General features: G+C 33.8%; 2 protein-coding genes across 4 annotated transcripts; both read left to right on the forward strand.

Annotated features, from left to right (window-relative positions):
* The first annotated feature begins 17,666 nt into the window (after positions 1 to 17,666).
* Positions 17,667 to 45,909, forward strand: LOC134847005 (uncharacterized). 3 transcript variants are annotated; one of them, XM_063864485.1, is made up of 2 exons: positions 17,667 to 18,012; positions 41,661 to 45,909. In XM_063864485.1, exons 1-2 carry the CDS (start codon positions 17,814 to 17,816, stop codon positions 45,716 to 45,718), a joined length of 4,257 nt encoding a protein of 1,418 aa, XP_063720555.1. In that variant the 5' UTR covers positions 17,667 to 17,813; the 3' UTR covers positions 45,719 to 45,909. The 3 variants fall into 3 exon arrangements, with proteins under 3 accessions (XP_063720555.1, XP_063720557.1, XP_063720556.1); XM_063864487.1 differs by lacking the exon at positions 17,667 to 18,012 and adding an exon at positions 24,458 to 24,495; XM_063864486.1 differs by lacking the exon at positions 17,667 to 18,012 and adding an exon at positions 41,344 to 41,565.
* LOC134846303 (heparan sulfate glucosamine 3-O-sulfotransferase 5-like) lies at positions 23,110 to 24,383 on the forward strand. The gene has a single exon (XM_063863599.1). The coding sequence runs from the start codon at positions 23,244 to 23,246 to the stop codon at positions 24,147 to 24,149; it is 906 nt and encodes a 301-aa protein (XP_063719669.1). The 5' UTR covers positions 23,110 to 23,243; the 3' UTR covers positions 24,150 to 24,383.
* Positions 45,910 to 72,089: the final 26,180 nt, after the last annotated feature.

The raw sequence follows: 72,089 nt of genomic DNA on the forward strand, positions 1-72,089 counted from the left end.
TTCCTGCTGTCCAAATTCTATGTAGGTTTGGGAATTTCATTAGAATTAATTGAAATCTGTAAACTCTAGGGGATATACTTTATTTACTGGGTATATAATTTCATATTGCTCTAAAATGTCAAGTAGTCTGTTTACTTTATCATGTAAGTTTATTGGTACTTTACTTGCACTTTGTTTTTTATAAATTGCGTCAGGTTTTAAAGGGGTTGTGTCAAGTGGGTCATGAAGATCAAAATTGAGTTATTGTGTATTTTAAATCATTTATTGGTGGTCCTGATAAATTTGTTCCTTTGTGTGATTGTATTAATGCTGCGCCGATGCCAAAATTTGAAGCATCGCACATTGCGTAAAATGGTTGATTTGGATCTGGGATTGTATTTGATATTTGTTCTGATAGAAGTTTTTATTTTCCTCAAATCGTGTTTGATGTTCAGTAGTCCATTCAAAGTTATTTCGCTGTCTATGGATGTTATAGAAAGGTCTTAAGTATAATTGCATTTTGTATACATATTTACTTAAGAAACTTAACATTCCAAGGAATTCTTGGATTTTCTTTTTAGTTGTGGGTGGTTGAAGTTTTTGAGTTGCGTCTATTCGTGATTTTAATGGAGTTATAGTGTTTCTTTCAATAATGTGTCCAAGAAACTTTACGCGTGTTAGAAAAAAATGTGATTAATCTGGGGCTGCTTTCATGTTTTCATTTTTGAATATTTGATGATACTGTTCTAAAGTTATAAACTTAGTTTTTAGTTCTTTAGTTTGCGGTTGCATGAAAACATCGTCTAAGTATGTGATTGCATTTTTCTTGAGTATAAGTGGTCTAAAAATTTTACTCATACAAGCTGAAAAAGCTGCTGGTCTTATGGATATTCCATAGAATAATCTATTGATTTCGTATTGTTGATTTCCAATAACGATTGTGTTAACCATCGTGATTGTTCATCTAATGGCATTTGATTGTATCCACTATTCATATCTGCGGTTGTGAAATATTTACCATTTTTTTGTTAGAATTACTTGAATGGGTTCAATAGGCCAATTGCATTTAGATTCGTCAATTAGTGAGTTGAGATATCTATCGTCTAGAACGTTTTTTGGTGATTTTCCATTAGCTAGGATGATAACTGGGTTGAAAAAGGTGTTACCTTTTGGTTGTTTTTCTTTATTTACTGTGGATATAATTTCATATTGCTCTAAAATGTCAAGTAGTCTGTTTACTTTATCATGTAAGTATATTGTTACTTTTTTTGCTCTTTGTTTTTTATAAATTGCGTCAGGTTTTAAAGGTAAATGTAGTGGTGAACTAATTTTGATTTTGTATAAACTGTTGGATATTTTAATAGTAGTTTGGCTAATTTGTCGAATTCGTTTTGTGTTATTTGAGAGTGTTGAAAATTGAACATTGTTAAAAATTTTTGTTGTTCTTCTGTATAATCTGATATTTTAAACATTCGTTTAAAATATGGTGTTTTTGTGAAATAATCTGTAGTTCTTTTTTCGTTGCTTATTAAATTGTTAATTGATAATTCTTCATCAAGAATTGTTGATTAACATATTTCTATTAGTTGTAATATATTATTGACTCGATATGCTACTTCGTTTTTGGGTGAAGTTGTGGCATTTGTTTCACAGTATCCTAAGAGTCCTAGAAGTAATGTTATCTGGTATGGTGAGTTATTATATACATGTAACAAAATAATTTCGGAGTTTGAATGTTTCATGTATTTTATGGATGAAATTGTTATTCAAAAAAATTTATGAATGGGTTTAAATTTAAGGTCTGACATAAAGAGATGTTGTTTGTTTTGGTTTTTATCATACTGGTGAACTTGTTTGTTTGAAAAGTTATTTACATTTCCTGATAGTGGTTTCAGGTATTTTCGTTCCTGATTTTATATAGGGTAAAATTTGGAGAAAAAGGGTGGTTGTTTGTTTAATCTTTGAAAGAATGTTAAGGATGCGTTCTTCATTCTTGTGTAGTTGACTTTTATATGGAGTTTACTATTTAAAATGTTTATTGTGGGAATAAATTTAGTTATAAACGGTATGCCAATGATATTGTGTTTTATATCTGTTATGTGGAATGTTTGTTTAAATGGTTTGCTTAAGATTTTGTTTTGTTCTTCTGTAAGACGGATGAGTTGGATTTTTCCATAATTTATTAATATTGAGTTTTGTGCTGTTGCTAATTTGCTGGCTGTTTTTATAGGTATTAAATTTGGGTGTAATGTTTTATTTTCATTCCAAGTGGGTATACTGATGATATTTGATTCTGCTTCTGAGTCGATTAAGAAATCTGTTTCAAGGTCTGGTGGTTGAAATTCTTTACTTTTTGTACTTTCTAAGAGAAATGGAATTGTCCAAATTTTTCTCTTGATAGTTCTTTTTGTATATTTTGATAAATTTGGTTTGTACTTGAACATTGTACTTCGTCTTTTTCGGGTTTAATTACAGTGCTTATTTCATTTACTTCTTGACACTGGTACACTATTACTAAAAGATCTAGTGTAATAATTTTGAAGAAGTTCCAATTGGTTTTCGTAAATGTGTGAAGAGAAGGGTTGTTCATATATGATAGGTTCATAGTCATTTTCAACTGTAATCATAATAACTCAGATGGTATTATTTGTATCACTTTCGCTGTCTGTTGAGTCACAATTAATGTGATTTAATTGCAATTCAGTACTTTCTGTACCATCGATACCAGAGGGGTATGAAGTTGTTTCTTCAGTTATTTGTACCTGATTAATTTGTCTTTGATGTTTCGTTGTGTTGCTTCTATATTTGTGTTGGGAATCGGAATAGCGATTATTGTTTCTATGAGGAGAATGAGAATAATTTCTTTGTTGATTGTTATAATTTGGATTCCTATTTTTAGATTTATTTCGTGATCTATTATTATAGTAGTTGTTATTGGTTCGTTGATACTTAGATCTGTTGTATGGATTGTTTCTTGATCTATTGTTTTGGTAACGTTGATTTCGATTATTTGAATAACTTCTGTTCCTATTGTTTGAATAATTTCTTTTTCTATTGTATGATGAGTTTGGTGATCTATCGTTTGAATAGTGTCTATTCCTAGAATTTGAATGGGAACTGATATCAAACGAATATTCTCTTCTGTTTGAATTTGAGCGTGAATAGTTGTTTCTATACTGATTATTTTGACTATTTGATCGACTATATCTATTTTGTGAGAATTTTCTTGAATTTCTTTGTTCTGGTGATCTTCCTCTTTAACTACAGTTATAAGGTGGTTGGTTTCTTGAATAAATTGATTTATTTGGAAGTGGTTTTCTAGAGCTGTTATTACTATGTATATTTTTGTTTGGTAAATTTTGGTCTTTTTTCATGTATTGGTAGAATGATTTATTTGGTTCTTTGTACTTTTTTGATTGGTTCTGGTTATCTTGTTGTTTTTGTCTACATTTGGCAATGCTGTGTCCGTATCTTCAGCAATAATTACATCATTTTTTGAAAGATGGTTTATCTTTGAAATTTGGATTTTTCTCATATATGTTTAGAATTTCAGTGACCTTTTCAGATAGATCTACATCTGAATTTTGTATGTTGTTTATATGTGTAGTATTTCATTGTGATTTCATTGTGATTTCATTGAGAGTTTCATTGTGATTTCTGCTTGTTCTAGTTTATCAACTAGTTTTCAAAACTCTAAAACTGGTTCTCGAAATGAAGAGGGATGTGATGCTCTTTTTTTAATAGCTATTTTCCTTAATTGAGGTGTCAGAGTCATCATTAAAACTTCTGTCATTTTCGTGTTTTTATAATCATGAGTGTTAGATGACTATGCTTTTCGAACTAGCGTTTCGATTCTAACTGCCAATTGTTTAATTGTTTCGTTTCTTTCGGAGCCAAACATTTTTGAAAATTCTTGTGTAAATCTTTTCCAGTCTGATTTTATTTCCATAGGTAATACTGAAATCCATTTTTGAGCTGCGCCATCTAAGGTTGTTTTTATCAATGCTGTGCGTCTATGTGTCCAATTTTGGTGAGGTGGTCTATTAATTGGTTCAGGTCCTATATTTAAAATTAAATTTGCTGTGACTGCATTTCAGTAATCTTCTACAGAATATTCAGGGTCTATGCCTGTAAATACTATCAATGGTTAATTAGATGTTATTGGCGATCCACCCATTAGGTATGGATTCATTGTCATTTTTAGTGATTCTGCGGCAATTGGTATTTTTGAGAAGTTTGTAAGTTGATTTTTTGTTATTTCATGTTGTTGTAAGTAATATGGTAGTGTTATTTCAATTTGCATTTGTGTTGGTTGATAAGAATGCATAATGACCGGGTTTTGTGATTGTGCTGGTTAGTAGAATTGTGTACTTGGTTGATTTTGTATGTGCAATGGTTGATAGCTTTGTGTATTAGCTATATTTTGTGGGTGATATTTTATGTTTTGGGATGCTTGATTTTGTCGAGGTTTTTTTGCACAATATTTTTGTGTGTATGGTGCAAAAATACCTGGTTGGTAATAATTGTCATCATCTGATGATAAATAGTTTGATGTATAATATGGTGTTTGTTTCTATTTTGTTGGGAAAATGGGTAATTTTCACTCTGATCTTGTGAGGGATGTGGATAGTCATGAAAATTTACTGAATTTGTTGACGTAATTGGAAAGTTCAATTTTTGTGAAAACAAATGATTTTGCCTATTTATTCGGAGAGGATGAGTTGTTTGTGTTGGATTTACATAATTATAATTGTGTTCTGCAATTTTGTTTTTTGTGATTGTTTTTCGTGTTTCTAATGGTTTCGTCATTGGTATATATGTCTGATAATCCATAAATGAAAATTTTGGAGCAACCGATGGTTGAACCGTAGATTGCATTGTTACTTGTGGTAATGTAGGATTTTTAGGTTTTGGCGTTGTAAGGTTTGGATGTATTGGTGAAATACTTTGTTGTGTAGTGGTTACTATTGTTTCAACTATTCCTTCATTTATAAAATGTGATGGTGTTTGAATATCCTGTTGTGTAAGATTTCTAGTTCCATTCAGATTTTACTACTGTAGAAGAGTTGAATTTAAACTATTATTTTGTCTTCTATCGGGTAAAAAAAATGAATTATAGTTTAAAGGTGTTGCATCGACTGAAGTGGAAATACCTTACATAGTCTTTGTGAATAGAAATTGTACTGATTGCTTGACTTCAGATGTCTATTGAGATGTTCAGTAATAATGGATGAGACCAATCAGGGTCCCAAATATAATCTGATTGTTCTGCAAAGACAGTGTCATCATTGGTTTTTGAGGTCTAAAATTTTTTCTAGCTTGTGCAATTAAATCAATATTATGTGTGAAATAGTCAATTATGAACTATGCTAAGATTTTTTGTAAACCGTGTTTATCATTTCGTGAATTTTCGTTGCTTGTAAAATTTTCACGGATTGTGTTTAAAAATGCTGAGAATGCGGCAATTTCATTTCTTACATTCGTGTGTCTTGATGTTTGAACTGGTGACGTACTTTTGGTTTCTGTCTTTTCTAGTATGGATAAATACTATATATTATTGCAAAAACATCGTTAGTAAATATTGAATTTGCTCTCTGTGAATTTTGAGTTGTATGTTTCTAATGTATTCTGTGAATACTTTTGAAAATTCTATGTCGATTTCGTCTGTTTTAATAACATATTTACCATGAAATTTGCTTGCTGTACTGAGTTCTATGGTGTGAATTCCATATTGTTGTGTTAGGTTACATATTCCTTTTAAATAGTGATCGGCAATTTGTCTATTGGTTTTTATTTCTGGTAATTCTGCTTTACATAGGCTAATTCCTTGTTCGAATACATTTGCGATTAGATTATTGCAAAGTTGCATTTGTCCTCTATCGTCAGTGAGTGAATTGATGTGAAATGGAAAAACAGAGTTTTCGTCTGGACTTTCGTCACTTGGACTTTGGCTCATCTTTTCGTTTTATGACTGTTACCGTGTAATGTTCAATGTGTCTGATTGGTTGATTCCAATTGTATGAACGTACTGGTTTATTTTTGTATATCTTTTTAATTCTTCTTTTTCCTTGTTTTGATGAATGTGATGTAGCTTCTGAATCGGAAAAATATAGTTGATCATGGACTGGGTAGTTTTTATTTACTGTTTTTTTTTGTGCATCTTAATTACTGACTGCTGATTCGGAGACTGCGTCTCTTCGCTTTGAAAATCTTTTCCGTGTAATTTGTCTTTGTTTACTTATAATTTTTCTTTTTATTGTTTGTAGTTTTGTTCGATTATATCCAGTTGTTTGTTTGTGCGGTGTGATTATGAGATCGTATGTTTCGTTGTTTATTTCACAATTGTGTAGTACGATTGTTTGTTTATTTCCTAAATTGTTCAGTGACATAAGGTTTAGGATGAAGGATGCAAGGTTGTCATTAGTGATTTTTATATCCTAGACTGTTAGTCCTTGAAATTTTTTGGTTAGCCTAACTTGTGTCATTTTATTCAGGGTTGGAGAGAAAAGTATATATCGATTGCGAAGAATGATTGTTACTTTGTCGTGGCTATTTTAAGTTAAGGTGTTAACTTACTTAATCTTACTTAGGTGTAGTGATTGTGTTCAAGGGTTGGAGAATAGTAAATCAATCCACAGGGTTCAGGTATAATTAGAACGCAAGTAGTTCGTTAGGTACTATTTTCAACTTACTAAGATTTAAGATTTAGCCTGGGTCAGGTAAGAGGGGGGATCAAGTGAAGGATGAATAACCGAAGTTCTTCACTATTTAGCCTAATTAGAATGGTTAGAATGATTGAAAAATTTCTATTAGTCTTGGTTCTTTGAACAGTTTGGGTAGTGAATCGACGTTTGAGGTCGTTAGACACTTTGTTAATTGGGTGGAAGAGAACAAAATTGTTCTATTTGATCCAAGGATAAGCCTTGATGATCAGGATATAAATTTTAATGGTATAAAATGGGTTAAATTTAAATATTTAATTGAGATCCAAGGAAAACCTTGATTATCTAATTTTAGATTAAATAAGTCTAAGTCAAATAAAGGTAAAAATTAGGATAGGCCTTTAGAAATAATTCAAGTTTAATTGATAGAAAGGTTTAGTTTTGCATGATATTAGTGGTTTTATGATTGCTGTTATGTTAAGATGATGAAGCTGGAGATGACAGGATGACTTGTATATACTAATTATTTATGATCATGTTAACTAATTTTTTTTTTTTTTCAATAAATATATTTCTCAGATTTTTTTTGAATGTTACTGCAGTTTTTTGAGGAAACGATTTGAAGTGTTTTTATCAATCGCTATTGTACATAAGTAAGTTTGGTTTACTGCCTGAAATGATCATTGAAGTTTTTTCTTCAAAGATTTTATGTTAATTCATTGCTAGTAAAATTCTAAATATAAAAGTTTGTGTTGGCTTTTGCCGTAAGAACATGAAACTTAATGGTAAGTTTCTTCGTAGTCGTAGATCGTCTCTTGTCCGAGGTCTTCTTCCAATACCGGGTAGTTTTCGTATTGTACGGATTAGCGGCTCTGATCTATTGAGTCGTAGAGACATTTCAATTAAATTATTGTCATGTAACATTTTGAAAATGTTTTTGTCTAATTCTAATCTATCTTGTTAGTTCTAAGCTAGTTTGTTTTTTAAGGTCTTATTCGAGACTTATGGTCGCACCAGATGAGTTATGTTTTTTGGTCTAACTCATAGAGTAATTTCGGATAGGGTACACCGTCTGCTCGTCACGCTATCTTATTTTCGGCCGGATAGATTCGTGCAACTTCATAGTCTACTACCGATCCTAATCTTACTCTTATATCTACTAGTCTCAGGGTGTTTAACTAGTCTCTGCTAGGCTCAATAGATCTAGAGTATACTGGCTTATTGCGATCGCCAAAAGGTCTCCTGAAGAGGTAACTAAATTCAAATCTCTCTGGTGCTGAAATTACAATTCATTTCAGCACTTACAAATAAGTGGGTTGTTAGTTAGATGGATCATGATTGGTTAATATTAAATATTTTATAGTGATAAAATATCTAATTTATAACCAATAATAAAATGTAGTTTAGATTTGGTTCCACGAATATGATTTTTTAAAACTCTAGCTTCTCAGCCCATCTATGATACAAAGTTGGATAAATCCTATTTAACAGCTTGTGTCTGATTCATTAACCTTGTATGTTTTGCTACCCTTTAGGTATGTATCTTCAACTCGGACCAATAACAATCTAAAAAAATAAACGATGATTTTTACATCAAAAGGATAAATTACTAAAGAGACGAGAGACATCTTTAATGGGTCGCGCAGTAGCGCCGAAGTTTTTAGGTAAGACGTGATATCTTTTTTTTGAGTCGCGCAGTGTTCCAATTTATTTGCTTTGAGTCGCGACGGTCGCAACCTACGACATTTGGGTCGCGTACTGCTGCCCGGGGGACATGATGCGTCTGATTGTATCATTGTCTCTCTCTCCTATTTTGATATGTAATGGAGCCCTGTTATTGTCAGCCATCATCGCTTTTTTGTATCCAGTTTTGGAAAACCAATGAAAGGTTTATAATCACTTTAAATTTTGCGAGAAATCTGATCATTTTTGAGTTGATTTTGGTTGTTCTAAGTTTTTTTGCGATGCCATCTACTTTTGTTTTTCAGTCGTATCTGAAAGGGTAAACTTTGTTTTAGCGAATTTATGAAAAAAATCTTTTTTCTTGTCAATTAAGTATTGCAGTTTGTGCTTTAGTTCGGCAGTATGTATTAATCTTGTTGCTTTTGTGCATGATATGTTTTAAAGTCTCAAGTCCTACATTTTTGTTTCTTAGTTTGACAGGTGACGCATTCGAGGCCACTTCGGTCTGTGCTAACTTCAGTATAACAACTTGTCTCATTGTGTTATGCAAGAATGACTATACTACGCTTGCAGTGCTGGCTTTTTAGTATTAGATACAGATTGGTTTCGTTACTTTTGACAGCCATCAATGGCTTGAATGGTACTTGAGTTTTGTCACACTCTTTCTCAACCGTTTTTTTTTTTGGAGAATTCAAAGCAATAACAAGTTTTTGTAGATTTTAAATGTTCGAAGTTGGATGAGAATATGTTGACTTTTGCAGACAATGTGTCTTGGGGCTTTGGGTAGGTCTATCCTTGGTAAGATGTCTACTCGCACTGTGCATCCTTGGATGTTGTTCATTTATACTTTGAACCCGTAGGCTGTATATAAAAATGCAGAAAAAAATGTTTTGATGCAGTATAATCCATTTTGAATCGATTCTTAATTATATTTCAAAATTTTCACAGATTGTTTTATTTATAAATATGAGGCTGTTCTCAATATGGATGGACTGAATAATGGAAACTTTTCGACCAGTCGTGGAATTTAAACATTCTCATTCGCTGAATGATTTTGCTCAAAGTCGAAGCCAAAATTAGCAGGAAAAGAACTGTAGCAGAGCAGCGAAGTTTTGCGTTCAATTCGTGCAGATTGTTTTTTTTTAGTTTTTAATATTGGTATCCTGTAAGTATAAGATTTTTTCCAATGCGTCTTAGATGTGACATTATATTTTTCTGCTTATTTAGCAACCAGTCAAATATAATTTTTTTTTGTAGATTTATTTGCTTGACTAGAAATTTTCACATTTTTTTGAAAAATCTTGATCATTCAATTTTGATTAGCTGAAATTAGCTTTCCATCAATAGGTCTCTCCGTCATAAGGGATGCACCTGTAGAAATACATTAGTACCTACTGCAGCATGGCGTATTATCTTTCATTTTATTCTTAAATTCAATAAAAAATCTCTACACACTATATATTTTTCAATTCCTTAAAAACTTCTCAAGTTTCAGATTTCAAAGTTTTTATCTTGGACCAAGTTAACATCCTCCCCCCTAAACACGTTTAGGTAGAGGATGTTAACTTGGTTTTAAGTTGGAAATTTTCAGCCAATCAGAATCGAGCATTTTACAAGCAGCGCTTAGCAAGTTTGGAGGATCTTAACTTGGTCTGTAAGGGAGGGGGGGGGGGGAGGATGTTAACTTGATATGTTAACTTGATCGGGGCGGATTTAGGGGGGGGGGCGGGGTGGATTTAGGGGGGGTGGGCGGACGCCCCTTCCCCCCCTCAGGGATTCGACCCCCTGCCGACCCAAAGGGTCCCCCCTTTGATACTTTTTCAGAAATCCATTTTTGGCCGACCGACTCTAAAATTTTTCTGAAGGCGCCTTCGGCGCCAATATATACTATCTTTGAGGGGGAGCGCGCGCCAAAAAAAACGCGATTTTTTTGTCAAATTTTTTCAAAAAGTGCCCAAAAACGGCTTTTTTTACTGTTTTTTCAAAAATTTTCCTGCGGCGCAGAAAATTTAGCCAAAATAGGGGCAAAATTGTCCTTTGGGAGAGCTCGAAAAATCAATTTGGTTGACCTAAAAAAAAGAAAAACTTTTTGGAAAATTTTTGGAAAATTTTTTGAAAATCCGCCCCCCCTCGAGAAAATCCTAGATCCGCCCCTGAACTTGATCCTTGATCTTTTTTATTTCTAAAACAATTGAATCCAAAAAATGCGTAGACATTGAAGTTTCAAAAATCTGTTTTGCGTCGTTTGGAACAAAAGGAAGCCAATATTCCAATAAAAAATATTCAGAAAAAACGCAACCTATTCGTTTAATTATGCTGGGAAAACATGTTTTCAGACACAAATTTTTCAAACATATATTTAGTTATATATGGGAGAACAGCAGCTTCTCGTTTTGACGCAAATTTTCTAAAATTGGAAGGGAAAATTTTTGGCTAAATTTTTGTTTCAACCGCGACGTTTCCAGACCAGTTTTTCTCGACAATGAGAAAAAAAATTTTTGAAAGTTTTCAAAAAGTTATCACGACCAATAGAACCTTCAGATGATACCACGTCTGACCCCTTAAAATCTTTTGTTGAAGTATCCAAAATCAGCCTGACAACTAAGGGCCCAGCTAAAGCTGAAAGTAGCTGTTTGAAATGCTTTTGAAATTGTACTCATGCAAAAAAAACAATGCGTAATTTTCAAAATGTCAAAACGCGGCTAATTTGAGATTTACCAAGTCGATGGTCATTTCTCTATCAAAAGTACTGAGAAAAAATCGTTTGAAAAGGAGATCATTCAGAGATATCTTCTGAAACTTTTATATCGAGCCCGTAGTTTTCGAGAGAAACAAAGATTTCAAGAAACGTCACGTTTCAAAACATGGACTTTTCAGAATGAAGCATAGTTTTTGACAATTTTTAAATCGGTTTGTTCGGAAAATTCCTATCACGTGTTGTTTTGATTGAAAGTTTATTCAATTTTGTTAGGGTATTTATTTCAGTCCAGGATTTTTTGAGAAAAGTCAAAAATTCAAAAAACGGGCCAACTTTAAAAATTGAAACTTTATAAAAAAAATTTTTGATTGAAACTTTGTTTTCAGATTTGTCATGGTAGTTTCGGCGAAAGATCAAAAAGTTTCTAAAATAAATGGGTGAAATTTGAAAAAAAGTACATCATTTTCTATGGCCATAACTTTTTTCTTCAAAATTGGGTCAAAGCTGTTTATTCAAAGAAAATTCCTTCACTGATTGATATGTTGATCGAACGCTGCTTAATCGCAGTCTGATGTGGCAGGGGAAATTTTGAGAACACTGAAAAAAAGTTTTATAATGTTTAACACTTTTAAACTGGACGTTTTCAAAAACCATGACATTTTCTAAAAAAAAAACAAGACTGCTCGTGTCAGGGTGAAGCCCTGAATGTACCGATTGCAATTTAATGGAGCCTTTTAATGGAGCTTATTTCTATGGAGCAGTTAAGACATGAAAAAATTTGATATAAAAATGAGTTTTTTTTCTAAATTTGAGATTTTGTGTAAAAATCATAACCCCACATGCCATATAAAGTACAACGTGATAGATTTCAACCTAGTAACAAACAATTATGGCAAACAAATAATTCAACCAATTTGGAAGAACTTATAAGACGGATTTAATCTCCACTTACGCGTTAATCGCGCTAAATATAATGCGCGTTAATTGTTCCAAATTTGCCAAAATGGCAATCTTTAAAACCCCATAACTTTACGAAAAATGATCACAGGTGAAATATCTTTTCAAATTTGAGCTCAGGAGAACGATTATTTTCGATAATTTTGTCAAAAATGGCTAGTTAAAAAGTCAAAGAAAAAAACCTACCCCGAGCACAAATATTCCGTTACTTTCGGAACAATCAAACGCAGCGGTTTATGCAGAAGAATATCAAGTGTCATGTTATTTCGATTGAACCCTGAGTTTGGATTTGGCCGGTTATTTTTCAAGATTATACGAATTCAAAAAATTCCCGTCCTTTTAATTCCCGTCCTTTTAATTCCCTTCATTTAAGTCCGCAGAAAACAAAACCGAATAAATTAAGGTAAAATGAGTCTAGTAGAATATGCAGACACAAGGGGGAGTAGCCGGTCTTTTCATTGAAACCGTTTTGAAAATTGTTAAAACATTATGAGAAAATTTAAGGTTTTTGCGAAAAATGCAAAGATTTTCCTAAGGGTATAAGAAAAACACCATGCAATTTTGTAAAACTCGTTTCCATCAAACAGGAATTCAATCTACGAAAAAATAATTCACAACTGCCACAGCTGAAATTGAAATAGACGTTACGTGAGATTGGTCATGTTGATCTGAAAAAAAACTACTCAATATCCAAATCATACGCGGCCAATTAACCCTACATAGTATTCGTATTCATTCAACCTAACTTGATGTAAGCAAATTGGCCCGAACAATGCATTTAAAACCAAAGTTTACCTACTACAATTTGAAATGATTACAAGAAAATGTTTTTTATTTCATTAACTTACACAGTTCGCCAGAAATCTTTTGAGACTACTTATAGGGCAGTAAGTACATTTAATTTGGCTCATGTAAATAGTACTGATTTTGCTTTGGAGTTTTTGATTGAATGAAATTCTTTTTTGAAATGTTAGGAGCATCTATCAGCGATATTTATCATTTCGGAAAGTCTTTCTGAAATGCCTTTTTGACGTTCTCTCGGGTGAATAATTGAAGTGGAACAATTTAGTGATAAAAACGTCTAATAGATCACTCGTAAACGAAGTTATTATGATTAATGTGCACATGCTCATTGATCCTTATGTTCTCATAAAAATAATTGTGGTTTGTGGGACTCGTAGATGATCTATGAAAGGCTATCCAGCCTGTCTAAGCATAGTCCGTACCTGAGATGTCCAAATTGGGCGACTGTCTCATTTCAGATTGTTCAAATGACTTCAGATTCATCCTCGACAGCTCCCTCGCAACTCCCACTCTCCTTCCTTCCTACACTCGGCACCTTTTCAATCCAATCCCCCCTCCCACCCCCGTCAAAAGTATAAAATTGTGTGTAAATTGTTCTTATGGCAATTTGCAAGGAGGTTTTGTTACATAAAAGTATTAACTTGTTCACTTGTTTACGCTGACACGTTTTATTACAGTTTAGAACATCAAAAACGGGCTCTTTTCCAGTTCCCCCCCTTTCAAAATACCGAGTTTTATGTTTGTTTTACGTGTTATTACGGCTAAATGCGTGATGTTACGCTGTAAAGTATGAAGAACAAATCTGTTCACAGTTGTCGATTTGTTCACCACGCCAAATTTCATTGCATTATGACAACGTTAAATAAGCTTTTCAAAATTAATTTTGAAAGGGGGGAAACTGGAAAAGAGCCCAAAAACGATATGGACACATTTTTAAAATAAATTTTCGTAAATAGTGTGTCAGACAAAATCGAATAGGTGACTGGAAAAGAGCCCTTCACTCTGATGACGAAGATTGCCAGAAGAAACAGAGATAGCACGGGGACCATAATGGACACTATTTGGACCACTTCGGCCATTGTGAAGTCATGGCCGTCGGAGAGTTCTCGGAAGTGTGCCATGTCTTCGCAGTAGTAGCCTTAAAATCAAGGAGATACTTACTGGGGACCTCAGCCTCTTCAGGGATTTGACACCCCTCTCCCTTCCAAAGTGCCCATCCTTTGCCATTATTTTCGGCACCCAATTTGTGCCGAGGTTATCTTATTTATATATGTGCATTTGGTACCAGTTAACACTAAACTTGAGGAGCTGAAGCTTCATTTCGACACGTTTTTTTTTCTTCGAAATTAGCAGGAAAGCAATGTGGTTGAGCTAAAAAAAAACGTGAATTTCTTTAACTATTCCCCCTTTTGCAAAAGGGGGAGATTTGTTACTAGGTGCAAAATTTACATTTACTTAGTTATTGATTTATTTCTTTATAAGAGTGACGAATCGTTACCAGGCACCCAGGGGTGGGGGGCTGGGGGGGGGGGGTAGTTAAAGAGATCCACAAAAGTTAAAAAAAACTAACAAAGTAAGAGGAAATTGGAACAAATCTGATGATTCTAAATTTCAAACTTCGTCCCGAACACGAACTCGTCCCATGAACTCGTCCCGAACACGAACTCGTCCCGAACACGATACGGCATTGCAACTAACTCACCAACGTAAGGCGTTTTACATGTGCATAGTACTTTAGTAGTGTTTTTGCACTTTCCCCTTCCGGAACACAACTGGTCCACGCAGACCAAGTTGGTCCTCAACAGACAGTTGTCATCCGGGAGGTCTCTGTCATTCATCCAGCCTGTCTCACACACGCACTGGTCCAGTTGACGAGAAGGAGAAGATTCGGACTGAGATTGTAGCTAGAAAAACAAAAAAACTGTATTTTTTCGAACTAATTTACATATTCTTAAACTGGTAAAAAGCACATGTAAACTCGCAGAAAATGTGCACGTAAATCAAGCATGCAAATTTTCCTTATATTACAAAGTCGGAGCCAAAAATGAGCATCCTTTTTTGGCCCAGGTTTTTGATATCATCTCGAAGATAGCCCAGTATTTCTTTTTAATGACAACGGACAGAATTTGAACTGATAGTTTCATCCAGTCTTGCATCAAAAACGGATAACATAAGTTTAGAAATGTTTCAGAAAATTAATTGCAACTAACTTGTATACATTTTCCATGCTTCCCACAAGTGTTGGCTTTGTTAAGTTTTGTTTCGTTGATTGTGCAAGAATTTTGATGTTGAGCTAGTAAATTCGAGTTTTCTTGGTTTCTATCCATTTTTCAATGACCTTTTTTATGCGGCATTTCAGTTTTTGACATCAACGACTGTAAAATTGCTCTAAGTTACTCAAACTCACGCACGTGGTCGGATGAACTAAGTTTTAACACTCTTCAAAATAAGTTCTAGTTTTGATCAGATAATTAAAGCTGCCAGACTTGAGACTTAATGCTCTCACGGCTAAAAATTCGTTTTATTTAAATCTCTCTAGAAGCGTTTTTAGCCACTGTTCAAAAACTTTCAAATTAAATTAATCAAAAGCAAGAGTGTGTTATTATTTAAATCATCAGATCATTTTTTGGTTACTATCATAAAGGCGAGTAAGAAGTTGTTGTTGTTTTTTCAAATTATGCGCCTTCTTTACCCGGGTTGAGTTGTTCGACTTGCGTTTTGACCAAACTTGGTCGAGCACACGGATCTTGTTCGACTTAAAATTCGTGGTGGAAAACAGCCCTTTCGGCCGAACAAAATTTGGATACATTGGTTGAAATCATGGTCGAAACATAGTCGAACACTAATTCGGTTCATGATCGAACGCAAAATCGAAACTTAAGTTTGATCGAAACATAGTCGAGCTCAAAGTCGAATACAATGTCTTGCCGAAACATAGCCAAACTCAAAATGTGGTCGCTACATGGTCAAACGTAGTCAACTCAAGGAATGGGCTACACATGATCTTAGACGAAAACCTGAGAAGCAATGTTTTGCGAAAAAATAAAGTTTTATAATGTTCGGAAAAACATTCAGATTTTCGTCACATCCATATTGAAGTTTTTATGAATAAAAAAATAAGATAAGACTATGTTAGAAGAAAAATAATCAAACAATTTTACTAATTGGTGACGAAAAAAATCAAGGTTGATTAATTTTTGAATTGCCTAAAAATATACAGATTCTGAAAAATATTCGGCCAAAGCATAGCCAGCTTAGGTCGAGTCGGTCGAAACATAACCCGCTTGGGTCGAACACAGTCAAACAAATTTTTGATTCAGTCGATCGAAACATAGCCGGTTTGGGTTGAAACCATCAAAGCATAACCATTTTTGGTCGAGTCAGTCGAAACATATCTCAAACAGTAAACCCAGTTAGGCAAGAAAACGCTCCAAAAATGCGCACCAATTAGCGAAATTTGAAAAAAAAAATTGAACTGATTTATTCGAGTTGTTACAGTTGATATATTTGCGTTGATTTACAAAAATTTGTTCAATGTAAATTTATTGATATGAGGCCTGCCTTTGTGTTTGAAACTTTAAAACCAGTCTCACAGATACTGCATAAAACCGAGGAACAGCTATCATCTGTTTGTAACAGTGTCGAGCTCTTCTCGCGTGAACTTGAAAAATTTGCAGCATCCAAAGGCGATACTAAAGGCATAATCCATTAGAAAAAAACCACCACGTTCTGTAATTTAGAGAATTAGAGTGTCGGAAACGCGAATTATTGGATAGAAATTTTATCTTACCATTAAGCAACCCACATCAAGCTCGGGTACTTGTTTTAGCTATCAAAAGGAAGTTTTGGTATGAACTTTTCATGAATGGCAAATTTACAACTTTTTAGGTTAATTGGAACTTGATTTGTTCTTTTTCTTCAATAACATACGGAGAAATTTGAAAAATTTCCGCAAAAAGCCACTCAAAACTTCAGAAAAAATCTATTTGCGATGATGTGGTTCATAAATAAGGTTATCTCCTCTAACTATTTAGCCATAGGGTACCTAGAAACCACCCCCCTATAAAATAGTTCAATGTATATGCAAAGGGGGGGGGGCGTTAAAGAGATCCAAATAAGGAGCTAAAGTGCTTTTGATATTGTGGTGCTTGCCTTTGCGGTCTAAAAAAAAACAAACTTTGTTTGTATTTTACTTTGAAACGTCTGATTGACCGTGATTACAACGCATTAAACAGCAAACAAAAACATTTTATTTGGTTGAAATTCTTTTTCAAATTTGATAGATAGTTTTTTAGTAGTTTCAGCAGTCAGTTTGTTAACTCAACTGTAATTTTGTCTTGTTCACTTTTTTGTTCTAGAAAGTATTCTGATCTATGTATTAACATCCACACTCAATTTCAATGTCTCTTTTCATACGTATGCGAATACTCGAGCGAACAGTTCTGGCTGTTTTTCAAGTAATTCTATTTGACTTTTTGAATACAATCGAATATTTTTTATACCATGCTAACAATGTAATAATTTTGTGTGTGTAAACAATTGAGCTTTGCATTTTGCTGTTAACGAACAGTTATAGCAAATTTTGATCTGGTTTGCTCAGTATAAAAGCAAAATTCATAAATATATTTTTTAAACTTCATATTTATCGGATTGGTCTATGACATGCAATATGCTTTCAGTTTAATATTTGTACACAGATTATGTTTATTGTTTAATTTGGAGTCAATTTGCACAGCCAAATTTAGTTTCATTTAAAAAGAGGAAATAAAAATAAATGAATGACACTTTCAAACATTTACTAAGGAAAAAATGACCTGAGTTAGTTTATATTATGCTTAACTTATTATACCATTCGCTTACCATCTGATGCGCTTTATAAAAAAACTGCTTCACAATAAAAAAATCAAACTATTTATATTTTCGATTAGATTTAGTAGTTCGAATTAGTTTCCATTATGATTATTGTTTTGATTGAAAGCTTCTGAATTAATATACTGCTACTTGTGTGCACGTTCGACAAATGACCCGAGATGAACCCTATAAGCGCCCCTGGAAGTTCGGTTGAGAGTTACTTCAACCGACGAAGGTCAACTCAGACACCCAGTTCTCATTCTCAACCGAGCGGCTCCGATTCTTTCTGGTGGCAGCGAAGCCGACTGAAGAAGAAGGCCGAACGACACAACAGCCGACACTATTCGATAGCCGAGTCCAAATTGGAGTCTCCCACAGGTTTGCTCTTTTTTAAGTTGATTATTGATGTTCAATTTTAAGGGCACGCAATTTATCAGCTTATTTAAAGATGTACACTTCGTGCCTGTCAATTACTTTTGGAAGCAGTTAAATTTAACAATTTTCATCCTGTATTCTCTAAGCATCATCTCGTAAAGCGCCTTTAACAAAAAAACTTTCTGATGTATTATTGTTCCGGCTTTCAAAGAAAACGGAATACTTATGCTCGGTGTGGTTTTTTTTATTCAGTCAATTTTCACCGATCGAAATTAAAATTTTCAACAAAATTTTTTTATACCCCATTGAAGATATTGAATTCCTGAGTTCAAATGTAAAAAGATATTTTGCCTCCAGTTTTTTTTTGTAAAGTGTTGGGGCTTTGAAAATTGCCAAGTTTGTCATGTTCTGGACTAAATTATGCGCGCTTTGAAGAGTTTATTCATAATGCTGAGAGCGTAACGCAAATTATTTATGAGTAGCGAACTATCCCGCACAACAAAATCGTTCCAAATTGGATCGAGGCTAGCTAATTGGTCGTATTAATTTCGTACGTCTCAAAATTTTCCTTTTTGATATTGTCCAAAATGCATAAGTTTTCAATATTTTTTTTCCCAAAAACTATTCGATGTAAATCAAGGGACAGTCGGAACATTCAGGGCTTTGCCCTGATATACGAGCAGTCTTGTCCAAGTTTAGATTCTATGGTGGCTTGCTGGTTAACAATATGAATTTTGAACATAAATATTTGTTGTGAGATGAGACTACGAAAAACGAAGTAATAAGAAGATTGATTGTGGTTTTTCCAACTTTTTCAAGGAGCAGCCGCACAGGTTGTTTTTGAAAAAAATATACGCTTAAGTTGCTCGTCATTTTCACATGGCTACAAAAAATTCAAGGGGATAAGTTTAAAGATTTAAAATATTGAAGCTTTATGCAACACTTGCTGAGTTGTAGTAAAATACGTATTTAAAAAAGTTATGGTATTTAATTCAATCCACATTTTACACAAAATTGAACAGTGTGTAATTGTTTCTTTTTCGTATACTTTTTCAAAATATTAGCACAAATTTTTGTTTATTTAATAGATGGTGCATTGTTTTTTATTTCTGTTCCAGCGATGGCAAAGGTCGAACCATTTATTTAATTTTCATAGCCAGGAAAAAGCTAAAGATAAAATCAAACTTAGTACATTCATAGCAGTTTTGTTTTAAAAATCTTTTTTCATAATTCTTCAAAACTACGAATGAAAATCAATTTACTTAGTTTTATTTTGTAAATATTAGTTGCTTAAACTCAATAGATTAAAAAATAAACAAAAAATGTTCTGACTTAGCAAATTTACATTTGCGATAGCAAGTGTGTTGCAACCGGGTAATAGGCGTTTTTCACGAGAACAACTTTGTTCACAGATTTCATTGTAAGTGCGTTCTTTCATGCCCACGTGCGTCCGTTCAGCTGTCTACGTTCAACGATCTATTTTGCTGATTTGATGGCTCATCTTTAGAAAAAATGTCCATCTTAGAACGTATATGATTTTGCTACCAACATATATGCGGTAAAAATTTAAATTAAATCACTTGTTTTTTTTTATTTTATCGGTTTCTTCGTTTTTGGTTAAGCTTTTGTTCCCTTAGGATCCAATTTTTTTTCAAAGGTCAAAAACGTCACTAACTTGCAACTTCAAAAAGATAATCGATTTGAAACTCAAATACCATCAAACAGATTTGTCTTTTTTTTTCGATTTGACCGTTTTCGGCTAAAATGGTAAAATGGTCAGTTTTTTAAACATTTCTGCGTTACTCACGGCCTAATCGTAATCTGAACCTACTCAAATTGACCCGCCACCCTCACATTCCCCCATTCACATTTGCCAAACACCCACATTTAAACTACTCCACTATGTTCACCCCTACGCCCACCTCCATGCTTACTAAGATAACACCAACCCCTAACCCCCAAATTTACGGTTTACCCCACTCCCCCAAGTTTGTTTACCATTGAACGGAGACGGGGGATGGGGTTACTCGGTGTAAACAACACCTATTTACCCCCTCAGCCATTTTTTTTGTTCTATCCCCCAATTTTTTTTTCACCTCGCCCACGTTCAGTAAACGGGGTGGGGGTGTTAAACTAATATAGGGGGAGGGTAAACCGAGGAGGGGTAAACTGTGTGGGGGAGCGGGCGGGGTGTAAATTGAAGAGAGGGGGGGGGTGGGAGGTAAATTGAAGAGAGGTAAACTGTGAGGGGGAACAAACTTGAGAAGGGGGTTGCTAAAAGAGGCGATAGAGTTTACGTGAACTATGGAAAAAGTAGTGAAAACTTGAATAAATAACACCTTATGTGAAAAGTAAACACTTATGAAACGTAATACGCAGCAACTGTACGAAACAGGAAATGAGATAGTTTGAAAAAGTTTTGGAAAATTTAAGTTTCTTCACAAAAAAATAAATTATAATTGATCATAAGTTTCTATAATGGGTTATATTGGTTAGAAAATATTTTGATTTCATAATTCATGTTTATTGAATTATAATCGATTTTAATCAGTACAATGGAAAATTTTGATTTAAAATTAAAAATAATACAATTTTAATCCGTTTTTGATGGATTATAATCGATTACTTGCGTAACTTCATAGATACTGGCTATTAAATGACAATATAATCGATTATTATCCATGGAAATCCGGGTTTCTCTAACTAAACTTAAAAACATGCATCAAGAAATTTAATTAAAAAATTTAATCATTCAAAAAATTCGTTTGCTTCACACATTGTTTAAGTTCCTAATTTTGGTGTTTTCATCTGCCTTGACACCTTCTATTTGCCAGGTTCATGACATAATGGACAAACACGGTGAATTTTTAACTTTGTTTATCTTGCGCATGATGAAGTGTTCAGGCACAAATGGACTGACTTATAATTTATACAGCAAAAACGAAATAACAACAAAGATAACCGGTTACTATGCAAGTAGCACAGAATGTTCTGACCATAGTCATAAAAAATCCGAATTTTTTGTCAAATTAGTGTCGTTTTTTCTGCAAGATGTGATAAAAGGATCTGAATAGTTTTTTCTGCAAGATGGTATAAAAATATCCGAATAAAAAAAGTGTTAGACATGCTTGACGATCATAGCAAAACAGGCATTTTGAAAAAATGGTTTTCGTAGAAAAATTGCTAGAAAAACGAAAAGAATGGATTAAAAAACGTTTTTGTAAATTTTCAAAAAAATATATTTTGAAAATTTTCAATTTTTGTTTGTGAAATTCTTGATCTTTTTGATATCTAATAGGGCCTTATAAACTCCAAAAACTAAGTATACTTGAGTAATACTAAATTTTCAAGGCTTAAATAAAGCTTAATGAAGCTTATGTAAGCCTGCTCATTCGCTCGAAATTAGTCAAAAATCAAAAGTTTCAAATAGGTTTTTCTGGACACCAAAAAAATGTGGCGATTTTTTTAGTGTAGTTCAAATCACTACTAAAAGGCTCTAATACAATACTTTACTCAACCCAGTCCAGTGATTACTTCTGGTACCTGATTTTGCCTGGAAAAAAATAAAAAAGAAAAAAATTAAAACACACCCGAATACAAAGTTTCTCCCTACTTTCAATAGTCTGAACAAAAACAAAATAGAGCAAGTTTTAATAACTTCGCAGCAAAATTTAATAACTTCAAGTTAGCTAATTTACACCATTTTCTTCCAAAACTGGAAGTAATTAACGACACATTTGAGCTCAATCTGGCTTGTTTTTTCTTCCAATTTTTTCAACCAGACGAAAATTTATTCCAGATTTATTATATCGCCCGAAAAAGGCAATGCTCTGATCTCAAATATCAATTAATTTGTACTTTCTGTGAATATTTGGAGCATGAAAATTGCATATTTGGTTTTTGCTCTACAAAAATTTTAGTGGCCAGCTAATTCCGCTCTGATCAGGGGTAGATTTAGGGGTGAGGGGGGCGTGTTCAGACTATGGCGTGTTCCCCATTTGTACTACTTTGTGACATTGGACGACTGACCTTAAAATTTTACCTGAATGATTTTTTGTGGATTTTTGTTTCTTGCCTTTTCACGCAACCTTTTCATGCAATAGGGGGGGGGGGGGAATAGTTAACAAGGTTTGGATGAAATTTATTGAGATAACGTCAACCAATAGGAATGTGAATTGAAATAACGTCAACCAATAGGAATGCGAATTGAAATAACGTCAACCAATAGGAATGCGGCAGAACACATTTCTGAGAAATACAAAACCAATCCAGTTGAGCATAAATGAAATGTGTTTTTATAGGGGGGAGATTTTTTACACGGTACCATAGGGGTGGGGGGGGGGGGTAGTTAACATGATCCATGCAGCCTACCAACTCGATAGTAATTATTTTTGAGGACCTTGATAGAGATATGAGTCTAAATAACACGTTAGTTCATCAATGGAAAAGTTGGTCAAATCACTGAAGATGAGTCGCCAGAACTGCATCATCGAGTTAGGTGCAGCGGTTGTTCGTTGGCTGCAGAATTCCATTTTCCAGAATTTTTTGCATTTTTTTGTTGGAAACAAAAAGATTATGAATTATTTTATGCAAATATCTGATAAATCAATACAGACTAGATTTTCTTCAAGATTTAAGCCAAGGCAGTTCAATTACCTGAAAAATCAACAAATAAATCAAACAAGTCATGGTTTTCACAAAAATTTTTTAAAGTTTTTTCTGATTAAAAAAACAAAATTCTCTTTATCTGCTTTTATATGATTTTTGGAAATTATGCATTCATGTTTTGAAAGTTTAAAAAGTAGCCATTGTGATGCAACATTGTTCAGAAATCACTGTTTTTTGTTTCGTTTCAGTGATCAAGCATAACTTTTTCTTTAAACTAGCGCATAAACATCTGCTGCATAAAGGATATGGGGATATAGTAATGGGGGCCTAGGAAATTAGACGACAACAAATTAGACGACCGAAAGTAAAGGGAATTTACGGACAACCAGTGTTTACGCAGCCAAAAATTAATTTAAGTCTATAAACAAAATTTACGCAAGTTATTGTCTAAGTTTTGTTATTTTCTGATCGTCTAATTTGCTTGTCGTCTAATTTCCTAAACCCCATAGTAATGAGTTAAATTTCTATCATATAAATTACAGCTTCCGAAGTATTTTTAACTAGACAGAGTATTTTTGCATAGCACCAATTTTTTGCTAATTAATATTTGAAACCAAGTTTACCAAATGATCAACTTCTGTAAACTTTTCAAATTTAGCAAAATAGTTGTTCCCTTTTTGTTCATAATACTTTTAACATATCGCGAGCATATCTGTAGAACTAATTCTGAGTATATAAGTTGGGACTCTAACGTCCAAAAACGATTTCCAACTGCAATCATAATCGGATCTCAAAAATGTGGCACTAGTGTTCTACTTCATTACTTGTCTTTTCACCCTTCAATTGCGAGCAATAAGTATTTGGAAACCCATTTTTTCGACTCAGTTCAAAACAATTCAATTACTGGATATAATTCTTATCTTCGAAAAGTTCCATTTTCAAAGAAAGGTCAAATCACTCTTGAGAAATCGCCAAACTACTTTTACCGGCCAGAAGTTCCACAATTAGTTCACGATTATCAGAAATATCTTCAAGTCAAATTGAAGTTTATCATAGTTGTTCGACAGCCTCTTAGAAGAGCAGTTTCACATGCATTTCATAGTGAAAGACATGGAAAGTTAAAAATTACAAATTTGACAGAAGTTCTGCTGGAACCAAAAAACCATTATGTCAGAACTTCTCTTTATGGAAAAAATTTGAAATCCTGGTTAAATTTTTTTTCACCAGATCAATTTTTGATCTTAGACGGAGAGAAATTAGCTCGTGAGAACCCAGTTAAAACATTGCAGCCAGTTGAGAAGTTTCTAAATATTCCAACTTATTTTACGGAATTTGACTTTTTCATCAACACAAACAAAGGATTTTACTGCTACAGATATTTATTATTTTGCTTTCCTACTAAAACAGGCCACAAAAAGTACCCTCAAAACGTTACAGAAAACGGGATTCAATTTTTGAATTCAGTTTTTGCAGAAGATCTCAACTTATTTTCCCAACTTTCCGGATACTACTTCGACTGGATGCAAAATTGAATGAAAATCAGAATAGTTGTCAATAATGTCAAAACCAAAATATTTTAGTGCAGTCTTGACAAAAAATAAACTGAGTTTGAACTTTTTGATGTCCTTTGAAGTTGAATAAATTCATGTTTGCTGACAAATAATGAAATTAATTATCAAATTGGAGTTATATTTGTCCGTTATTTTTTAAATATGTACATAATTTTGTTAAAAAACGGTTCTAGTTTATGTTTCAATAATCTTCCAATATGCTTTCTTCCGCTTCGGTTTTCTAATATTTTTTCATTCAACGTTAGAATTGACTCCCTGGCCATCTTATCGGTCAATTTTGAGTCAGAAATGTTCTGCAACTTTTTGCGTAAGTATAATTTTGTTTTTGTCACAGTTTTTTTTTAAAAAACGTTATTTCACAAGTCCTCTTTATAGAAGATCTTAAGTATCAACACTAAAAGTCTGTTGATATCACATCAAAAATTATTTAATTGGGATTTGAATTTGATAATAAAATTCTTAAATTTTCTGCGTCGAAAAAAACAGATGCGTGTTATGCCATTTTTCAGGTTTTTTTTACCAGTAGGGGAGTGAATTAAAGTATATGCCAAACTGACTTGTATCAAACAACTTTCCTATTTAAACTATCAATTTTTAATTTTCATTCAGTTTTTTCCTAAACTTTTTCTAGGCTACCACTTTTTTATTATTGTGTCGAAAAAAACCTTTTCAATATGAAATTAGACATGGTAATTGATCCAATTTTTGAGCTATTACTCTTAAGCTAAATCACTCTCATTATGAGAAAAATTAGAATAAAGTTTTTTACATCTTGCAGTCTTGTAGAAAGCAATCAAGAAGTTTCTTTCTGCATGAAAATAGCTCTCGTGCTCCAGTATGAAATTTTTTTTTGTTGTTTTAGCATTTCTTTTTGGTTTCTTAGCCCGTCCCAGAAATTATACATTATCCAAATAAACAACGTTTTTCATGCGAAAAGACTTAATTTGGTCGACCAAAATGATTTTTGGGCTATTCCAGAATACTATAACACAAATTTTTGGGGCATTTTTGGGCCGTTTTTGGGCAATTTTTTGTAATTATCGAATAAAAAATCACGTTTTTTCTACGCGTGCTCTCCTTCATAGTTCGTATATTTTGGCGCCAAAGGCACTTTATACAAAATTTTGGGCTCGTCAGCCAAAAAGGATAACTCAAAATAGTACAAAGGGGGGGCATTCGCCCTTCAAAAAAAATTTGAAAACATTAATTAAAAAAATTAAAAACTCAAAATAATGGGAAAAAAACGTAGTTTTGTGAGGTTTTTGTTTGCATACTTTTCTCAGCGCTGAGTATCATTTTGAGTAAACCAAGTTTTCGTACCTCAATTCAGTTTTAAAATATTTATGAGCGGATTAAACATCTACTTACGCGCTAATAGCTTGGAATAATTCGCGCTTTCTAGTCCTAATTTAGTCAAATTGACATTTTTCAAACCAGCATAATTATTTGAAAAATGGTCACGGATAAAAAAATTCAAATTTGAGCTAAAGAAGTCAATACTTTCAAATGATTTAACATTTTAATTCGAAAATTGTTGAATAAAACGTCGAAATTGGTCCTGGAGATAAAACCAACCCAACCTCAAAAATTCCGTCATTTTCTTTGAAAATTAGAACACTAAATTAAATTTACCAAAAGGGTGCATGTATTCAACTCTGAACGTCTGATGGAAAGGAGCTGCAGAGGAACCGTAGCAGTCACAGGCAAGAACAGACAAGACTGCTTGTATTAGGGCAAAATCCTGAATGTACTGACTGCAATTTTACGCAAGTTTCTTTTTTATATATATTTTTCTTTCTCATTAAGAAGCATTCGCTCTGCAATGTACAAAGTGATATATTTGACGTCTGGTACAAAATTAATAAGAGCAAATCAGTAGCATCAGTTGAGTTTGCAATGATTTATTTTGTCGCTGACGCTTTAACAGGATGAATCATTTTGCGCGATAGTTGTTCCAGATTTGACAAATAGTTTCTACATGAAACCTCTCACAGATTCATAATAAATTGTGCTGTCGAAGTTTCTAAGACTTTGGGCCGAAAAAAAAATAATTATTTTTTTTCAGTCCATTTGAATAAACTGAGTGGATAAATTCCAAATGAAAAATCTTTTCTGTTGTAAAACCATACTTAGCCCAAAAATTCAGTCAAAATCTTTGAAGGCCGGAAGAAAAAATCTGAAGTATAGATGTCCAGCTAGAAGGCTGGAGAAATTGTTGAAAGCCAATGAAATAACTTTAGAAATTTGAATAAAAATTTTGAATACAATGCTGGCTTAAATTATCTAACCAAAATGAATAAAATTTCAAATTTAAAACGCCTTTTTCTCCAATTGGGTTGATTTTTGGTGAAAAATGACCAAAAATCAAAAAAAGAATTTTAGCAGAAATAGTCTGATGCAATTCGTTTTGTGAAACTCGAGCTCAAAAAACTATCCCTAAAATTGGTCGCTTTTGGCTCTTTCTAGTTAATTATTAAATATTTATGACGAAATTTTGATCCAGTTCGTTCAGAAACATGATACGTATTGTTCTTCCAGAAATAAAATTTTAGATACAAACAGCTTGCGATAACACATAATAAAAAAGGCAGCAAAAGTTTATGCTATTTCTCTATATGCTATTTTATACGGCTTCTGAATTTGTACATATGATTATAATTATTATTCCACATTTTTGTTTGAAAATTTTGTTGGCTTTACTGGAGACTGCAAGCAGCCCAAATTATTGACTCTTAAATCCTCTGTTTCAATTTGAAAAACTGATTTACAATTTGGCATTTCTGATCATTATACAATACTCATTACGTTATTATTTTGGCAATAAAAGCCATAATTTTAACTTTCGTGCAAATTTCATGTATAAAGCACTTTAAATATGGTTTTCGCTCCCTGCTTTCGCAATTTGCCCGGAAAATTTGACGGTTCAGTATCAGTACTTATCTTTTCGTTTCAGAATAAAAAATTATACAAATTTGCGATGAAATAAAGACCTCTTTAACTCTTTCCCTTTTCGTGCCTATTAGCAAATTAAACTATAATGAAAGTTTTGATTTGAAATGAAACAAGATTCTTCATATCAGGGCAAAGCCCTGAGTGTTCTCACTGCCTTTTAAGGTTTATGGAGCAGTAATTACATAAATATCAATAACATATTAAATTTAATAAAATAAAATGAAAAATTTTTTCTATGAAAACCATCCCCCACAATAAAGTACAAAAGAATAGATTTTGCTCCTATTAACTAATCAGTTATGGCAAATAAGCTTCCTTGAACCAATTTGGAAGGATTTTTAAGATGAACAAGACTACTCGTATCAGGGCGAAGCCCTGAAAGTTCCGACTGCTTTTTAAGGTTTATGGGGCAGTAATAACATTAAAAAGTTAAATGTGAAAAAAAAATGATTTTTTTTTTTGAAATTTGAATTTTTTTATGAAAATCATCCCCCCACACCCCATATAAAGTTTAAAAGATCGATTTTGCTCCTTGTAACAAATTAATTATGGCAAATAAGCTTCTTTCAACCAATTTGGAACGATATCGCGCGTTAATTGTCCCAAATTGGCCAAAATGCCAATCTTTAAACCCCCATAACTTGACAAAAAACGATCACAGGTGAAATAGTTTTTCAAATTAGAGCTCAGGACATTAATACCTTTCGAATGATATAAAAAAAATTCCATCAAAAATGGCTAGTTAAAAAGTCGAAATTTGTCTGAAGAAAAAAAACCCACCCAGCACAAATGTTCCGTTACTTTCGTATCGAAAGTCGGAACCATTAAATCTCCGCTGACGCGTTAATAGCGCGAAATATATCGCGCGTTAATTGTCCCAAATTGGCCAAAATGGCAATCTTTAAACCCCCATAACTTTACGAAAAATGATCACAGGTAAAATATATCTTTTCAAATTTAGGCTCAGGACAACAATCCCTTTGAATGATATTTTAAAAATTCCGTCAAAAATGGCTAGTTAGAAAGTCGAAATTTGTCTGAAGAAAAAAAACCCACCCCGAGCACAAATTTTCCGTTACTTTCGTATCGAAAGTCGGAACAATAATTCAACAGTTTAGTATAAATGAATTTTGAACTTCAAAATAGTTACAAAGTAGAATAGAAATCAATTACCACAAACTATCTAGAAATTACTGTTTTCTCTATTATTCTACAAGATGTTTTTCCAATGAAACTGATTATCAAATTATCCAATTTTGACGTTGTTTTTTTTTCTCCTGACCATTGTTGAGTTTCAGCTAACAGTTTCTGACAGATTTCTCCGTACCATCTGACAGATTTAGAAGTCAGTAGCTCAAAATTCAAATCATACTTGTGATTTTTTAGGAGTATGGAATTTTGAAAAGTACCAATTTAGGTTGATTGCGCGCGTAAAATTTCCAGCTTTCTTTTAACGCTTATTTTGTACGCGTCGAAGTAATCTTGTGCAGAAAAGAGTACTGATTTAAGTGAGGGATGCCAATTGATTCAAGTTCATTGGGCGCAAATATATCTCATCGTTGAATTTACATGGTTGGAGTTTGTTTCCTATCATAGAAGAAAAAAATTATAAAAAGTTTTCGATGCAAAAATACTGAAAATGTTTCAGACACAGAAGGCAGGAAGAACATTGTTTTTTGTTTTTTGCGTTTTGTTTTTTTTTTGTTTTCTTCGTAAAGCAATATATCATTTTTCATTGAGGTTGCCTTGCTGTTAAACACTTTTAACTTTTTGAGAACAATTTTGCTCTGACTATTGCGACTATTGAAAAGGGAGCAAATTTCGTCTTCAAGCTGTTTCATTTTTTTTGCTTTCACGGCGTAATCAGTTACCGCAAACAATCATCAGAATGGGTCAAACGATATATCATTTCATTAGTCGTAGTTTGAAAAGACCTTAATTTGAAATCGTCTCAAAGCTTTCCCAGTTTGGAGAAAAGCCGGTTTGATATTTTTGAGTTTTAGTGTAATCTCAAGCGAGTAATGCGAGCAATTAAATAAGTCTTATACAAAAAGTTTTTCCTTCAAACAAAGAAAAACTTAATTTTGCATAGAAGCGTTTCTCTGGCAAATTTTTTTAAAATCAAAACGTTTTTTGCTAGAAAGTTACAAACTATCACCGACAAATTTTTTTTGGAGTTTTTTTGCATTTTAAGGTTTTTATTCTTTTTTTTTCAAAAAAATTTTATCAATCAGGCATAATTCACTTACTTTATAGGCATCGCATTGTTTTCTCATCATCACACAAACAAAAAATTACGCTATATTGAAAAAAGGAAAACATTTTTTTAATTTTTTTTTAATAGTCGGAACATTCTGTGCTATTTACCGGGAAAAATAGTAAAACTACAGAAAGAATAAACATAGCCCATAAAAATGGCACAATGTTTTGCAGCTAAAATAATCAATGCTCTGTTCGATATGAAAGTGTTGTGATCTTACATCATGTTTTGCAATTATTGCAAAACAAACTTAGTTAATTAACCGGTCACTCATATATGACCTTCATTAGCCATTCTCTCCGGCGGAGAGAATGATCTCTCTTTATTGTAATGTTTTAACTTATCGACTAATTCATCTTAATTCTTATTCTTTTTGATAGTTTTAACCTAGAATTAGCTACAACAAAGTAACATTTTATCATGGCGCAGTCATCTAACGAATCTAACGTGAGAGGAATACCTCCTTTTTGGCAAAACCATACGGTAGACCCACCCATTCCATGGGAAGACTGGAGTGATCTGTTTCAATTAGCTATAATTGCTAAGGAAAACATAGATATAGAAAATCTTCTCAATCCGTCGGAGAGACAACACCCACTACCTCCAAATTTGGAAAACTCAACGGACGGTGAAACAGATACTCAAAGACGCTCGTGATTGGAGAGAAATTCCCAAGAACAAAGACGATATGACGAAGAAGAAACAGCATCGATAAAAACCGAAACCAAGAAATTCAACGGAATGCGAATAGAAGAAGCAGACAAGAAATTACGTTCGGTTTTATATTTGGCACTGGGAAATGAAGGAAAAAGGATCTTCGGACAAAAATTTACCAAGGTGAAAGTCCTACAAATTTCTTTTAAGGAATTTTGGGAGTTCTTAGCGATCGCTTTCGTAAGAAAAACAAATGTCACATTTGAACGACATAAACTGTTAAATAGAAAACAACGCGATAGAGAATCCCTCGAACAATTTTGGGGTGCCTTAGCTGAAATGGCGAAAAAGTGCGACATAACCGCAGGAGAAGAAGGGTGGATAAGAGATATTTTCATGAATAATATGAAAAACTACGACATCCAAAGGAAATTGTTAACAGAAACCCTCCCTCCACGCGAAGCACTAAATGTAGCACTCATAGACGAAAAAGGAATTTTAAATCACTTGAAGTTAACCAATAATTTTAAATCCAACGGATCATCCGTACACAAACCAAGCAACCACTTTAACGTCAAAAGAGAACCAACCCTTAACATCGATAGGAGTAACAACTGTATGAATTGTGGCGGATCATTCTCAAAAGGTCACTTAGCAGTTTGCCCAGCAAAGGACACGACTTGTACTTCTTGTAAATTCAAAGGACATTTCACCAGACTTTGTTGATCTCGTCGCAAAAATGTAAACATTGTAATTACCCAAATTGTAGATAATACAGATTTTAATCCGTCGGATATTCCGGATGTAAATACTGACCTCATGGATAGAGAATGTTGTGGCGTCATAAACGCATGGTCAGAATCTGGACATAGCGAAAACGACTGTTATTCTGTACTAAATGTAATTACGATTTTTGATAACGATGCAAAAGAACTGAAGAAATTATTGAACATTGGACTCGGAAAAGAAAACCAAGTAATTTTAAACATTCAAGTGGATTCAGCTAGCCCGGTGAGCTTCCTTAAGAAAAACGTACTTCACGAATTAAAGTTACGAGACCCCTACTTGAAAATTTATCCAGTGGATAAGTCAACTAGAGACCTATACTGTGGATTCACAGATAATGCCATAAACATCACTGGAAAGGTGAAGCTTCCGATATTTTCAAATGGTTGGTCAGACAACGACTGTCAATTCTTCCTAACCGAGGGACACGAGAGAAATATCTTAGGAAACGACAACCTTTCAAAAGTGGGGATAGAAGTCTCTCAGAAACACTTCCCACACTTTCAGACTAACAAGCAGTGTAAGTCAGTAAATTCTATCTCTCAAACAAACCAAGATAGGGAAATTCTGAATATAACAAAATCATTCAAAAATTTATTCCTTCGGATTGGAAAAATTAAAAATCAGATGAAAATCACCCATTTCCATGAACCCTTAAAACCAATCCAACTTAAGGGAAGACGAGTCCCCCTTCACTTACTGGACGCGGTAAAGACAGAACTCAATAGACTAAAAGCGGAAGGACATATTAAAAAATTAGAAAACTGCGATGAAGACAGATTTATTAGCCCAAGAGTCATCACTTGTAAAAAAGATAAATCCATCAAATTAGCCTTAGATTCCAAGTTCATAAACAAACAGATTTACAAGAACAAGTATCAAATGCCAAACATCCACGAACTGGTAGACAATGTCGCGGCACAAATTACTAATGATTCCGTTGGAGAAGTGTGGTTTACTAACTTAGACTTAAAAAACGCGTACAGCCAATTAGCACTAGATAAATTCACTAGTAACCAATGTAACTTCAGTATCGTGGGTGGTGATATTACGGGTACTTACCAATTTTTAACTGGTTTTTACGGCTTAGGGGATATGCCTAACGAATTTCAAAGAGTAATGGACTCTACATTAGGTTCAATCCCATTTACTAACTGTTACTTGGACGACATTTTAATCTCTTCCAAAGGATCATTCTTAGACCACAAGAATTTTGTATTAAAAATTTTATCGACCCTCGACGAATACAATTTCGCGATGAAATGGTCAAAATGTAAATTCTTTCAAAAAGAAATAGAATGGTTGGGATTCAAAATCTCTAAATCAGGTATTACCCCATTATTCGACAAATCGAAAGCCATAAAAGATCTACCTATTCCGAAGAATTTGAAAGAACTACGATCATTTTTTGGTTCTATAAACCAATACATTAAATTCGTCCCAAGTTAGCATCCTTAGGAAGCCCACTCCGACCGCTTCTAAATAAGAAATCAATACTCCAATGGAACGATGACCATACAAAGGCGTTTGAAAAAATTAAAGAAGAAATCGTAAACCTAACAGAGAATACCCATTTTGACGTGAAACGTAAAACTAGAGTAAAAACAGACGCGTCACATGATGGACTCGGAGCTTCGCTTGAACAACTCCATGCGAACGATTGGAAAACAATCTCATTTGCTTCACGCTTTTTAAACCCTCACGAGTCTAACTATTCTACGAACGAGCTCGAACTACTAGGGGTTGTATGGGCCGTCGAACATTATAAGAACTACCTTTACGGATCAGATTTCGAAGTAATTACTGATCACAAAGCTTTATTATCCGCTTTATCACCAAACCACGGGAATAAAACTTACCACAGTAGACTAACAAGATGGGTAGACAGATTATTACCTTTTAATTTCTCTATCAAACATATCGCAGGAAAAGACATGGGTTTCACTGACCTTATTTCTAGAATTCCATCAGGAAAAGCTCTTCCAATATCACATTACGATGAAGAATTCGTAGTAGCAAACATTAATAAGATTAATAAATCATTAAATCCGTCGGAGAAACTAAGAACTACCTGCTCAGCCATTGGTTTTAATCTGGAAAATTCCGATTACGCTTTATTACGTAATTACCTAATAGCAGCAGATATAAAACTCATTAACTCGTCTTTTTGCAATTTGCTCATTTAATCACAAAAGAACAGAATTTTGTACTTCAAATTGCATTCCAACGGATTATTCTAATACAAATACATTAATTATTTCCATTTCTAATTCCGCATTTCTTTGTTTTTTAATCTCTAATTGTAGTTTAATTAATTCACCTGTAGATAAAAAAATTGTAGATACTGTTAATATGAATCATAAGAATATTGTAATTAATCCCACCACTTCCGGTATTTCCGTAGATTTAGACTTTCAACTTTTACCAGACCACGCTAATCTCGTTAAAAAATACCGCGAAAACTTGAAGTTGCCGGATCGACCCTTGGATTTAAATATTTTATTTAACGCCAAGTTAGTAGCTCTCTTGACAGAAGACGATCCCATGTTAAGCCCAATTGTTAAAGCACTTCAAAATAAGGTGGAGAAGATTAATGCAGATTCTCCGTATTTCAAACATTTCACCCGAGACCTGCACGAATCTGACGGATTGCTCTATATGGACGGTAAACTCGTTATTCGAATTACTTTACGAAGCGCGATGATGAAGACCCTCCACGAAACACATCCAGGTCAATTTGGAATGAAATACTTGGCTCAATACATCTGGTGGCCTCATATTAACAGGCAAATCTACTTTCACGGAATAAATTGCTCAGAATGTACATCGGCGGGTAAGAATTTGAAAACTGTCATTCCTAAGTCACAAATTAGTGAACTTCCTCCACTATCGGAACCGAACGAAGAACTTAATTTAGATTTCGCGGGTCCTTTGGATTCTTACTGGGGGTCAAAGAAATACATTTTACTTTGTATCGACAGATTTTCTAAATTCCCGTCGGCAAAAATTACATCGTCTACTTCTTCAAAAACAGTTGTAGAATTTTTACAAGACTACATATTCTTACACGGGATACCTTATTCTATAAGGGTAGATCACGCTACTTGGTTTACAAGTCAAGACTTCAAATCATTCTGCGATTCCAACAACATCAAAATAATCTTTTGTACAGTAGGCGACCACCGTTCCAACGGATTAGTCGAAAAATTAGTACACACTGTGAAAGTCAAACTACTGGCTATTTCAAAAGAACATCATAAAAGCACACTGCAGAGTGCCGTTTCAAAAATCATCTGGAATCTACGTTCTACCTATCAATCAAAAATTAAAGGTTCACCCTTCGAAATTCACTATAACAGAAAACCAAATACTATTTGAAAACAACTAGCCTCTGTTAAACCCTCCTTTGGAATTTTAGACAAAGGGAAATCAATTCTGTCTAAGGAACGAGCTAAGGATTGGAATGCGGACGACAGACTAGAGGATGGCTACAAGGACGACTTGATAGCGAAGAAGAATCAAAACCCGAAAGAAAAAGGATACGACACGGACTATGCTTCATCCTCGAAAATCATCCCAAATAGACTACCAATCATAAGTCCATTCAAAGGTAAAAATCCTTCGGAAAACTAACGGTAACATCAACCGAGACTGTTTCTATAAGGAACTAAATAAAAGAATTATAGATTCTTCTACTTCGACAGAAAAATTATCCGACGGAAAAATAATACGAAAATCCGACATTGCGATTCCTATTTCTACTTCAAATAAAATCAGACCTTTTAAAGGAAACATTTCATTACCGTATTTTCCTAATCCTAATGTTGAAGTAGGTCAGAAACAGGAAGGCGTAAGACGTAAATCAGGAACGAAAAAGCCAACGAAAAAAAGGACCAGACAAGTGGATCCGACCCCTTCTGCGACTTAACTAGGACACGCATATCAGGGTCATCACGCAATACTACAAGAAGACAAACACGCCACTCAAAGAAGTCATCAACTCCTCCAGGTTACCTTGCTTCGGATGAATCTATGCTAATTCCTTCGGATATTTCGGATACTAGTGAATGGGAATGGATAGCGGGCGGCTTTCCTTGTAGAGATGTAGCCAGAGAGCGTTTTATTTCAGACTCATTTACACCTCACCTCTCAATCGCAAATAATTCTAATCACACCATAACCAATCCTGAAATGAAATCTGAGATTTTAGAAAACGACATCGAACCAAGCAGAGAACAATCTTTGGACCAATCTTACGAGTGCCCAATAAGGAAAATACCCGCCAACCGATCACATAGTACTGAGGATCAGAGAACCATAAACCAGGGAAGGGACAATGACACCATTGAACAACAGGACCTGCAAGACGTGTCTAATCCAATGGATAACGACTCAAATACGGACTTCCCGGTGTACGAGATAAATGACTCAACTGACGAGTGTACTATGCCTGACGAGTGTACTATACCTGCCAACCCTACCAGCATTTCCGGTAAAATTCCTCCTACCATCCGCCGCTCCAGTAGAAATGTTGGTCCACCAAAATTTTATGGTAAACTTTATTTTATTGATGCCGTAGAGAACGTTCAAGAAGCCTCGGGTTCTGCGGCCGATCCTATCGTGATAGAAATTGAAGGATCACACGACATCATCAGCAAGACAAATCCGGCGGAGTTAATCGTCCTAGATTCAAATTCAACATCATCTGATCAAACGTCAACTTCATCAACCGACGAATCACTGAGAATGGAAATAGAGAATTTTGGAGATCACTCTGATCTCGATAGCGAACTTTTCAACACAGAACTTGAAAACTTTCTAAAAGAATATAAAAATTTGTAATCATTCAGCTATACTCTAATCTGTTGTTTTGGCTTACCAAGAAGCACATAGTACCTTATAAACTGGTGCTAATCTTCAAATATTAATTTGTCGATCGGTAAACTTAAGAACTTTATCCTTCGGATAAACTTAATCCAGAAAAAGAAAACATCATCGTGTGCTCTCATAAATCATCCAAATCGACTTCCCTTCAGTTAGTCTATTACAAAGCAAGACCCCACCCATAAAACGTTGTGTAAACTTAACCGCATTTTATTTTGCTTTAACATAACCCTTATCCGTTGGATTCCGGATAATCTTTCTTGCAGTTATAGTAGCTGTATTTAATGCTATAGGGAGCTTTAGTTAGTGTCAGTTCCTCATTTTTAAGGCGCTTTAATTTTCTTTCCCTCGTCCTTAAAGGGGGAGAAAGGAGTCAGTCATAGTTAGTTCTTGTGCATTACCTTATTCGCAATTTAAATTTTTTCCTGCTTAGGGGAATGTTGTGATCTTACATCAGGTTTTGCAATTATTGCAAAACATACTTAGTTAATTAACCGGTCACTCATATATGACCTTCATTAGCCATTCTCTCCGGCGGAGAAAATGATCTCTCTTTGTTGTAATGTTTTAACTTATCGACTAATTCACCTTAATTCTTATTCTTTTTAATAGTTTTAACCTAGAATTAGCTACAACAAAGTAACATTTTATCAGAAAGGATAAATCTGAGCAAGAAAAATTAACTATTTTAAAAAGTTCTACATCTTTTATAAACAAAAACTATTGTGCAAAAATTATTTATAATTTTCAATATCCATATAATACATGGTATTTAGTTTTACATGAAATGTAATCATTTTGAAATTTCTAGACAAAAAAATGATGAAAATATATTTCAATGTTCAAACCTACATGACAATCCATCCAATTACATTTTGAAAAATTGAACACGGTAATACTAAACATTTGTAAACATTGACTTTGGCAGTGCCTTTTGAAAAAAAATAAAAACTGAACGGTCAAAAATGTATACAGCAAAGTATGCCCGATTAGTACTATTTGAGCTGAAAGTCGACGAGGTGCGGTGGGATGGGGGGGTTACGTTCATTTTATCTAAATTTACTTCTGGCGTTAGTGCATAGGAGACCATTGGGCAGCAGACTTCTTTGAACTGAGAAAGGGCGCGGTCTTATTTCAAATTAAATTTGGCTTGCTTCTGTTTGGTTTCAAGCACAGCAGCTTGCATTTTGCAAATTTTTATCATTTGCAAATCAAACAATTTCAGACTGCTGAATTCAATATTGCTTCACTACGCTGACATTTAAAATTATTCAATTCTTTTCTGTTAAAAATTTTTACGAATTAAGCAAACAATAATTCAGTGTCAACAATGAGTTGATATACTAAAACGGTAACAATTTATTGTAGTTTTTGACTGTCTGTTAAGGTGGTGTGATAAAATTCTAGGGATCATTATTATACACAGGGGCGAATCTAGGGTTTTCTCGAAGGCGTGGGGCGGATTTTTAAAAAATTTTGAAAACTTTGTCGACCTTTGGGACTTTTTACTTATTCCGCCCAAGTCAAAGTTTGCAACATGCTGAACTGTAGCTATTTTGCTTCAATCTGATTGGCTGAGTTTGACGAATCAGATTTCAGCACCATCTCAAAATGTTTTGTTTACAATTTTAGTCGAAATATAAATAAACCGACTTGGCCTAAAATGAAAATTTTTTGGTAAACTACTCATAAATTTTTCAAATACGCTCCAGAAAAATACCCAGATTAGAAGAAACACAGAAAACAGCTCCAGGGGAAAAAATGACCAACTTCGTATCTGCTCAAAACTCGGCCTTGTTAGAAGTCGGCTTACGAATAAAGTGATCGCATTTGTATTAACAAAATTAACCAGTGCTATCAGTATGGTGTTCTCAGCATTTATACATTAAATATTACAAAATCGCAAAATTAAGATAAGAAACTTGGGCGGAATTAACAAAAAGATTCCGAGGTTTCCCAAATAACTATGAAGATTATGAACATTTTCCGAGCTTTTCCAAATAACTATGAAGAGTATGAAAAAATTTTGAAAAAGAGACAGGTTGGATCAACCGTACAGTTTCCCCCTAAATCTATTGCACTGATTGGTTTGGATAATGCAAATACGATCACTTTCGCCAATTTCTACCAGGGCCGATTTTTGAGAAGGTCTAAGGGTGATCACTTTTGTTCCCGTAGCTATGTTTTGTGTTTTCTTCTGATCTGGGTAAAATTTAAAGCTTATTTGAGGTAAATATGAAAAGTTTACAAGCATTCTATGTTTTTGGCAAATTCGTGAAACCTAAAATTAGAGAAACTTTTTCAGATGGTGCTGAAAATTTAATGCCTAATTCTAGCCAATCAGATTGAAGCAAAGTAGTTTTAAATCAAGCTGCTGAAGTTTTGGTTTTTGGGAGGAATAAGTAACAAGACCCAATTTTATGATTATGAACACAATGCGCCCAAACAAGCTGAAAGAACCAACTTTTCTTCGTTGTAGATACATCAACGGAGCTTAGGTTATCATATACAGTCACTTAGAATGCGTATTCGTACAGCAAACGTCTAGCTCCAAAGAGTTGATTGTGTTTTACCCAAATTAATTAGCAATGTGACAAAATTTTTCTTTGGGTGAAAACTATTTCAAATTTTATCACTGTTTTTGCCATGTGATGCTGTGGCGGGATCTAGGATTTTCTCGAGGGGGGGGGGGGGGGGGCGGGTTTTCAAAAAATTTCAACATTTTTGTCGACCTTCTTTTCTTGATTTTCTGAACTTTATATCACTATAAAGACCCCATTTCGACCAAAGTTTTTGCGCCGCAAGCAAAATTTTGAAAAAACGGCCAAGAAAGGCGTTTTTAGGCATTTTTTCTCGCTCGCTCCCCACTCAAAATTAGTATATATTGGTGCCAAAGGCGCCTTTAAAAAATTTCAAGGTCTGTCACCCAAAAAAAGGATGTCTCAAAATAGTACAAAGGGGGACCCTTTGGGTCGGCAGGGATTCGAATTCTGGGGGAAGGGGGGATGGGCGTCTCCCCCCCCCCACTCTTTAATCAGCTGGTGTGTTGTAGGCTATGTTGAGGTCTAAATTCAGTGTTGCAGAATAATTTCTTAGTTGGTTTTGACAACATTAAGGGTTTCATCAAAAATCACACCAAATCATCTGGCCCGAATTTAGATTTTATTTTATCGAAAAGAATCTACTAAAAAACTGGCGCCGAAGTTGGGGAAAACTATTTGCAATCATAAACTATTTGCTTCATTAAAACTATTTGCAATCATAAAAAACCAGTTTTTTGTGGTTCAACCAAATACTTGAGGAGACTAAGCAATTAAATGTAAGTTTTTGCTTGTGTCAGTTTTCAAGCAACCAATTTTTCCAGATTTTGGTAGAGAAAGCAGAGATTAAAACACTTTTCTCGATGTAAGTAAAATCTAAAATCAGTTCACCCCTTCCATCAGACAAAACGCATCCAAACAGTAAAGAATCTATGTCTCCAAATTATAGTTGGGCGCAAAATGGCCGAAAAAATTACAGAGTCATAGCTTTAAGCAGCTATAATAATTTTAGCTGTTTTTGTCTCAACGCTAACAAACTCGTTTATAATGCAATCAAAGGCTTAAAGTTTAAAATAATAGCATTTTTGACAGCATCAATACCATGTTGAATGTTGTGCTATGTGGCTTTTACTCACCCTTTTGTTTGTGATTTTTAAACTTTTTGTTCTACAATTGATCCAATGCACATTTCATTGCACTTATTCTAACAACATATTGTTCCGACTTCTATGGAAAGTGACAGAACAGTTGAACTTGAGTATTTTTTGCTCTCCTGGATAACTTCGGAATTTTTTCGATAAGTTTTTTGAAAGTTTTTTTTCTGTCTAAAAATATTGATGCCATGAGCTCAAAATTATACAAATATTTTACTTGTGACTATCTTTTGCAAAAAACCTTAGGGTTTGAAGTTTGCCAACTTGCTTATTTGGTGATAATTAGTTCATGCATAGGCAGCATTTTCATTGAGCTTACAGGTCATTTCAACTGAGGTTAAAGTTTTATTAATAAACGTTAAATTGTCGTGGTGTAGGATAAGAAAATAATTTAATCGGAATAATGGAAATTTCAATACTAACAACATTTTTGACAGCATCAATACTAATCAGCATTTTTAAAAAAATCAATATCAGCATGGCCAAAAACTGCATCAAACATTTTTAAAATCAGTCAGAACCAGGGCGGATTTAGGGGGGGGGGGGCGGACACCTTCTCTTCAGGGACTCGACCCCCTGCCGACTCCCCCCTTTGTACTATTTTGAGATATCCATTTTTGGAGATGGGCCCTAAAGCTTTTGTAAAGGCGCCTATGGCGCCAATACATACTAATTGTGAGGGGGGGGGGGGGGGGGGAGGAGAGCGCTAAAGAAACGCGAATTTTTTTGTCAAAATTTTTCAAAAAATGCCCAAAAACGGTTTTTTTTGACCTCTTTTTTCAAAAATTTCAAAACAGCTTCTTTTTAGTTCTTTAGGACAGCTCGGAAAATTAACTTTGTCGACCTAAAAAAAGGTCGTCAAAACTTTCGAAAATTTTTTGAACCCCCCCCCCCCCTTTCCTCGAGAAAATCCTAGATCCGCCCCTGCCTGTATAAAAAAAAGACTTTCATTTCTATGGATGCTGTTCGCAGCAGAAAAAAAGTTTTTCTATGCAGTTAAGACTACTAGTTTTTTAGTCGCAACTGGAAACTGCTCGGTGAAAAGCTCCGGCTAATTGTCTGTTTTGCGAATTGGAGTTTATTTCAGGAATTTCGTGCGCATATAAACCAACGGATATCAATATCTCATCGCTTTTTGTTAAAAAGACAGACTAGTTTTCCGGAGATAACTTTTTCGAACTTTTTCTTCGAATTTTAATCCAGAAGACGAAAACAGCTTCCTTATGAAACCACAATCGATCCCTTTTAGGTCAAGTTAGGACGATATACCCACAGGGGAAATAATCAACATAAGAGCTTTTTGGCTATTGACGAAGAACGACAATTAAATGCACTGATTTTAAGATTTAGATGCGTTTTTTGGTCATTTTTCTGGGCTGTGAAATGTTGCCTGACCCGCAAATAACGAGCGCATGTATTGGTAGGCTTCGAACATCGGACCTTCCAGCTTTCTTTGAGGTACCTGATTTTGCAAAAAAAATCAACAGAAGGCCGTTGTTCTTGTCTGCCACGCGTGTGAACTCGGAACTATAAATACCAAGAGTATGTGATCGGAACATTCGCAGCTACACTAAACACACTTCATCCTGTTTTATATGTTTTTAACGTCTTTGCTTCACCTATTTGTTAATATCGGACATGCGATGATTTCAAACAATAAGTGGAAAATGAAAGACTTAATTTTTAACTCTTTTAAGTTTTTTTGAACATCACTTGTCAAATAATAATTTGTAGTGTGGTTCCTTGAACTGTTTTTTTTTTCATTGATTTATCTCATTTTCTGTCAATCGATGACCGATGGAAATGAGACAAATTGGATCAAACGATTTTTCACACTTGGCTTCATAGTCACGTGGTGACCATTTAAAATAAAAAAATGTTTTTTTTTCATTACATTAGAATCATTCATTTTGAATTGTAACACTAGTACAAAATGTTGTTTAGTTAAAATAAATGTATTACGGAACTACAGTTAAAAAAACTCCCATTATTTAAAAAAGCGCTTGCCTAGGAAAACTAGATCAGTTCGAGTTTTCAAACTAGATTAAATTTCTTTCTTGGCTGTTACTTTGCCATGCCGCCTTACATTAAACGGACCAGGAAAAGATCACACTTTAGATCTTTCGCCGGAGTTATTGCCTGGAAGGGTTTGTGTACCATATTTAATCTTTTGCTTTTTCGGCCAATACATTTTTTGGTCTTTCATTCAAAGCTAAATTGTTTTGTTTTTTGTTTATTTCAGCGGCTGAGCAAAACCATAGCAAAGGAAGAAGGCAATCACTCTCAGCCACTCGCGAACCAGTCCAAAATAGAGTGGGGGGACCTATTTCGACTAGACCAAAGTTGTCAAGCAGCCCTGAAATCCCCATCACTGAAAAACATCACACGCAAGACCACTTAGCCGAAAAACGTCACATTCGAAACCACTTCAACCCCGTTGGAATAACGGAAAACGTCGACCAGAAAAATGAACGTAAATTAAGCAATTCTGCAGTTTTAGTGGTTTTAGAAAAGGATTCGGCCGGCTATGAAAAGCATCGGGTTAGAAAATCTAGTACAGATTGTGTGAGAAATTCGATGTTACGTGGTGGTAATAATAGCCAAAGTCCACAGCAAGAAAGCCATAAATCAGGGGTCGAGAATGAACTGCAGAGCAAAGTTAGTAGCCCCAGCGATCATAAACATCACAGAGTTAGTGAAACGGATGAAAGCGATAGGAGGTTGTTTCAAAACGAACGGCTTGCTTCCAAACATTCGGATTACAAGAGCTTCGCTGGTAATTCCAGCGGTGCGCGGAGCAAGAGAAGTCCAACCGGACATAGTTCCAAACTGGGGGTTAAAAATGGAAGTCAGAGTCCGGAAAAGTATAAAGGAAGAACAGAGCTGGAAAGAGATAAGCTCTTAACTGGTCATAACCAACACTTTCAAACACATTGCTGTGCAGGACATTTCTGTTATTTTCACGACCAGTTCTGTCTCCAAACTGTGCGGCAAATTTTGGCTATAAATGCCAGCAAAAATAACGAGCGGATTTGTTATAACTACCCTGGTTCAACCAGGAACAGTTCTAACCAAGAGGCTGAACGCGTCCCTCCTACACCTACGCGATCTGAAGGCGCCTTCAGCTATCCGACAGTCAGTGCCGGCATCGACCAATCAGATTGCAGCAAGTTTTCTTCACACGGATCCAAGAATGATTCGAGGAATGAATTTAAGGGAAACTGCGCGGGCTGTTCGAACACGGCTTACGTCACAAACAGGAATCCAGAGAAACATGCAGGAGTTGAGGGGAAGGTTCATGGGGGAATGGGGCTGAAGAAACAAGGAGCTAGGTTGGTAAGTGGGGAATTGGCTAATGGAACAAATTGTCCCAATTCTGTCCCTGTGAAGATTGAAAGTGCAGAATTGGAGCATACGCAGCGATCTGAGTTTAACTGTGAACAAATCAAGCAGTTACATGAAAACAAAGATCGGCAGGATTTCACAGAATTGACACATGAAACAGTAAAGACACGTGCATGGCAAACCTGTTCACAATTTTGTCATTTTTGCCGCGGGAAAGAAAGTAGTTCTAGCTTGCTGACGTCAGCAGACTTAAGCGATTCCCCATTGGATCCGAATTTAGTCCGGGTAGATCAAAACTTTTGCTTTGAGGGGTGCAAACTACAGTTCAGTGGATTACCGGGCCGCCGCAAATACCCGCAGAAAGCGGAGGCCACAGCTAGCTTCAGCCACAACTGTCCAAATTCAACCCAACATTTTCTACAGCCGAAACTCAACGAGAGTGAAATTAAACATGAAGTTGCAGGTGCTATTAATTACAGACCAGCAAATAATCTGTTGACCCGGAATTTACAGAGTTTTGTTAGCGATTTGCCCAAGGAAGATCGTGGAAACTATGACGTAAATCATGTACCTTCCCAATCAAAAACAAATCTCAAACGTAGTTCAAATGACAGCCAAGAGTCAAAACATTCATCAAGTTTGCCAGTTTTGAGTTATCCGCAAATCTGCAACAATAGTTCGTTGTTTTCTAATGATGCTAGCCGGAAACACGAAAACAGCAGAAGCGATTCGCTTATTACTTCAACAAAACCCGACTTCCGAGACTTGACTTTCGAAGATTGCAACAATAAAACTGCAAAAACGACTCCGTTATTTCACATAAGCGATCGACACAATTCTTCTTATGCTGAGCCGAAATTTTGTCAAAAACAGGAAAACATAGCGAGAGTTTCGAAAATATTTCCTGCGTCGTTTCACTCGAACTCCCCCAGCCCCTTTGGGCACTCGGGCGCCGCCTCCGCCTCCGAGGACCACAACCACAACCACCACGTGGCCAACATAGCTCCATACAGCGACCATTACTGCGCGTGCCGACGAGACACCCCCCACTTCTCGGATTTGTTCAGCCCCTCACGATCCGATCACACACGACACTTCTTCGGCGAGAAACGACACTACCCTCGTCGTCACGACTCGGATCATCGTCTATCAGCCCCGTTAGTGATAAGAGAGCCTTCTCTTGATGACAACTCACCCGAAAACTTAATGTCTGCTGCTGAGTCTAAGCCGAGAACAAAGCCTGCACCTGAAAAATTAAACTTATCAAACTCCTCTAGAACTAGCTCATCTTCACCTAACCCCAATTTCCTCAACAAAGACTCGTTAAAACTGCCAAAAATAAACTCTGGACCTTGTTCGTTGGTTTCCAGGGACTCACTTGACCGTGCAGTAATAAATATCAGCGGGTTAAAGTTCGAGACAAGGCTTAAAACATTAGAAAGGTTTCCGAACTCTCTCCTGGGTGACCCGACAAAACGACTGAAGTACTTCGATCACTGCCGAAATGAATTTTTCTTCGACCGAAACCGCGCTGCCTTCGAAGCAGTGATATACTACTACCAAAGCAACGGCAGACTGCGCAAACCTGCAAACCTTCCCGTTGAAATATTTATCGAGGAGTTGAAATTCTACGAAATTGAACGAAAAGTCATCCAAAAGTTTATCGAAGATGAAGGTTACGTCAAAGAGCCGGAACGCCCTTTGCCAAAGCATCCAACTCTTCGACTTATGTGGCTGCTCTTTGAGTTTCCAGAGAGCTCCAGGGCGGCTAGAATAGTAGCAATTTTATCAGTGACTATTATTCTTCTATCAATCGTTACGTTTTGTACCGAAACACTACCTCAGTTCCAGAGATTCGAGAAGGACACTTCTCTTGAAAACCCTTTTTTTGTGATTGAGACGCTCTGTGTGATTTGGTTCTCACTAGAGCTCTCTTGCCGCGCAGTTTCAAGTCCCAGTAAATTTCACTTCGCCAAAAACTTGATGAACGCTTTCGATCTTCTCGCAATTTTGCCTTATTTTATACAAATAGGGACAGTTGTTTTTCAACAAGAAGACAATGCTGATTCCGGAGAATCGAAGGCAATGTCTTTGGCTATTCTCCGAGTGATCAGACTAGTTCGGGTGTTTCGGATTTTCAAATTATCCAGGCACTCTAAAGGTCTGCAGATTTTAGGCAAGACCCTCAAAGCCAGTCTTAGAGAACTGGGATTGCTTATTTTCTTTTTGGGCATTGGCGTAATTTTGTTTTCGAGTGCTGTATTTTTCGCCGAGGACAACGGAGATCCTGACAACTTGAACACTGATTTCAAATCAATTCCGGACGCTTTCTGGTGGGCTGTCGTTACCATGACTACTGTAGGCTACGGTGATATCTTACCCAGATCGTTTCCGGGCAAGATTGTGGGTTCGCTCTGTGCCATTGCAGGAGTCTTAACTATTGCACTTCCTGTGCCAGTGATAGTATCGAACTTCAACTACTTCTATCATCGAGAACACGATGCTGAAGATGCCGAGAAGTTCAAACTGTTCGAGGAGTCCACGCCTCCGGATACTCCGTACTTCGACAAACGCGCCAACAAGGAGATGTCCAAACGGGATCTGGACCCCGCCGATCAAGACCCCGAGAAGTGCGGGCAAGAGGTCGACTTGGGTGCTAGCGGCAGTGGGAACCATTTGGATTCAGGTGTCCGAGACGCCTTCAATTATCAGGAGGAGTCACGGGACGCCAACGATCTCGCAATGGTTGCTGTCGATAAAGACCAGGAGTCTCCTCCCCACCACAACGACGTCAGAATTGACATAGAAATTGGCGATGATGACAGTGATGTGGTGGAATTGGCACAGTTAGACTCATCAATTTCGCCCCAGTCTTCCAAACTGCCCTTGAAAGAAAGGAAAAAGCGAAATTTAGACAGTGCTGGGTCAACAAAACAAGACGAATCTCTAGTTTGATTAATCGCTTATCAGTACTAAGCCCAAGAAACTTTTGCATATTTCTAATTGCCTTAATATTCTGCTTTCTGCTAACATCCTTGGACTTGAATTGGGACCGTTTAGTCTATATTTTGTGTTACAGTTGCAATCGAACTCTATTTTCTGAATCGTAGTTTTCAAACTTAATTTCATTTACCAACGAAAAATTCGACCACTTTATTTTGATGAAAGTCTTCTTTTGACTAAAGTAGAATCTTACTGGACAACTCCACAACACGATGGCAGCTCATATTTAAGCTGCCCTCTAAAAGCATTTTTAAAACAAAACATAGAGAGTCACTTTAATGTGATTAGAGTTGACTAGTCGTGATATTGCGAAAAACAGAACAAAAACAACCCGCAGATATTTTTTTTTACAGTTGCAGATACTTTTAGCATAATTGAGCAAAACTTATGCAAGAGTTTATTATAAAATGTAATTTTTCAGAAAACTTTAAAACTTCAATACAATGAATTAAATCACTTGCCTCACGCCCAAAGCAACGAGAATAGTGACATATTTTGCGCCAGTAACGTTTTTTTTAAATTAAATTGAATTTTTTTTTTGAAAATCTAATTGAATTTTTTTTGAAAAAGATTTCGAGAAAGGGTTGAACTGCAGATAGAATACGCTTTTAAAAGGAATAATGAAAAATACATAATTTATAATCCACTCATGAATTCCAGTTGAATTGAGGCAAAACTTAAGATATATCCGCTTAAGATCAAATTGCTCAACAAAAAAAGTTTGAAAAAACCTTAAAAAAAGATTAAAAAAACCCTTGCTCGAGAAACCCCTTTATCCCATTCGAGATAATTAAGGTAAGCCGATAGAGAATCACCCATTTCCTCGAGAAAATCCTAGATACGCCGAGGAAGTGTAGTAGTTGTTGGGCAATAACCCCTTTCCTCGGCCCAACAATCACCCCCTTCCTTTGCAGATCTAGGATTTTCTCGAGGAAGGGGTGACCTTGTATTGGTTTATTTTATTTGTCTCGAAAAAAACAAACCTACATCCATAGTTTTGTTTAAAAACATAGTCGCAAGCGTTTTTTCGGGGAATTCTATCATGAGCAAAGGCCTGAAAGTGCAAAAAAGGCCAATCAATCAGATTTCATAACGCATGAGATTGAATTAAGCAATGAAATCATTCAGTTTGAATGATTTCAAAGGGCATTGAGTGACAGAGAGTATGTGCACATGATGAAATCTCGTTATTCCCATTAATCTCACTGAATGTGAAAAAATAAGGGTCTGGGCGTGTTTTTATGCAGATTCGGGTACCGCATAAAAACGTCATAAAAGTAAAGTTTTGTCATATGAGGCCAAAACGCATTCCAATGTGCCTGCAATTTTTGACATCAAAAATTGTTTGTATGTTCAGCTTCCGTTCTGTAGACGTGCACTGATCGACGTGCAATATTCTTTACCAGCAATTGTCTCAAGTATGATCAGGGCGAATCTAGGATTATTTCGAGGAAGGCGATGACTTTCAAAATTTGTTCAAAAGTTTGATCAAACTTTTTGTCGGTTGCTGGGTGGACCAAAAAATTTTCCGAGATCTCACAAATCACTAAATATCACTAAAAAAACCATTTTTTTTTTGTTCACAGGCGAGTTTTTGAAAAACAACACGTATCCCCCCCCCATACGCTCTTCCCCGAAATTAAAATATATTTGCAAGAAGTTAGGAGTCGGTCGGACAAAAAACTTATGAACTGAAATAACACCAAAGGCAAAAACTTTTCGGTCGTCAAGGCGTGTCGAATCCCAGAAGGGAAGCGTCCGCCTACTCCCCATAAAACCGTTACTGGACATGATGCAGAAAATGAGTACATATTTTTCGAACAAACACTACCTCTGGCTCCTATTTGCCTATAAATACTTTCTAAAGAAAAAATTGTCTAAAAGGCTTCTCAAATACTGAGCTGTGTTTCAATTATATCATTTTGGTGGTGTAAAAAGTCAAGTTTTCATTTAAGTTTTCTATCATCTTTTCTTTCTTTTTATTCTTTTATAAATTCCCCTCAAGGGTAACTAAGCCTTATATCACTACTACTAGTAAAGTATTTCTTTTGCTCCGACGACCACAACGTTAGAAGCAACTAGGGCTTAAAGTGTTTTGCATACCCCAAAAATTATGCGCTAAAACAATCAAGATTGGGTGATTAGCACCTCCTTCGTCAAAATAAATGTCAAAAAAGTGAGAAAAACCCTTCGCAATGTCATTTTCTCCTACACAGTATTATTGTTTTCTATTTTGACAGTACTATAAACAAGCCATGACTTGCTTGTACAAAATAATCGTGTAGTCATTTTTTTTCAATCCTGTATCTATCTTCCGTAAGTCGAAACAGCTGTTGAATTTCAGTACGAGGCCAAACCTTGCCTTTGCACGCTCAGAACTGTGCGTTTTAGTGTGAAGAATCCGGAGACAAGCCGGTAAACAGTTGAAGTTAAAACAAAAACTCGATTTTCCGACGTGTTCTCCCCCAATGGAGTTCCATGGATAGAAATCGGTTAAACTTGAGTTTTATTGTTAGTGTCTATAAGAGACAAAAAATTCTATTAAAAGGAATATATTGCTATAAATTAATCAACCATTAAAATCTATTGCAAATCAAGTATAAAAGAATACTTTTCACATTTGTAGATAAAGACAATGAAACTCCATTAAAATCAAATTTTCAGTTTTATCGAAATTCAACGCACAAAGTTTTTTTTCTACGATTTAAATTAATTCAGGTGGGGGGACATTTCGGTACAATTTAAATTAGTTCAGGTGCGGTTTAAATTAATTCAAGTACGATTTAAATTAGTTCAGGTGGGAGGACATTTCGGGGGGGGGGGGGTGTTTCAGGTGTAGGGAGAGGGACAACTGTTGGGATGGGGGAGGTGAGCGGAATCGTTTTACAGTTTGAGAAAGCTTAGAGTTCGAGTAGGCCGTACACTTGCTTTGCAAAATTTCTGCATTACTCATTTGATAAAAGCAGAATAATTTAATGCAAAGTTTTGCACGATGCAAAACTGAAACAAAAAAGTCCATTGATTTCAATCGATTTTAACTTATTTTAAGTTTGATAAAACAATAGATCATAATCAATTTTTTATTCCATTTTGTTTTCTGAGAGCAACATGGAAATCGACTATGTTGATAACATCTTGGAACACAAAACTCCACTTTGTTATTTATTTCCGGTTCTCTTAGATGCAGGCTGTAATTCAGAACAAGTTTTTTAGTAAAAGTGACTTTTGAAACATATTTTTTGTCGTGGAATCTGCATCAAGCGTAAATTACTGATGTAAGTGGATTTTGCGACTTGCTACTGGAATCCGCAATATGTCAGTGGAATCTGCAGAAAGATTGTAAAAACTCGATCCTCCAATGAGTAAAGAATTAAAAGCCAGTTCTGGTTTGAACAAAAAAAGCTTGGCTGAGGGCAAGCCAGAAACAAAACCAGCGCAGATAACACATTGGATTCAAACAAGTAACTATAAGTTGTGGGGTTCAGCAGACAAACTAATAATCACTTAATAAACTGCAGATTAAAAAACCTACAACTTGCAAATGTCGCGTCAAGTTGACTTAAATTGAAGCGTGACCCGCAGTTTTTGGTCGAATCGTTTCCCAGGTTGAAGTTGCATTAAAATTCAGAAATTTAACACAAATCTTTCACTTTGTTGCATCCATGTATCATTCAAGTTGCAGTGCCACTTTAACGATGTTCATCCACGTTTGATCTATGAAACATGGATGCAAATGACTTTAATGTTTCATCGGTGAATCAATCTGAAACATGAATGTCAGTTCTATGATTCATCCATGAAACATAGATGCAAATAAATTGATATTTCATCCATGAATTATTGCTGAAACATGGATGTGATTTTTCTGATTAATCTATGAAACATGAATGTAAATTAATTTGATGTATCATAACTGTTTTTTGCCAGTTTGACAAAAATGCCTATCATACAATTCTTGTTTAAAAAAATACTTATCTACTAGTATTTTACATCAGAAGGATTGTAATTCTGAGATTTTCTAAAAAAAACTCTAAGTTTTAAAACTCCATTATAAAAGATGTAAAAATTAGGTTAATTATGATTCAAACAAAATCAAATGAAAAAATAACAAAAACTTTCACTTCAATGTTTTTTCATAAATAAAGGTAAAATTTTGAACATAGTTAGAACAGAGTAAACTTTTAAATTTGTGCTGATACATCCTTTAGTTATGTCAAAACAATGCAATTACAATGGAACATTTCTGAATAGCAATACAATTTCAACCCAGGTTATTATTTCTAATAAGATTTACTCATGAATTCCGCTTCATGGTCTGGACAATAGTTTTGGTTGAGAAAGCATTTGAAGCTTTAGTATTTTTTATTCATTTGTCTCCGCATTCCACAACAGCAAAAAAATCAAAAATAATGAAAGAAAAAAACTTTATTTCTTGTAAATTTGGCAAAAGTTTACGCAAAATTGTACAATATGGCGACGTTTTTGTATTGTTTTTCTTGATAACTCACACATATAACAATTTTCTTCTGTTGGTATAAACGATTTCCAAACAGAAAAATAGTTTTAAAACAAAAAAAACACTTGTAAAACTGAGCTATACTTGGAGTTGAAGCGTTCAATTACAGTTGAATCTCGCTGGGTTTTGTTGCACTTGGTTTCTTTTAGTTCCATTTGACCAAAAAAATCTATAACATTTGAACATCTTTTTTTTCTAGTTGGTTTATTTGATATTACTTTCATAATTGTTATGTCAGTACATCTAGCAGGAATTCTAATATCAACAGTTCCAGGAGATTAAACGTTTTATTTGCGCATCAACCTAAATTAGATGGGATTTAATTCTCATTAATCAAAATCATCGATAAAAAAATTAGTTGTTTTGTAAACAGTGCTGATTTCAACTATCCGGACAAAACGCCAAAAACTTGAAAATTGAAATGAGTTTTTGTCAAATTGTGTTGATTTTAGACGAAAGATGATTAGACAAATTTTGCTTAAAATATTAACAGAATTTACATGGTGCAAACTGCTTTGCGGAAAAAAGCGCAAAACTTACCACAAAAAAACCTATTTTTGGCTTTTTCTGCTCAATAACAATTTATTGCAAACCTGTTTGCTTGTTTTTTGTCTAAACCATATCACTGCAACACTCTTATCTAGCCCAACAAAATTTAGAACGGTTATTAATTTCTCATTTTGTAAAAACATATTCATTTATTTTGGTAACCAAAAATGTTGTTTTACTATATTGAAACCAATTTTTTCAAAAAAAAACATTTTGCAAATTTTGCGCTCGTTTCGGGAGATAATATTCTTCTGAGATTTTGTGAGCTAACTGGGAGGCTTCCCTGGGCTAAATATATTTTTGTCAGTAAGAGAACAAATTGGTTCTTGGTAATTTTCGATTGACTAAAAAACCAAAAATGATCGTTGTGTGCGTAAATTTTTGTGGCGCCTTTTTTGGGTGAAATTTGCAAAACAAATTAAACAATTTTATTTTTGTTAAAATTATAGGCAACATTGGTCTTTATTTCTTATCTAAAATCAACCCAGTTTGATAAAAAGGCGTGTTGATTTTCAAGTTACACTTCTTTTGTCCGGATAATTTAAATCAGCGCTGTATGAAAAGCTCTTACATGCAAATCTATTTGTTTTTGGTTTTCTATCGAGTTTGTTTTTCCCAGAGCGCAGAAGGTATCTTAAAATCGCAATCTAGTCTTTGCTTCTAGTTCTGAAAGCAATTTTTTCTATTTTGTAATTTTTGGAAAGTTAAATTATACAAAGTATTGCAACAAAATTTGATTAATGTTTGAACATTTACTAGTTTTTGCATAACAGATTACGTAAATTAAGGCATACTCAACATAAAAAATAAAAACCATGGCGAAATTACCCAAATTTTTTCCAGCTAAATAAATTTGATGTTTTTAAGCTTTTTGTCTTTATTTTTCGGTTCATTTTCTTCAAAGTGAGTGATTGACGAATTGAAACATTTCATTACCGGTTTGTACAAGATCCCAGAATTTCTATCATTTCGTTATTAATTTTCTTAGATATCAAAACTTTTCAGAAAGTATAGTTACGTAAGTAGAAATTTCAAAATAAGAAATTGAGTAGTGTCCCAGTTTTTGTTTGGTAACTAGTGTCCCGAAGTCACTCATCACACAAATTGCAAAGATACTGAAACTTCAGTAACTACTTTTTTTCAGTTGCTACCCTGCAAAAAAAATTTTGTATACTATTTTCCTCACTGTGGTTGGTTTGTTTTCAGGATGTCTACGATAACTTTTTTTAAAACTATTGATAGTGATACAAATAAACACTTTTTTCTCTCATTATCTTCTTCAAAATTTGAGTTCTTCTATTTGTGGCATTAGTTTCCCGCACTAACAAAAATGGATTTCGATCAATTTTAGTATGAAAAAAGTATGCAGATTAGATTGAAATCTATTTAAGTTGTAAAAAAAGTAACTTAATCAAAACAAAAAATTCAGATCGATTTGGATCGATTTTAAATCGATTTAATTTGAACGCTAAAAAATCAATTCCAGTCGATTTTAAATCGATTTGAGTGGATCTTAAATCTGACCTGAAATGAAATTGATCCAAATTGATTTTAAATCGATTTAAATCAATTTTTTTCCACTTTTTTTTCTTCAAATTTTCGAATGACAGAAAGAAGAATGAAAATTTTTGTTACGTGTCGTTACAAATACCAAAACTTACTAAAATACTTGCAAAACTAACTTTTCCCCGGAGGATACAGAGACTCTCGCTACGCCACGGCGAGAACCTCGGGTTAAATCTGGCTATTTTTTAGGTAATTATTTTTTTAGGGAAAAATTGTTTTTTTTTTTGAAAAATCGTGTTTCGTCCCACGGCTTTGCTTATTTCTCCTCTGTCTGGAAGAACTGTTCAAAAATGTTTGTTGCTATCTGTAGTTCAATATAATAGCATGATTTTGACATAATGGCCACGCTCGTTTTGGGAGATAAAATTTTGCGCTCGTTTTGGGAGATAATACTCTTCTGAGATTTTGTTAGCTAACTGGGAGGCTTCCCTGGGCTAAATATATTTTTGTCAGTAAGAGAACAAATTGGTTCTTGGTAATTTTCGATTGACTAAAAAACCAAAAATGATCGTTGTGTGCGTAAATTTTTGTGGCGCCTTTTTTGGGTGAAATTTGCAAAACAAATTAAACAATTTTATTTTTGTTAAAATTATAGGCAACATTGGTCTTTATTTCTTATCTAAAATCAACCCAGTTTGATAAAAAGGCGTGTTGATTTTCAAGTTACACTTCTTTTGTCCGGATAATTTAAATCAGCGCTGTATGAAAAGCTCTTACATGCAAATCTATTTGTTTTTGGTTTTCTATCGAGTTTGTTTTTCCCAGAGCGCAGAAGGTATCTTAAAATCGCAATCTAGTCTTTGCTTCTAGTTCTGAAAGCAATTTTTTCTATTTTGTAATTTTTGGAAAGTTAAATTATACAAAGTATTGCAACAAAATTTGATTAATGTTTGAAAATTTACTAGTTTTTGCATAACAGATTACGTAAATTAAGGCATACTCAACATAAAAAATAAAAACCATGGCGAAATTACCCAAATTTTTTCCAGCTAAATAAATTTGATGTTTTTAAGCTTTTTGTCTTTATTTTTCGGTTCATTTTCTTCAAAGTGAGTGATTGACGAATTGAAACATTTCATTACCGGTTTGTACAAGATCCCAGAATTTCTATCATTTCGTTATTAATTTTCTTAGATATCAAAACCTTTCAGAAAGTATAGTTACGTAAGTAGAAATTTCAAAATAAGAAATTGAGTAGTGTCCCAGTTTTTGTTTGGTAACTAGTGTCCCGAAGTCACTCACCACACAAATTGCAAAGATACTGAAACTTCAGTAACTACTTTTTTTTCAGTTGCTACCCTGCAAAAAAAAATTTTGTATACTATTTTCCTCACTGTGGTTTGTTTTCAGGATGTCTACGATAACTTTTTTTAAAACTATTGATAGTGATACAAATAAACACTTTTTTCTCTCATTATCTTCTTCAAAATTTGAGTTCTTCTATTTGTGGCATTAGTTTCCCGCACTAACAAAAATGGATTTCGATCAATTTTAGTATGAAAAAAGTATGCAGATTAGATTGAAATCGATTTAATTTGTAAAAAAAGTAACTTAATCAAAACAAAAAATTCAGATCGATTTGGATCGATTTTAAATCGATTTAATTTGAACGCTAAAAAAATCAATTCCAGTCGATTTTAAATCAATTTGCGTGGATTTTAAATCTGACCTGAAATGAAATTGATCCAAATTGATTTTAAATCGATTTAAATCGATTTTTTTCCACTTTTTTTTTCTTCAAATTTTCGAATGACAGAAAAAAGAAAGAAAATTTTTGTTACGTGTCGTTACAAATACCAAAACTGACTAAAATGTTTGCAAAACTAGCCTTTCCCCGGAGGATACAGAGACTCTCGCTACGCCACGGAGAGAACCTCGGGTTAAATCTGCCTAGTTTTTAGGTAATTAATTTTTTTTAGTGAAAAATTGTTTTTTTTTTGAAAAATCGTGTTTCGTCCCACGGCTTTGCTTATTTCTCCTCTGTCTGGAAGAACTGTTCAAAAATGTTTGTTGCTATCTGTAGTTCAATATCATAGCTTGATTTTGATATAATGGTCACTGGTTATTTCGTCCTAGTTTTTGGGTAATTAATTTGTTAGTGAAAAATTGGTTTTTTTGAAAAATCTTGTTTCGTCCCACGGATTTACTTATTTCTCCTCTGTCTCGAAGAACTATTCAAAAATGTTTGTTGCTAGCTGTAGCCCAATATCATAGCTTGAGTTTGATATAATGGCCACTGGTTATTTCGTCCTAGTTTTTGTGGTAATTAATTTGTTAGTGAAAAATTGGTTTTTTTGTAAAATCTTGTTTGTCCCACGGCTTTGCTTATTTCTCCTCTGTTTCGAAAAACTATTCAAAAATGTTTATTGCTATCTGTAGCCCAATATCGTAGCTTGATATTCATTAAGGGCCATTGGTTAAATTTCCTAGTTTTTAGGTAATTAGTTTTTTTAGTGAAAAATTGTTTTTTTTTTGAAAAATCGTGGCTCGTCCCACTGCTTTGCTTATTTCTCCTCTGTCTCAATTTTTGAGCTCAAACTCTAGTTTATTTTGACAATTTTCTTGATTCGTTACAAATGTTAATAAACAAAATCTGATTTACAATGATGATTTTCTATGATTTCATTGCATAACTTTGAGCTCAAAATCTGGATCACTTTTATAATTTTCTTGATTTGTTACATATGTTAATGAACAAAATCTGATTTACAATGATGTTTTTCTATGATTTCAATGCATAATTTTGAGCTCAAATTCTGGTTTATCTTGACATTTTTCTTGATTTGTTTCATATGTTATTGCACAAAATCTGATTTACAATGATGTTTTTCTATGATTTCATTGCATATTTTTGAGCTCAAACTCTGGTTTATTTTGACAATTTTCTTGATTTGTTACATATGTTAATAAACAAAATCTGATTTACAATGATGATTTTCTATGATTTCATTGCATAACTTTGAGCTCAAAATCTGGTTTACTTTTACAATTTTCTTGATTTGTTACATATGTTAATGAACAAAATCTGATTTACAATGATGATTTTCTATGATTTCAATGCATAATTTTGAGCTCAAATTCTGGTTTATTTTGACAATTTTCTTGATTTGTTACATATGTTAATAAACAAAAACTGATTTACAATGATGATTTTCTATGATTTCATTGCATAATTTTGAGCTCAAAATCTGGTTTATTTTTACAATTTTCTTGATTTGTTACATATGTTAAGGAAGAAAATCTGATTTACAATGATGATTTTCTATGATTTCAATGCATAATTTTGAGCTCAAATTCTGGTTTATTTTGACAATTTTCTTGATTTGTTACATATGTTAATGCACAAAATCTGATTTACAATGATGATTTTTTATGATTTCATTGCATATTTTTGAGCTCAAACTCTGGTTTATTTTGACAATTTTCTTGATTTGTTACATATGTTAATAAACAAAAACTGATTTACAATGATGATTTTCTATGATTTCATTGCATAATTTTGAGCTCAAAATCTGGTTTATTTTGACAATTTTCTTGATTTGTTACATATGGTAATGCACAAAATCTGATTTACAAAGATAATTTTCTATGATTTCAATGCACATTTTTGAGCTCAAATTCTGGTTTATTTTGACAATTTTCTTGATTTGTTACATATGTTAATGCACAAAATCTGATTTACAATGATGATTTTTTATGATTTCATTGCATAATTTTGAAATATCTGGCACGTGTGTTCTTATTTAAAAAATCAAGAATAAAGTTTTTCAATTAGTTTTCTAAATTGCATGTTTTTTTGCCTTGTTAGCAAAAAAAATGGATTTTAGTGTGTCGTAAAATCCATCGAAATCAATTTAAACCGATTTTTTAGACACTTAAATCGATTTAAAATTTTCAAAAAGATTGATTTAAATCGATTTAAAATGGATTTAAGTGAGATTCTGATGGATTTAAGTGAGAGTCCGATGGATTTTAGTGAGTTGGAAAATCCGTCGAAATTGATTTAAATCGATTTTTTGGACACTTAAATCGATTTAAAATTTTCAAAAAAATCGATTGAAATCGATTTAAAATCCATTTGAGTTCGTAAAATGGTCATGGTTAATCGATTTAAATCGATTTAAAATCGATTTAAATCGACCGGAAATCATTTCTGTCAGTGCGGGTTGCTATCACAGCAATTTTCTCATCGCTCTAGCTTCTTGTATTGTGTATTGGCTTGCTGACTTTCATCAACTTTGTTAACATTGTCATAAAACAAATTTTCACCGTTGTTTTTCACCTTTCACGGAGTTCCGCAAGTTTTACAAGGTGAAAAAGACCTTTGTTTCTCGACAATTTCTTTTTATATGAGTCCATCGATTGTAACGTTTTTTCTTTTTTGGTAACTTTGCAACCTTTTTTTCACAAAAATAAACTGTTCTCTGAAATGCAGAAAACTACATCATAACGACTGCATCACACTAAATATTTTTCCTGGCAGTATGTGAAATGCTTTAAGATTCGATAGCTCAAAAAATCTAAAGCATGCCCTCGGCAAAACCGAAGAAATTCTCAATCGTAAACATTCAGTTCAGTTCCAGGGTTGTTGGTGATTACAGAATTTTCGCCAATGTACCGTTCCTGTTTCTGTACCGCTCCATTACCATTCATTTGAAAAATATAATTCCAGTCAAAGTTTTTAAAACCAAAATTTTTCCGGTAAATGTTACAAGCAGGCAACCAGCTGGAAAACGCTCAATTTAGCTAGATTGACTTTTCAACTAAAACGTATAGTAAATTCATACTTAAAATTTAAAAGAAGCAACCACTCAAGACGTAGTAAGGCTAGTTGTCATTTTAGCTTCAATTTCAGAAAAATTAAAACGAGGAGACTGTTAAGTGGATTCTTTTATTGTAAATGAAAATCCAATCAATCAAGAGAGAGTATTTTCCCACAACAAACCCCAAATGCTTGGATAAAATAGTTTTAAAAACTTTATGGACTTTTTAAGCTATTTTCTTTGCCCTCAGAGTGGATGCAGCTAAGCATATGGCCTTATTGAACGATATCTCTTCCTTCATTCACGATCCAGTTTTCGGGGAATAAAGTTCGAAGAAAAACTGGTTGCTTTTACCTTAATGGAAATCAAAATTTTGCGCTTCCTCCAATTCTTCCCATAGCTATAATTGGTTACGCGCGAAAAAAAATTTTCTTTTTGGCTTTAGCAAAACTTTCTTCTTCAATTTAAAGTTATATACTGTTTTTGATGTGTTCTTTTTTAAAATTGGCCAAATGGAACCTGATCTAAACTATATTTTATGATTGGGTAAATTAGATATTTTACCACTGTAAAGTATTTAATATTAACCAATCATGATCCATCTAACTAACAACCCACTTATTTGTAAGTGCTGAAATTACTTGTAATTTCAGCACCAGAGAGATTTGAATTTAACTTAGAAATTAGTTGACTCTCCAAGAAGACTTCAGCAGCCGCAATAAACCAGTATACCCTAGATCTATTGAGCCTAGCAGAGACTAGTTAAACAACCTGAGACTAGATAGTATAAGAGTAAGATTAGGATCGGTATTAGAGTAAGAAGTTGCACGAATCTATCCGGCCGAAAATAAGATAGCGTGACGAGCAGACGGTGTACCCTATCCGAAATTACTCTATGAGTTATACACTTCGGTCCTAACTCATCTGGTGCGACCATAAGTCTCGAACAAGACCTTAATAGCTTAGAATTAACCAAAAGTAGATTAGAATTTAGACAAAACATTTTTAAAATGTTATACGACGATAATTTAATCGAAATGTCTCTACGACTCAATAGATCAAAACCAATATTCCGAACGATAAGAGAACTACCCGGAATTGCAAGAAGACCTCGAACCAGAGACGACATACGACAAAGTAGAAACTTACCATATAGTTATATGATAGTTCGGCAAAAGCCAACACAAACTTTTGTTTTTAGAATACTACTGGCAATGAATTTAGATTTTCATTTGCAAACATAAAATCTTGAAGTCAATCTTCAAAATTATTTCAGGCGCTAAACAAAATTATTAATATACAATAACGATTGATAAAAAGATCTCAGATCGTTTTCCTAAATTCTGCAGTAATATACAAAACATGTTTGAAAAATATTTATTGAAAAATCAAAATAAAAATTAGAAGCATGACAATAAATGGTTAGTAATCATAAATCATCCTGTTGTTCCAGCTTCATCACCTAAACATAACAGCATTCATAAGCTCACTAATATCATAAAAACACTAAATCTTTTCTCTACACAAATTTAAATTATTTTAAACTTAAATTCACTTAAATTTAAAATCAGATCATCAAGGCTCATCCTTGGATCTTAAATCATTTTCTATTTAATTAAATTTAAAACTTGATCATCAAGGCCTATCCTTGGATCAAAAAGAACAATTCACTATCCAACCCTTTCTAAAAACCCAGGACTAACAGAAATTTTTGAATAAAACTAATCATTCAAATTAAGACAAACAGTGAAGAACTTCGGTTATTCATCCTTCACTTGATCCCCCCTCTTACCAGACCCAGGATAAATCTTAGACTTAGTAAGTTTAAAATAGTATCTAACGAATTACTCGCGTTCTAATTATACCTGAACCTTGTGGATCGATTTACTATTCTCCAACCCTGAACACAATCACTACCCTTAAGTAAGATTAAGTAAGTTAACACCTTAGCTTATACTAGCCACGAGAAAGTAAAAAATCATTCTTCGGAATCGATATACTTTTCTCCCCAACCCTGAACAAATAGACCCAGGTTAGGCTAACCAAAAAATCGTAAGGACTAACAGTCTAAGAAAATAGAAATCATTTAACAACCTTTTGCATCCGTCATCCTAAACCTTATGTCATTTAAAAACCTAGGAAATAAACAAACAATTGTTTTACACAATTGTGAAATAGATAACAAAAAATACGATCTTGTAATCACACCTCATACACAAACAGTTGGATATATCAGAACAAAACGACAAACATTAAAAAGAAAAATAATAACCAAACAAAGACAAATAACACGAAAAAGATTTTCCAAAAACCGAAACGCATTTTCAGAATCAGAAACCAGCAGTTTAGACGAACTTTATAAATTAAACGAATCTATAGATAAAAATTGCCACATTCACGATCAATTATATTTTTCCGACTCAGAAACAACTTCAAATTCATCAAAAAGAGGAAAAAGAAGAATAAAAAAACAATATAAACACAAACCAGTACACTTATACAATTGGAATCAACCAATTAGACACATCGATAGTTACATATTAACAGTCATCAAACGAAAAAATGAGCTCAACACACACCCCAGGTGAAGAAAGTCCAGATGATGATGATATCTTCCCCTTTATCGTAGATGCAACCACTGATAGAGGACAGCATATATTTTGCAAAAGTTTACTCTTAAATTTGTTTGAACCCGGAATCAGTCCATGTAAAACAGAGTTCCCAGATGTAAAAATCAAAAGACAAATTATCGATCACTATTTGAAAGATATATGCAACTTAACACAACAATACGGAATCTACTCCATAGAATTCAGCTCACCAAACCAGAATCACAGCAAATGTGTAATTCAAACAGACGACCTTGATCTAGAATTCTCAAAAGTATTCTCAGAATATATAAAAAGCATACAATATCATAACTCACAAAGAGCAAACTCCATATTCACCATTGAAGTTTTTGCAATAATATATAGTTATATCTCGATATTAGAAAACGAAATCCCAATCCCAAATGTCTCACCGACAGAAACATCTAAACATATAAGAGTACGACATGAAATCACACTACTCTCTAGTTTTCTAAATATAATTAAGGAAAATTTCACTAAAGATGATGTTTCACAACATACAAAACATGACTTACAAAAAATCTTGGCATGGTTTATAATAGATTATTTCACACATAATCTAGATTTAATTTCACAAGCAAGAAAAAATTTTAGACCTCAAAATTCAAACGATGATACTGCCATCACAGAACAGTCAGACTATGTTTGGGACCCCGAATGGTCTCATCCCGCATTCATAAACTTCCCACAATCAATCTCAAGTCAAGCAATAAGTACGATATCTTATGTAAGAGATTATGTAAGAGTAATACCATTAACCATAGATGCAACACCATTAAACTATAATAAATTTTTACCTGATATGCAAAATAATAGTTTAAACTCCACAGTCATACACAATGAAAACCTCAATGGAACTAGAAATCTCACCCAACAAGATATCCAGACACCATCACACTTCATAAATGAAGAAATCGTACACACAACAACTACACAACAAAGTATTTCACCGATACGTCCAAATTTAACAACACCAAGTATTACAAACCCTTCACAAACACAGGTAACCTTACAATCAACCGTTAAACCTTCGGTTGCCTCAAAATATTCACACATGGATTATCAGACATACAGACCCATGACAATACCGTCAAAAGCACGTAAAACGTTCACTAGAAACAATTTTGCAGAACATAATTATAATTACACACATCCATCAAAAACAAATTATCCCCCACAAAAAAATTATAATAATTACACAAGATCTCGAAACTGGGATAACCAAATGGCACAAACTAATTCAGTAAATTTTCAGACAAATTTACATCCTTCACAGGATCGTAGTGAAAACTATCCATTTTTTCAACAAAATAAAAATAAAAAACAAACATCTTATCAAATGGATTACTTATCCTCAGATGATGATTTTTTACAACCAGATATATTTGAACCATATAATCAAGAATATCGTGGACAAGGAGTACAGAAACCACATACAAATCATAGAATTTTTTCTCCACAACCGATAGATACACAAAATCAACAACCAATTCAGCAACAAAACCCAATTAATACACAATATTTTCAACCAATTCAGCAACAAAACCCAATGATCACACACTCGTATCAACCGACGCAAATGCAAAATGAAATACCACTCCCATATTATCTTCAACAACACGAAATAACAAGAAATCAACTTTCAAATTTTTCTCAAATGCCAAATGCAGCAGAATCATTACAAATGACAATGAATCCATACCTTATGGGTGGATCATCAATAACATCAAATAAACCTTTAATGGTATTCACAGGAACAGACCCTGAATATTCTGTAGAAGACTATTTAAATGCAGTAACAGCAAATTTGATTTTAAATATAGGACCTGAACCAATTAATACGCCACTACATCAAAACTGGATACACCGACGCACAGCGTTGATACAAACAACTTTAGACGGCGCAGCCCAAAAATGGTTTTCAGTATTGCCTACTGAAATAAAATCAAATTGGAAGAGATTTACACAAGAATTTTCAAAAATGTTTGACTCCGAAAGAAACAAACAACAACAAAGAGTTTTATGTAATGAAATTCGCAGATTACCAAATGAAACCATCAAACAATTAGCAGTACGCATTGAAACACTAGTTCGAAAAGCATATTCATTAAATACACATGACTATAAAAACACAAAAATGACAGAAATCTTAATGATGACCTTAACACCGCAATTAAGAAAAATAGCAATAAAAAAGAGAGCATCCCATCCCTCCTCAATTCGAGAACCCGATTTAGATTTTCGAAAACTAGTAGACAAACTGGAACAAGCAGAAATCACAATGAAACTCGAAGAAACAGAAAATCTGAAATTACAATATGTTAACCGAATCGAAGCAAATACCACAAGTATCAACAATATACAGGAATCAGATACAGACCTCGTTGAAAAAATCACTGAAATACTCAATATTTACGAAAAACACCCAAACTTTAAAGGCAAACCATCTTTCAAAAAATGGTGTAATTATTGCCGACGATACGGACATAGTATTTCTGAATGTAGACAAAAACAGCAAGACAATCAAAACAAACCTCAAAAATATAAAGAACCGAATAAATCATTCTATCAATACATGAAGAAAGATCAAAATCTACCAAACAAAAATGTATACAGCAACAACATTTCAGGAAAACCACTACCGAACAATACCAACTACACGAGAAATCAATCACCATATAACTCAAGTTATAGAGGAAGATCACCAGAACGAAGAAATACACAAAATTCGTCACAAAATCATTACAATAGACCAAATAGTCGAAATAACTACTCCAGATCAAATTCAAATACAACACGATTTGTTTCTAGATCTAACTCCCAATCAAGAAATAATTACTATTCAAACAATCAATCACGAAATTCATCATACAATAGAAATAGAAACTTTAGAATAGAATTAGAAACCAATAATCGAAATAGAAGTTATTCAAACAACCGAAACCAGAATTACCCGAACAATCGATCAAGGAATAACTCATATAATAGATCAAACTACAACAGACCAAACAATAATTATCAAAACAGATCACGAAATAATTCACAAAATCGACATTCAAGTTATAATAATCGTTATAGAAATTATTCCCAATCACCACACAGGAATAATAACCATTATGATAATTCTAACAATCGCCACAGAAGTAGTACACCTAAACATCAAAGAAATATTAATCAAGTACAATCAAACCCAGAAACAACATCAGACCCTCCAGGTATTGATGACACAGGAAATAACGAACTACAACTGAATCAAATAAACTGTGAATCATCAGATTCAGAAAGCGATACAGAAAACACTATCTCCATAAATATGATAGCAGTTGAAAATGATTACGAACCTATTATATATGAACAACCTTTTTCATCACATATATATGAAAATCAATTAGAACTCCTTCACAATTATTATATTGAACCCATCCATTCTACACAAACAACACAAGAAACAAACGAAATTAACACTACAAATAAATCCAATGAAAATGACAAAACAAAATGCTTAAATACAAATCACATCTATCAAAACATACAAAAAGAACAACCCAAAGAAAAAATTTGGACAATACCATTTCTTTTAGAAAGTCCAAGAAGCAAAGAATTTCAACCACCAGATCTTGAAATTGATTTTTTAATTGATTCAGGATCAGAATCAAATATAATAAACATTCCCACATGGAATGAAATAAAAACCTTACACCCAAAGCTAACACCTCTTGAAACCTCCAGTAAACTAGCAACAGCACAAGGATCAACATTGGTAAGCTATGGAAAAATTCAATTATTTCTTCTCCCCACAAGAACAATGGAGCAAAATAAAATTTTAACTAAACCATTTAAACAAATATTCCATATCACTGATATTAAACACAATATCATTGGAATACCATTTATCTCTAAATATATACCAACAATCAACATATTAAACAGTAAAATACTAATCAAAGATAAATACACAAAAACAAAAGACACTTCCCTAACATTTTTCCAAAGATTAAACAAACAACCACCATTCTTTTCAAAATTTTATCCAATATATAACCAACAAAGAAAACATCTGAAACCACTATCAGGAAATATATATAATTTTTCAATAAAACAAGTTAACCAATATGATAAAAAACAAAACAAACAACAACTCTATATGTCAGATTTTGAATTCAAACCTATCCATAAATTTTTCAAAATCACAATCTCATCCATAAAATATTTGAAAAACTCGAATTCAGATATTATATCTCTACATGTATACAACAATACACCCTATCAAGTAACATTACCTTTAGGACTTTTAGGCTATTGCGAAACCAACGCTACGATATCACCAATACACGAAAAAGAATATCGCGTAAATAATATACTCCAATTATTAGATATTTGTTAATCCACAATTCTTAATGAAGAATTATCCATAAATAATATAATAAGTAACGAAAAAAGAATTACGGGTTATTTCACAAAAACCCCATATTTCAAACCTACATTCAACATAAGTAACTACGCAGAGAATCAACAAAAATTTTTGACAATGTTTAACTTCCAACATTCACAAATAACACAAGACGAATTTGATAAATTAGCCAAACAGCTAATCAAATATTCATCAGTCTATGCAACATCCAAATTTGATGTTGGCAAAATCAGCTCATCACTACATCTCCCATTAAAACCAGACGCAGTTTTCAAAAAACAAAGAGGAAGTAAAGTACCAATTCACTTACACGATAAAGTGAACAGATTACTCGACATTTTAGAACAATACAACATTATATCACCAGTAAATGAAGAAGAACAACCAAAAGGTAACACGTTTATCAACCCTGTTATCATTCTAGCCAAAGGAGAATCATTAAAAATCGTTCTCGACGCTAGATATCTCAACTCACTCATAGATGAATCAAAGTGTAATTGGCCTATTGAACCAATACAAGTTATTTTAACAAAAATAAACGGAAAATACTTTACAACCGCAGATATGAATAGTGCATACAATCAAATGCCATTAGATGAACAATCGCGACGTTTAACACAATTTGTTATTGGAAACCAACAGTATGAATTCAACCGCTTATTCTATGGAATATCCATAGGACCAGCAGCATTTTCAGCTTTTATGAGCAAAATTTTTCGACCACTAATACTGAAGAAACACGCAATCACCTATTTAGACGATGCTTTTATGCAATCACAGACTAAAGAAGAAATGTTCAATGTTTTAGAACAATATCACCAAATACTTCAGAACGAAAATCTGAAGGCCGCCCCCGATAAATCACACTTCTTTTTAACACGAGTAAAATTCTTAGGACATAATATAGAAAGAAAAACAATCACCCCATTAAAATCACGCATTGATGCTATTCAAAAACTCCAACCACCAACAAACAAAAAGAAAATCCAAAAATTCCTTGGAATGTTAAATTTTTTAAGTAAATATGTCTATAAAATGCAATTATACCTAAGACCATTCTATTATATAATTAGACAACAAAATAATTTTGAATGGAATACAGAACATCAAGCACGATTTGAAGAAATTAAAAAACTTCTAACTGAACAAATTTCGAATACAATTCCAGATCCAAATCAACCATTCTACGCAATGTGCGATGCTTCGAACTTTGGCATCGGCGCAGCGTTATTACAATCACATAATGGTACAAACAAAATGAACCTTATATCAGCAAATTCTCGTTTATTCACTCAAGCAGAGCTAAGACTCTCAACCCTAATGAGAGAATGTACAGCCATAATCTATAAACTTACAGAATATGAATTTCTGATACTTGGATCAAAACATCCAACAGTTCTATTCACAGATCACAAACCAATCATATTTCTCTTTACACAAAAATCTAATCCAAATCACCGAGTTTATAGATTTCAATTAATTCTAATGAAATTTCCAAACTTACATATAGTTTGGACAGAAGGAAAAAATCTTGCATTACCAGACACATTAAGTCGAAATACACCACCTGAATTACTTACACGTAAAACTACAGTAGAAATACCCAAAAATATAAAATTCTACCTTGCAGACAACGAAACATCACCCCGACTAGAATGCAAATATGCAGTAAAAACTGACGTTGAACAATCACAGATAAATAATCTACAACACTTTCCACTTTATTTAGATTGTCAAAATAACCACTACGAAGTTGATCTACTTGGAACATCAACTTTTAAACCAATTCCATACTCACAATGGATAAAAAATAACACCCGACAAAAAAGAGTAAAACAACACTCGCATAAAAAAAGACCTTTTTCCATTAATTAAAAAAGAAAACCTAACTGATAAAATAAATTTATCAGGACCACAAACAAACGATTCAAAATACACAATAAATCAAGTATTTGACCTCCATGACCCACTTGATACAATTCATTTATCTAAATTAGAAATTGCAAACATTTTTCTCCCCCCAACAGATAAAATTACAATTAATACTTTGAAACAATATCAAAATCTTGACCCAGTAATTAGACAACTAAAATCATGGCACAAATATAAAACTAAACCCGTAAAAGCAGATACCACAATTTTAGGAAATAAAACACTCCTCCGATATTTTCGAAAATTTAATAATACAACAATTAATGAAAACACAGACCTCCTAGAATACCAATTAAATGAATCAACAGTTCCCTGTCTCCCTTTAAGTATGATTCTTATAGCTTTTAATATTTCACATACACAAAATATTAAAGGACACTCTGGATCAGAGAAAACATATTCAAATTTCATACAAAACTTTTATTTCCCAAATGCACCAATTTGGATAAAAGTACTATGCAATGATTGTATAGTATGTCAACTAAATAAACCTTACCCAAATCAAAAACAAATAGCACAAAAACAAGACTTTAAAGGACAAAGTTTGTACTTTAACCACCGTATCTCCTTTGATACAAAAGGACCAATTTCACCCTCATCCGAAGGAAACTCCTACATTATGGTAATTGTTGACGCGTTTACACATTATGTAGCACTTAACCCAGTACCACATTGTAACGCTTATTACGCTTACACAACGCTTTATGAACACTGGATAGCCAAATTTGGACTACCAGAAATTTTAGTTACAGACAATGGTACAGAATTCATCAATAATGAAATCATCAACTATGTCATCTATATAACATCAAACACAAACCACGTACATCTCACGCACCTTGGACAAACGGCTTAGTCGAAGGTATGAACCGTTCACTACAAGAATATCTTAGATGTATCATCAATGGAAATGATACAAGATATACTGAATGGTCAGCAGATGTAAAATTATTTCCCCTAGCATATAATTCACAAATCACGACAACTCTAGGAATGTCACCATATGAAATGGTTTTTAACCAAAAGCCACGCAAACCAATAATGTTTACAGCAAACTCTCATAAAAACGCACAAGGTTATTATCAACCAAATAAAAACTCAATTTGTTATAATCTACCTTTACATACACACGATTGAAGATCATTTTCATCACCCACAAATTCTTAAATTAGCCTCCGGTACACACACCGAATGGATTTTAAACAGAGATAAAAAACACAATGAAATTTACCAAAAAGTAACAAAAAAGTTGTTACAAAGGCAAAACATTAATGAACAAATAAATTCACGCTTTACACCAGCCTCCGATTTAAAAATTGGAACATTTGTTTTAATACCCATTTTTAATACTCAAAAAGGAATTTCTAAAAAATTACAACCCCTTCGTAAAGGACCATACCAAATAATTGCAAAACCCACTGATGTCACATATAAAATCACCGACTCAGACAAAAAAGAAATCGTTCAACACCAAAATAACCTATTACCTTATTATCCAAAAGAATACGCACTCCGCGAACTAACTCAATCATATTCTTTTACAGGTTTAAAAGTTATTCAAAATAACCCATATACGGAAAATACAACAAAGGAACAAAAAGATTTTCACCTCAAAAACCAAATAACAAAATCAACCACCACAAAAAACAATACAAAAAATCTAGATCAAAATACATCTCAAAAAGAAAGAAAAAATAGAAAAATGACAGAACAAATAATACCCCAAGAACAAATCGACAAATCAGAACATAGAGAGTCTTCACGACTTAGAAATCAACCACGTAAAAATTATAAATTATTCATCCCACAATCTAAAATCTTAAAGAAAGTCGAATTTCAAAAACAACTTTAATTTTGTATTTCACAATCTTAGACCCTTGAAACATTTTGAATTTTCATTTTTCAAAATAACATGCTGACAAACAAGCAGCGATTCTAGTTCATAATTAGCCAATAGGATTCATCCAATCCGTCACCTTCTATAACTCTAACACAAACCAACTAGACGAAAGATATTAAACTCCAGGCATATCTATAACTATAACTTTACGACCTCCAGGTCAAAAATAAGCAAACCACTCCAACTTGACAACTAAAATAAATATCACCATAATATCATAACCCTCCCTTATCTAATAAACCAAAGATCAATAATATTTCCCCAACTCAGCCCTCAAATACCCCCCAAACAAATATGTTAAATTAGCCTAAAGTAAAAGAACGACCATTTTGATTAGCCTAAAGTATAAAAATCTCAAAAATACCCCAGATCATTTGACAAATGAAAATAAAGACAAAGAAGACCTCCCGATCACCATAAAAATTGCCCCCAACAATTTTTCACAAAACTCAACCCACTTGTCAAAAAACCAATAAATAATCCGACCACACTTGAAAATTGCCCCAAACAACAAAAAATATTCGATCTAGAAGTCATTTCGTAAATGCTCTTCTCTCGACCAGTCAACATAATTCTTAACATTCTCATAAACTTTTTAACGATATTTAAACTTTTAATCATATTTCTTTTTGATACCTTTTAATCTTTTGTAACAATCTTAATCATTTTTTGCAATATTTTTTTAATTTTCTATTCCATATTTGAACTATACCTCCAACTTTCAAGAACTTTTGAAGAACGACACGCTCGCTTATCAGAACCACTAGAACCAGTTCAACGACAAGCACCTCTAAGCGAACCAACATATAACTTATACCCAACACTACCACAAGAATTAAGTAGAATCAGAAATCCTAGTCAAAACCAAAATACAGTCGAAATAAATAGACAAATTATACATCCTCGACGAAACAGAAATTTTCAAACTCCCCGAGTTCATTTTGATATACCTCAATCCCCATCACAAATCACTCCAGAAAACCCCATTGGTATATTACCAGAAACCCCTACGCTCCTTTCACAACGTTGCACCTCAAGCCTACCATCAGATTACTTAGGTTCAACACCAACATCTGAACAAATACGTGAAAATCCCTTTAACCCCCCAAACCAAGCATCACGACTACCATATTGGACAACACATTCATTCACACAAGGTGAACTAAATTTAGTAAATGATCCAATAGATATTTCTACGGATACAACAACATCCTCATCACTACCAGAAACATTATCACTACCATCAACACCATCAATAAGCCAGATTTCACCACCACCTTTTAACTTAAATTTCCCAAATAACCTCGACGCTAGATATCGAGAACAATCATCAACAAATATTCCTTTAAGACTAGACTGGAATACATTCACAGCACCTCCACCATTATTTGGACAACACCTAGAAAGTAACCGACTCCACAATTGGGCACTAAATAGACTACAATATAATCAAGACATTCACGAAGACATTCGTGCTCATAACATCCAAATACTCCAACAGAATAGTCTACAATTAACATTTGAAATCACGGTTAAATTAAACAACATTACTCAACATCCCTATCCATTAAATCCACCAAATATAACAGCTCAATCCCTACCACCACCATTTATAACAACTGAAGTAATATACAAATACGACAGATATACCAAAAAGACAATTGGTTACATCACATTTTATAACCCATACTCAGGATTGTCATACACATGTATATTCTAAAAATTTTAATTTTTCTCCAACTCCTTTTTCTAATAACCTCAAATGAAAACACAAACCCTTCCCCCCGCACAGGACCCCAAGATTTATTAGTAACACATTACGATTGTGAAGAAAACGAACAAAAAACACTGCACAAATATGCAATAAATCAAGTATCACAATGCGAAACAGAACCACAAGCCATAGAAACTACAAATGTAATCGCAACACTTTACTCAAAAGCCCGAGCAACAACAGTTATAGGATATAAATTCACAGCAAAATTTTCTGAAAAGAAAGTACATTGTTCACAAGTTTCAAATGGAAATAAAAACCGACTTGACCATGAATCATTCTACCAGAGTAATATAGAACGACTTTTACATCTCAATCCCGAAGATTGTAAAAACGAGTTACTCAGACTAAATATCACAAGAAATAAAAACACAGATAGAAAATTAGTATATTTCCAAGTTTTTGCAGATTCTGTACATCAAGCAGAACTTGAAAGATATCAAGGACATGTAAAATTAGATGAAAAATACCCATACAACGGCGCACGCGGAAGATTAACTTATGATATACACGATAAACACTGGATACCACACATTGGTATAAATGACCCATCAAACTGCAAAGCAGACACAAAAAATAAAGGATATCAAGAAATCATGTTTTTTGATTGGAAAATACAACTCGAAAAAATACAACTCACACGCGATTTATCAGACAACACAATGATCTATCAAGGAATTCGATTACCTTGTAAAAACGATCAAGGCTATTGTGACCCTACAACACGAACATAAGCAACAATTAATTGGTTCCCCGAAGACACATGTACAACATTTCAAGTAGCAAAAATACACGCTCGTATGATAAAATTTCACGAAAAATATTTTATACAATCAATTCCATATGAACAAGTCCATCCATCACGAAAACTAAGTTCTAATTTTAGAAACATAGACAATATAGAAAATAAATTGACACGTTTTCAAATATATCAAGAAACAGAGCTTGCATGTAAATACAGAAATCCACTTCACAAAACACAATACTCCGAGATATTAGTTGAATACGAAAAAGGATTCGACATGACCACTGGAAAAGTAAAAATCGACCCATATGCAACAGGTCATCCTTTAAACGAAGGAACATCATACATACCAGTTCATTTTCAAAAAAATACAGGTCAACCTGGTGGACATTTAAAGCCCCAAGATGATCGAAGCACACGTTTACAAGAACTATCACTAATGAATAGTACATATTTCGGTAATATCCACTAAGATATTCACTTAGACATGAAACTAGACTACACAAGTAGCCGAATTTTTCAAGAAATGTCACTCTCCGAACTAGAAACACTACACCAACTATGCGAACTAGAAAGAACACAAATATTACAATCACTTGCACTAGCAGTATTAAAAATACCCTACGCAGGATATTTACTATCAGGAAATAGATCAAATTTTTTAGACTACGAAGGAAACATTTAATGGTTTTATACTTGTATCAAAAAAGTATCACCACTTTACGTTTTTGAAGACAAACGATGCTATAAAAGAATCCCTATCTTTTATAAGAATAAAGTACATTTCTTTGACACACTTTCAAGAAGAACCTATTTCTGGGATACCGCAGTCCCATGTGGATCAGAAAATAGCCACAATGTAGTACAACTAAACCCTGATGAAGATAAATATTACCTTCTCACCCCATATCCCACATTAATGCAATCACTCAAAAAATTTTCACCAGAAAGCATTCGCGCTATCGCTCGAAACCCAAATATAGACTTAAAATCAATAGGAATATACTCAAAATCAGATATACAACATCAAATTAGAACACAACAATTCCAAGAATTATTAACACAAATGGACACAATACAAAGACAATCAATTGACCAAAACTTACGCAAACTTGCCAAAACCGCAGGATTTGCAGACATCTATACGCAAGATTATAGCGGATATTTTAAAGACATTAAAGATTATATATATCTAAACGGTGAAAAATACCGTCCCCAAGATATATCACCTATCAATATTTTTAGCTTTGTTACACTCAAGAATGAAATTCTTGATTTTCTAGGATGGCCCTACTACATCTTAGAAAAATTGACTATTTTATACGCAATGTTTAACTTTATTGGATTTCTTTTTTCACTCTTAAAAGGAATCTATAACACATGTGCTATACACACACAAGTCAATAGACAAGCAAGTGTAGCACGCATACTATTTGCAGGATTTTTTGGAATTTTTTCTACATCAATAAACAAAATTCTTTTAGATGCACAAATAAAAGAATACAACACAAAAATAGCAACAAGACAGAACACATTT

The sequence above is a fragment of the Symsagittifera roscoffensis genome, chromosome 5, assembly GCF_963678635.1.
Source record: "Symsagittifera roscoffensis chromosome 5, txSymRosc1.1, whole genome shotgun sequence".
Taxonomy (NCBI): Eukaryota; Metazoa; Xenacoelomorpha; order Acoela; family Convolutidae; genus Symsagittifera; species Symsagittifera roscoffensis.

Bases quoted from the DNA above. Each gene is read 5' to 3' on its own strand.
- LOC134847005 (XM_063864485.1), top strand. From the start codon at position 17,814: ATGAACCCTATAAGCGCCCCTGGAAGTTCGGTTGAGAGTTACTTCAAC. The intron at 18,013-41,660 runs GTTTGCTCTTTT...TGTTTATTTCAG, and splicing joins CAAATTGGAGTCTCCCACAG to CGGCTGAGCAAAACCATAGC.
- LOC134846303 (XM_063863599.1), top strand. From the start codon at position 23,244: ATGATCAACTTCTGTAAACTTTTCAAATTTAGCAAAATAGTTGTTCCC.